Below are 72,089 nucleotides of genomic sequence, written 5' to 3' on the forward strand. Positions count from 1 at the left end.
TGTCTATAAAACGAGGTTAGGAGCTGCGCTGGTTAGTTTTACCTGTCAAATTGACACAGCCTAGAATCTTCTGGAATGAGTTTTTTCTTAATAACAATGTGTTTATTATTTGAGAATTTAATGCATGAATATGATGTGTTTTGGTCAAATCCACGCCCTCCCACCTTTTCTCTCCTCTGTTCCTCTCACATCCCTCCCACCACTCACTAGAACTTCATGCCCTCTGCTTTTAAAGCCATGGAACCCACTTCATGCTCCCTGTATGTGCATGGGTAGAGAAGCATCTACTAAAGCATGAGTATCTTCTCAGGATGTGCATCTTGGAAGAAAATTGATTCCCCTTTCCCTAGTGGCTACCAATTTTCATGAGCCCTCTGCCCACCCATGCTGGGACTTTTGCTGCTGTGATCTTGTGTCCGTCTTGAAGATGTATTCGTAGTCACTGTGAGTTCTAGTGTGCAGCTGTGCAGTCATGTCTAACAAAAACCTTGTCACTGAAAATGTCCACCACCTCTTACCATCTTTTTACTCCTTTTTCAGTGATCTCAGGGACCTTGCAAGGAAAGTTTTCCATTTAGAGGTATGTACCCGCAGTGTTATTCTCTGCCCATTGAACAGATGTGGGTCTTTGTTATTAATTACAATCTATTGCAAAAAGACAGTTCTCTGGCTAGGGATGAAAGATACAGAAATCTGGGGTATGAGGATAAGAACACAGTGGGTAGCTTATTCATATGTTTATTTAATATTAGGTTCTCCTCTAGGGCCTATGGTGTAGCCAGTCATATGTGTTTTGGTTTGGTTTAGTTTGGTTTGGCCCCATTAACAATACCTGGTATTGAGTTCTTTCTAATAGAATGGGCTTTAAGTCTAGAAGGTAGGTGGTTACCTCCATACCAATTGAGTCACTGTTGTACCAATCTATATTCTATGTCAAGCCACAGTATTCATAGAACCTTGTGAATGGTATCACTCTCTTTTGTGCTTATTCTGTGAAATCTAAGGCACAGTTAACTCCAGAACTCAGAATAAGACAAATTTTCGGCAGTTTATAATCTTTGAAATTCATTAAAAGTATATACTTACCTAGAGCTTATATGGAAACTGAGGTTTAAAACTACAACACAGTGTTTTAACTCCAAGAAGCCATTTACAACAAGACATTATTTAATGTTGTATTGAAGAAAAAGAGGCATGGTCTACTACAATATGATATACTGCAGAATTCATGAGAACATGCCACTGTGAGAAAATGTATATTAATGTAGAATAAATATCGGGTGTACTTATTAGATGTGAATTATAATTTGACGTTTAGTTTGCTTAATAACTTTGTGATTTTGATAACTTTGTGATTTTTGTTCAAGTGTTGAATGGCCAATGAAATACACATTTAGGTGAAAACTCCTGCAGATGTTTGTTTACTAACTGGGCATTCTAGTCCAGCTTGAAAAGTGATATTGGAAAGACTTCTCCTCCATGTTTCCCTTATAAATGGCCCAGGCAGAACTAGCTTACAACAATCTCTTTGGTAAGTTACCACACATCCCTGAGCGAGAGTCAGGTGTTCTGGTGAGAATAGAAAATGTCTTGTTGGGTGTGAAATTTGAAAATGTCTTCTTGAACAAGTTTGCACCATGAAGCTCACACAGGACCTTCTGATACTTCATTTTCCCACCCTGGACCACACACATCATAGCTGGAAGCCGATTCCCTAGCCAACTCCCAATCTGGAGACAATGGTGTCATCACACTCCTCTTTGCTCTGGCCTTACATCCTGTGGCTCTCTTGATGGTGGTCCAGAGCTTCTCAGACTCCTTTGTGTGGTGATGCTGATCCCAGAGCAGGAGGGTGTGGAACCTGAAATCCTGGATGTGCACTCAGAAGTTGCTTGCACTAAATCTAAATATGCTTTCTATGTCTTTCTTTAAATACTTATAGAAATGATATTCTTAGATTTTTGTATTTTAGTAAGGATCTAGTATTTTCCCTCTCTCACCACACACATGATATATATATGTATATATATATATGGTGTATATCTATGCACATATGTATATCTATACACATATATGTATATATATTATATACAATATATAAATATATATATGTACACACATATACATTCTATAGTCTCAAGAAGATGTACCTTCTTGATTAGTATAAGCTAAACAAACAAAAAGCACAATACTGTACTTCACATCTCAACTTTGTCACTTAGAGATTATATGATCTTGGAAAGTCAAGAAATTTCCAATTTCAAGTTTATTCACCTGTAAAGGGAAGGTTATAACCACCAAGCTTTCGTGACTATTGTGGGAATAAGATGGTGTCTGTTATGTCCCTTTCCTGGAATTGTGCAAACACTCAGTGGTAACTTCCCCTCACCCTGCTTCTCCCCTTCCTAAGTCACTGTCCTTTCAACTCCTATCTCACGTCTAGGGAAAGAGAGGTAGCTGGGATGCAGGGACACACCCTCCTGTCCATCCCCTGCCTCTGCCAAGTTTGGATGTCAAAGCATCCTGAAAGGAGAGTCGTCTGACTTCACTTTAAATCCCCAAGTGAGCACACGGCCGTCATTTGACACTGAGCTTGGCTTATGGCAATACTGTGGAAGGTCTGGGAAATACAAACATATACTCGTCATAATCTCCATCCTTAAGGTATTTATAGGGAAAATACAAATAAATAGTTGCAGTGTTGTATGATTTGTGCTATGATTTTAAAAAAAAAAATCCACGGACTGTTGTAGGTCATAGCATGGGGACCTTCTGCCACCTTGGAGGTGGATGGTGCGGAAGGAGAGGACACCAAAGGAAGAGTCACCTCCCGACCTAAGAGGAAATGAAATCCAGAGGGGTCTTATTGTAGGTACCGAGACCTGCGAGGCTTGTGACGTCATACAAGCGACAACTAAGACAATGTATAGGTCTGTTGCCAAGGCAACAGCTGCCGTTTACCCAGAATTCCATAGCCCACCTTTACCTGTAACTATGTCACTACCGGTATATAACCAGGCAGTGCTTCTTCCCTGCTCTACTCTTTTTTTTTCTTTTCTCTTTCTCTCTTTCCTTCCCACCTGCTACCCCTTCCCCATCTTAAATAAAGTCCCACGTGGAACTGTTTGGCCTGGTGTATCTCATTGCTGCCCACGTCTCCACGGAATCCTGTGGCCTGCGTGGCGTGCGCGCGCACGAACGAGCAAGGCGAGCAGACAGGACATTTTGCGCAGAAACCAACACTTATGTTTTTTTTAATCTCAGGTGAAATTTCAGAGATAGACTGATTAAGGAAAGTGAACATTTCCAAACACAAGCAAAGCAAACAGAGGTAGTCCATGAACAAGCTGTCTAGTGTTGTCCCGAGAAGGCTAAAACCAAATCAGAAGGGACATAGTTACAAATGCTTCTTCAGTTATCCGGGTAAACTTGGTTAGAAGTCTAAGCTGACAGCCTGGGTGGGAAAGCCAGTTCTGAGAGACCTGATGGACTGTAGTCCCTTAGGAGGAGTGATGGACAATTTCCTGGGTCACATACTGTCTCTGTGGTTCTTAACTTTTATCTCCCACTCATATTAGCCCAGTGGGTCTTATACTATTTTTAGTGTTTAACAAAAGAGGAAATAGGCATGACGCTTGGAGAAGAATCTGATACTTAAAATCTGACTCAATATCATATATTTCTAGGGTATTTTTAAAGCATACAAAGAATGCATGGAGTCTTGTTGGGTTACTGTTGTGAAACCATTGTCAATCATTTCATTTTTTCAGCTATTCGTTTTGTGAGGCTCTCTTCAGACAAATGCAGGCAAGATGCAAGACAGTCACACAGGCCATGGGTATCATAAGCTGTAGGATGTCTTGTATATACATTGTTTCGTTTGAGTCTCCAGATGATCCTGTGAAGTGGACGATTCTCCTTATTTTATAGACAAGGGAACTGGGTCACAGATTTGCTTGAGGACAGGCCACCAGTAGCTGTGGGTGGAGCTGGCCTCACCTGAATTATGTCAATCAATGGGCTCTGAGGGGCTGTCAATGTTAGGTCACAGCAGGAATCAGTCGGAAGAGATGAGGTAAGGCTCTCTCCTCCTTGTACTAAGACTCTTTCTGACCTCCTGCAGACAAATCACTGGGCATATCACTGGAGGGGTGGGGGCTTATTTAGTTTCCCTGGATGTTTCTTTAAGGATGTTTGGAGGGACCAGCCAATACTAATCTCAAACAGGATATCCTTTAGGGAAAACACTCCATACTAAATACAAACAAGAGATTTCAAATTGAAGAACTGCAGACACACGAAGAAGCCCATCTTTCAGAGAGTGTGTGTGTGTGTGTGTGTGTGTGTGTGTGATATGTTGTGTGTTGTGTGTGTGATATGTTGTATGTTGTGTGTGTGATGCATGGTGTATATGTGTGTATATGTGTGTGTGGTGTGTGTGTGTGTATATGTAGTATGGTGTGGTGTGTCTGTGATGTGGTGTGTGTGTCTTTGGTTTGGTGTGTGTATATGTGTGTGTGGTATATGGTGTGTGTATGTGTATGTATATATGTATGTGTGTTGTGTGTATGTATGTATGTGGTATGGTGTGTGTGGTGTGTATATGCGTGTGGTGTGTGTGTGTTATGATGTGTGCATGTGGGTGGGGGGTGTGGTGTAGCACATGTGTGTGTGTGTGATATGGTATGTGCATGTGGGTGTGTGTGGCACGTGTGTGTATAGGTGTGTGTGTGTGTGTGTGTGTGTGTGTGTTGTGTGGCTAGTTCAGAGTAGCTCTCACTTGCTTTGGTGGACCACCACTTGTGTGAATCTTTCTGTACCCCTGTGTAACTTTTAGTGATCCAGTCTGCAAGCTTCTCCCTCTTTTCCATATGCTTGTTTGCGTCTATATTTTCCTCTGTTTCTTTAGCTGTGATGTCCTGTGGTGCGATATTTCTTTTTTTTCCCCCTTTGCACCCCACCCCCTGTTATGATCTTGCCTCTTGAGTAAGGAAATCTGTTAGGACACTAATAGACAAGTGCACCCCCCTGGGTTCAGTGGGGACCACCCACACTGAATGAGGCACAAGAGGATGGCGTTTCTGCAGAATTTGCGATCCTTTGAGTCACACTGTCCTGGGAGAAGTAGGAGTCTACTGCTAGTGCCTTTGTATGGATGGTTAATCAGCATCCTCCTAGTTAGAAGAGGGAGTGGTGCTCTCCTCCCTTAAGCCTCTGTGACATTTATGTTTAAAAATCCCTTTCCTGCCCTCCAAGCGCTCGTCTGAATGCTCCATTGTTATAGTCCGACTCACCACCCTTTTGAGGGATCTAAGGACAAAATCAGATCTTTTCTTCATGGCACGTCTCAAGGCGGACCCCCCAACCCTTATCTCAGTCACTGATCTTTCCCACTGAAAACCTGGTGCCAGTGTGTCCCAGAACCCTCTCAACTCCATAAGAGCGCACTTCAGAATAAACACATCGAAAGACCAAGAGGATATTTACAGCCTCCAACCAAGTTCCCAATTTCCTTGACTGGTCTTGTAGACAATGCTCTCCTGCCTCGGTTCAATTGTACTGTCAGAAATTGATACGGTAGGAAGATTGAGAAAATATTATGCTAAGCCAGTCAATAGGCAAACAAAACACTGCCAACCCTTGCTCCAGAGGATCTGGGACGAACTGTTTGTTTGTTTTCATAAGGATATCTCCAATCATCATGAATTCTCAGCTTCTCCTGCCTAAACTTTCTCATCTAGTTCCCAGGGAGTCCTGGGAACCTGGCCTTGGGGCAGAGAAGCCCGGTTGCACCTAACAACTTATAGTCCTCCGGACAGGGGCACAGCTCCACTGTGCAGAACCAGCGCCCATATTAAAGTGATCCTGAATGAAGCAAGTGCCAAGTGCCTCAAGGTCCCCTATTGGCCAATATTGTATCAAGAACAGATGCTGACCAACTGAAACCTTTGGGTTTTTATCTTGGTTCTGTGGCACAGAAAGGTAACAAAATGCAAGGTATTTTTCTACTTCAAAAGCAAATTCTTTTTAAGCTTCTATGTACCAAGAATCTACCCAGTGTTTTAGCACTATGATCCATCATAGGAACCACTGAATTCTGCTTTTTCCTGCTTCTTTAATACTTACGTTCATTGTTCCCAACCTCACGTATCAGGGCTTCAATCCTCTGTCCACTTGGTTCATTTGTTGTACTTGTCATGCTTTTCTCTTTTCTGCCTTACAAAAGCTTCTTTTCTTTGGGACAGACTTAAAAGACTCTTCAACAACTACCTACGTTGTGTCAGAGTCCCAAGCCTCATCTCTCTCCACACTGTCCTCTTCTTTTCTTAAATTTGAATGTTTTTTTAATTGGATATATTCTTTATTTACATTTCAAATGTTATCCCCTTTCCCAGTTCCCCCTTTCCAGAAAACCCCTATCCCATTCTCTCCCCTGCTTCTATGAGGGTGTTCCCCTACTCACCCACCCACTCCCACCTCCCTACCATCAACTCCCTTACATTGGGGCATCTATTGAGCCTTCCTAGGACCAAGGACCTCTCCTCCCATTGATGCCTGACAAGGCCATCCTTTGCTACAAATGCAGTTGGAGCCATGTTGGTTGATGGCTTAGTCCCTGGGAGCTCTGGGGGCGGGGTCTGGTTGGTTGATATTGTTGTTCTTCCTATGAGGCCGCAAACCCCTTCTGCTTCTTTAGTCCTTTCTCTAACTCCTCCATTGGGTACTCCATGCGCCATCCAATGGTTGACTGTGAACATCTGTCTCTGTATTCATAAGGCTAGTTAGTTAATTTAATATTAGTTGGAAGGACAAGCACATTGTGGATGTAAAGGCCAGAGAACAGCTTTGTGGAACTAGGTCGGTCCTTATACCTTTTTGTGGAGGTTGCTAGGCTTGTGTGATACGTGCCTTTATATCTTGAGACATTTCGCAGGCCCCAATTGCTCTTTCCACCAACACCTTTACGATATGCAGTGGTTTCTGGTAAGTGCTGGACTCAGGTGTGCAACTTGAGGCACCAAGCAGTAGAGCTTTTACCTGAGAAGAGCACTTAAAGTTGGAGCCCTGAGCATCCGCCTTACCCAACTCTTACTTTGGCCCTCTTCTCCCTGAGCCTAAAAGACTTGCAAATCATACAAGCATAAGTAATAACCGTATTGCTTTATATGCAAGTCCTTTAAGTAGGTTTCTTTCCATGTTTTTCTGTTGTGCATATATATGCATGTATTTGTGAGTATGTACATGTATACTCACAGTATGTGTGTGTGTGTGTGTGTGTGTGTGTGTATGTGTGTAGGAGTAAGGTCAACATCAGGACTCTTCCTCTATTGCCCTCTACCTCTATCTGTCTATCTATCTATCTATCTATCTATCTATCTATCTATCTATCTATCTATGAATCAAGGCCTCTCACTGAACCTGGCCTTCATCGATTAACCTAGACTCTCTGACCATTGAGCTCCAGTCCTCCATCATTCTCTGTATTCCAGCTTTTATTTGATGGGTGAATATCAGAACTCAGGCCCAGCTTCATTGCATAGCAATGATTGCATCTCCTGAACCATTTTCCCAGAACCCTGGGTTTTTAAAATTTAAGACAATAAGCCTGACAAAAGATGAAACAAAATCCTGTAAAACGTCCTTCTGCCCTGGCATGTATGCCTTTTCTCCCCCACATTCTTCCATGTGACATGTCACAATTTCAGGTTGGGGTTAAATAGTCTACACTTAAAATACCACCGCCATTAAAAACGTTTTCATAGTTGAGTCTGTGTTACATTTCTATTCGCCATCATAAAAATCATAAATATCATCAGAAAAAAATCATAAAGAGAGAGGAATTTACTCTGGGTAATAATCTGAGTCTATAGTCTCTGGTGTTGGAGAAGGTAGAAGCAGTCATTGTAGCTAAGGTGGCAGGGACCTGAGGCAGCTGATCACACTGAATCTTTAATCAGGAGGCAGAGAGAGATGAATGTTGGTGCTCCGCTGGATTTCTCTTCCATTCAGTCTGAGGCCCTGGCAAACAAAAGGATGCTCCCCACAGTCAGGGTGAATATTCCTGCCTCCATTAGACACCTCAGGAGGTCTTCTCCCAGACAGGGCTGGATGAGTCTAAATCTCCTAAAAGTTGAAAATTGAAGAGATTTGAAGTGGCCTTTACTGTGATTTTCATTTTACTCAATTTCAATTCATCTGTATCTAATTGTAAAATGCATCACTACCAGAACTGCAAAACTCCTTTTAGTATGGTCATGGTGCCCAGGAGTGGGCTGTCACCTTCCGGGCTCTTGGTTCCTCCTTCTCCATGCCGGACTGCTGGTTGCTGGAGGCTGCTCGCTGGATGCTCTCCCAGGCGTGGTGAACTTCTGTGTTCTTTCTTCCTAGAAGAAGCCTCCTTCCTTGCTCCAGTGCCCAGAAACTAGATCTTGGGATCCCTTTTTTCACGGTTACTCTGTTGTTTTTTAGCAGGAAAAATGTTTGAGACCCTGCATGGAAAACTGGACACTTGACCAATGGTTTGAATGGGAATGGAATTCTGAGTTGGAGATACTTTTCCAGTGACCTTGGATAGTTGGCCTTCTAGCATCCAGCACTTACTAACAGCAGTTTACTTTTTTTTTTTTTTTTTTTTTTTTTACATTTCTGGGTGACTTTTCCAATCAGACCTTTATTCCCATTTGTAAGTATCCATGTGTTCCAGTGTGTAGTATTCCTTCATTTTAGGATAATGCTTTCTGGATAGGTTCTGTTTTGTTTTGTTTGAATGTTGTAGGCCTCAGTATTGTATTTTTATTTTGGTTTAAATCTGAAAACTCAGTTCTGGGATTTTTTCATACCTTTAAGTTTTCCTTTTTTTGTCATACCTCCATCTCTGTTTCTAAATTTTTTTCACCCAAATACTGGCTCTTATTCTGGCTATCTGTTGACATAAATCATCTCCAAAGTAAGCGGTTGAAACAATAGGCAAAATGTATTGAGCTCATGTACCTGTGATTCGGCAGAGGCCAGGGAAGATGGTAGCACCCAGCCACCTGCTTTGGTTCTGGTACATTCACTCACGAGATGACTCAATGACAGGCTGGTGCTGGCTATTGACTCATGTCCTCTTTGCTTTTTCCCTGTGGGAATCCCCACAGTGGTGCCTAAGTCTCCTCTGTGTACAGTGGCTGAGTTTTAGAGTAGGATTACAGGAGACCTTGATAAGGTTGCAACAGTTCTTCTGACCTGGGCTTGCAAGGCCCAGAATATCGTGTCAATCACATTCTTTTGGTCAAGTAAGATGCATAAAGCTGGACTTTTTCAAAGACCTTCCACACAATGAATGTCTTCTGGCATAGGTTCTCCAGTTCAGTATAGCTTTTGGATGTCTTTCGTCCCTGCTGACATCTGGCCTTGAACCTCAGGAGAGATAGATCCCAAGGTCAAATCACCAAATCAACTCACAAATTCACAGGCCACAAAAACAGTGAGGTAATGTTTACAGTTGTTTGAACCTATAGCATCTTAGGGCAATATGTTGTGCAGTTAGAGATCACTAATCCATATTTTAGTGCTTCGGAGTAGGGTGCTACTAAACTAAAAACCTGAAATGTGATCGTGATGGTGGAGCAGGCAGTGACTGGGAGCCAGATGGTCCTTAATGGACGGGTTGGGGTGACTTTACAAGAGGTTGGCCAGTGAGAGATGAGAAAAATGTATGAGAAATGTTGAAGTTTGTAGAGTGAATCTGATAATAAAAAAGATATCAATATATAATTGAGACCTGCTAAATTAAAGAAAAATGATAAGCAAGCATGGCAGAACTTTCTGGATTTTGGAGTAATAGTTTTTCAAATGACAAGCAGTGATAAGGCAATATAGGATGAGTTCTGGAAAAGATCAAATCTACGGATGCTGGGGAAACATTGCCCAGATGCAGCCAAGAAAAGGACTAGACATTTCTGTAAGATCTCATGACTGACTGCCCAAGAGCAATTATATCTAAGAGTGGGTTTTCTGGGGTGTTCGACCACACCAATGTTGTTGGATCCGGGGATAGAGAGGGACTGATAACAAACACCTTTGAGAATACGGCTTTGGCCTGCAGGATCAAACTCCAATAAAATCTGCACAAGACCCCCAAAAGCCTTTAAAGGAACTCTTTTCAAAACCCGGTTAATTTGGGTTGAAAGACAAATAGATAAGACAAAAGAAAAAAATAAATCATTGGGACTTGCAACGTTTTACAAACAGAGCATGAGCTGAGAAAACTGGTCAGTTGCAAGTGTGAGCTAATGTCCAAGAATAATGAAGGCCAGAACCAGAAGCCCACAGGTCAGAGACCCACACAATGAAGTGCTGTTCCCAGGCCTGGCATCTAACTGAGGAAGGAGTAACATAAGCAGTAAGAACTGCGTTGCTAGGTAGCAGACATTCCCAGAAGCCTGCTTCTCTTACATTTCTAGTTAACCATCTTGTACCATCCCACTGTTGTGTGTTGAGTGTCTGGGAATGTATTAGTCAGTTTTCTGCATCTGTAGTAAAATATTGTGACACAGATCACTTATGAAAAGGGAAAGGGAGTTTTAGTTCAGCTCATGGGTCTGAAGATTCAAGTCCAAGGTGAGGCAACCCTACAGATTTGGGCCTCTGGTGAGGGCAGAATATCATGTCAGAAGCACACGCCAGAGAAAGCACTCAGATCTTAGGCCAGGAAGCAGGGAGACTTAGAAACTGGAGTCTCCTGGGTACATTCCCATGACTTAAGTACCCACTCCTAAGCTCTACCTCTTAAAGGCATACCACAGAATTTTATCCTTTCAGATTTAAAACCGAATGACTTTTAATAAACTTATTAAATAATGTGACTGTTATACCTAATATTTGGAGATTCATACATCCATATCTTCCTAAGAAACCCTGAATCTATTTTGGCCTCTCTAGATCTGCCTCCTTCTTAGGACAATTTATACAAATGAATCAATGACATGGTTTTGTTTCTCTTATTTAACATAAACAATTCCTAGTCCAACTCTGATGTGTGGATCTGTATTTTGCTTTACTCTTTTCTGTACAGCCTTCAGTTTCTCAGATAGACCACACTTTGGCCTTGATGGGTTTAGGTGGATTGCACCATTTTCCAGCTATGAGTAAAGTGTTTGATACCTTGAAACCTTATTGAAAAGCTGAAGAACTACGCCTACTGTGACTGTACCACGTCACATTCGCAGCGGCAGTGTGAGTGTTCCGCACTTTCCACACACTCCAAGGTGGTTGCTATTCCCTGTGAGTGAGAAGCCTTAGCCCTTCAGCTCTGTTTTTGAATTCCCACAGTGACTAAAAGCTTTGAGCATCCCTTCAGATGCTCATTAATCCTTTCTATCACTCCTGTGGTGAAATGTCTCTTTGTCTTTTATCTACTTCCCAGCTGGCTTGCCTCATTACTATTATTGCTGTATTTTAAGTTGCTTTTCATGATGCAAGTCATTTTGTGAGGTATTTTGCAAACATTGCATTGCAGTCTACTTCAAGTCTTTTCATTTGAAAAGTGTGGTTTTGATGAGGTCCATTTTTTTTCCTTCTTTCTTTCTTTCATGTACTATGTTTTTAGAATTATTTCTATTATCTGTTTAACTTAAGTCTTAAGTATTTTTCCTCACTGTCATATGTACATGTGTGGTGTGCATATGTGTATGAGTGTGTGTGTTTGTGTGAGAGAGAGGGTGGGAGTTTTGGTTGGTGTGAAGAATCTTATTCAATCACTCTACACCTTACTCTTTGAGGCAGAGTTTCTCAGTTGAACTCTGACCTCGCTGATACAGTTAGCCAGTTTGTTCTTAGGATCACCTGGCTGCCTTCCAAGCCTGTGATGCCTGCCCATCATGTACATGGAGTCTGGGGATTCGAACTCCAGCCCTCCTGCTTGCATGGCAATCATTTTAACAACCAAACTATCTTTTGAGCCTTTGAGTATTTTTGGATGAACATATTATTGTTTTGAATTTTTTGCATTCAAATTTGTGTTAATTTTGATGAATTTTGATGTGTCATGTGAGGTCAGAGTTTAAGTTTAGTTTTCCTGGCACCACTGTTTGAGCAGAATGTCCCTTTCTCCAATTGTCTTGCTGGTTTTTTTCAGAGCGATTGGCTATAAACCTCTGGATTTATTTCCAGCATGAACTGCTCTTGATAATTCCTGATTCCAAGGAAGTCTTGAAATTGAAATGTGAAATTTCTCCGTTTTGTTCTGTTTAAATTCCTCTGTCTACTCTAATGTTTTGCATTCACTAATAAAACTTATAACTTGCTCATCAACCTGACCAATATTTCGATCTGCTGAGAAACAAGCAGAAATGCCCAGCTAAACTCTTTATGAATCCCTGTTCTACAAACACTGTCAGGGAAATAATAATAAATGTTTGTTTTTATTTGAAGCCACAAAATGTTGGGTAACGTTTTCTTTACAGATGATTATGACTAACTTAGCCACCAAACTTTATTTAGCATATCCTTGCATGTCTAAAAACCATGCTACATTTGTATCTGAAGATTTATTACTATTGAGGAAAATAGAACAAAATGAAAACACAGCAGATTGTAGAAGCCAGAGGAAGAGGAAGAGGAAGAGGAAGAGGAGGGTGGATGAGAGTCAGAGAATGACCAGTGAGGTATGACCAGATCTGATCAAAACCAGTTCAAGAATGCTTTATGTAATTTTTAAGCACTGTATTTATAAAACCATGCTGACCACTGGCCAGAGTGATAGCAAAGGGTCTTTCCAAAACAAAGCAACTAAGGAGTCATAGAGTCTAGGTAGCATTGGACAGTATAGTTAATCAATTGCTATTTGTTTCTAGGGCTTACTTCCCAGGTCTGTCACCGATGAGGAAATAATGAACCATAGGGAACAACTTCGGTCTCCTAGACCTGGAGATAGGATCCTAGAAGAATAAAGAACACTGAAGCTTCAGTCCCCTAGCAATAGCATCGGAAGCTGTCTGTTGCCTGCCCTTGTATCCCCTTCCCCTACCTGGACTGCCTGGTTGAGATGAGCCTCAGTGAGAGGATGTACTTAAGCCTGCTGTAAGTGGATGTCCCACTGTGGGGTGGTTGGTACCCCAGGGGGCCTTCCCTTCTCTGGGGAGAAGAGGAGGGGGTAATGGGAAGAGGAAGGATGAGGGATGGGGGGGGGGATGGGGCGGAGCATGATCAGGATATCAAGTGAATAAATAAAAGAAAAATTAAAATAGGAACTCTGAACCATGAGTCATGGAGGCCAAATCCAAGCTCCTTACTTCCATGGCACTGCAGGATGGAGTTGATCTGCTGTCTGCAGCTAAGGTAGAGTTTGAGGACGTTGCTTGGCCAAATGCCATTGACTGAAATTGTGGAATAGTGCTAACACAGACTGGATTCTTCCTCAGCTATCTGGTTGCCAAGCACAGCTTGTGTAGGAAGGTCCTGTAGGAGAGAGTCAGGATTGACATGTATACTGACTACTGACTACTGGCACCCAAACCTGACAGCAATCATTACTCTGGCTGCATTTAAACCCCGCCCCCAAAGACCAAGAGGACAGCCATGCTTCATTAGTGAAGAGAGCTAAAAGTCTGTTGAAAAGAGTTTAAAGAACCATGGAAAGGGTTTTCTTGTTCAGAGAGGGTAACAAGTTCAGAGGAGGGAGCCATGCAATTGCTAGGGGCCATTTTAATGGTGAAAGAATTTGGGTCTCCTGTGTCTGCCTGACTTCTCTCTGCTGTGGTCATTTAAAACAAGATCAGCAACATTCTACCATCAAGAAGTTCCCATAGCCTGGGAGTCAGAGGAAGCTGCCTCCATTCTGGCACTCTCTTGAGGCGGTCAAGAGCATCCCTTCATTCTAGGGGCAGCAACAAGGATCCACTTGCAGTATCGGCACAGGCTATAGGGCATTCCAGAAGCAAAGTATAGTCTAGGAGTGAAGTAGTTGCAAAGAAGAAAACCACACTGCCACCAAGGATAAATGCCAATTAAACATAGTAAGGGGGTAGAGGGAAGCTGCTGGCCCCACCATGCAAAGCACCAGGGATATAATTGGCCATTTGGACATGTCCCTATGTATTCCAAAGATAAGAGAGACTAAACATCATCATCATCACCATCATCATCAGCAAGAACAACAACACCCTTATACTTTCTCCCAGGAGGCTGAGTTATGTTCTTCCAGAGCTACCTGGAAATTTAGGACAGGCTTGGACTTGAGTGCGGAATGCTTCTGAAAAGCCTAAAGGCAGGTGCGTGCTTGAAAAGATGTCCCCTCCAGCTAGTCTTTGTCTCTGCCTTCCTATGTTCCCTTCTCTTCTGAGATGTGGTACTTAAGAGACTGGGAGTGTTCTATTGATTTTAATGCCTATTCAAAGATCAGTTGGGTCTCTATTCATACAAGTTGCCTGCCTATTCTCAACCAGAATCACTATAATGGAAAGTACCTAGGTGGTTGCTAACAACATCTGTAAGGGTTTCCATATAAAATCCACAAGACCTGAAGATGCCTTGTTCTGTACACTCACTCTGTGATAGTTCTCCAAAGCCTCATGCCCTTAGCCCTTTAATAATATTTTGTGGGTCCAAAGTCCCTGCAGTTCTTAAGCCAAATCCATGTTTTCTTTTCTTTTCTTTTTTTTCCTTTGAGCTAAAGGAAGAATATCTCTTCAGTCTATTTTTAATTTTAAGTCAAAGGGACCCAGTTCTACTTTGGTTAAAATAAGTAACAAATGGAAAATATAACCATCATTTTTAGTTGCTTGCATTCCCAGGGAGATGGAGGCTAAACTAGTATTTCATTTTTTAGATAACAGAAGCTTCAGAATTGGGTGTCTGCATTAGGCTGAATGTGACATTACAACACAATACCTTAGACCGACTATGTTATAGGCAGCAGAGGTTATTGAGCATCCTGCAGAGGTAGAGAGTTCAAGACGAAAGTGTCAAGAGCCCGGGGAGCTAGTCCTTCTCAATGATGGTACCTTTTAGCTGAGTCCTCCTGTGGCAGGGACGAGCAAGCTTTCTCAAGTTTCTTTGATTGCTTTTTGTTTTTTGTTTTTTGTTTTTTGTTTTTGTTTTGTTTTGTCTTGTTTTCCTACAAAACACTAATCTCATTTGTGAGGAAGAATCTCTTGTGACCTTCTAACTTCCAGAAGCCCAGTCATCTTGGGAGTTGGGATTTCTCAACACATCAACGTTGGAGGGCCACAAATGATGACTGTAACAAAGTCCACAGCATTGGTTCAAAGTCCCAGCTCCAGAACTTTGAATATGTCTATCAGTCAGAATGAGCCCTGATTGAGAATTACCTACAGAATTATCAAAACAGCTGTATCCATCTTTCCCTACCTAAGGAAGAACAAGTTGTCAGCTTGTTTTCAAAGGTAGGGTAATATTTTGTAATATTTTTGAACCATTGCCCAATTTTGACCTAGACATTTTCTCATCAAACTTTGTATCACAGATCACACAGTTAGGGGAGAAGTCACAGAGGGGTTTTGTTTTGTTGTTTTTATTTTGTTTTTTAAACAGAGTTTACTATATTGCTTCAATAAAAATCTAGTTAAATATGATTATGCTCTATTTATAAACAGGTGCTTCTCTGGAATGGATAAAAGGTGGCAGGAGTTTGCTAAGCCTCCTGTTTGAATGAGAGGCAACTTCATGAGTCTAAGAGAAGTCAAGAGGCATCATCCCTAAAATGCAGGGTGAAGTCATCTTACCTCACACCCCTCTTCTCTAACATTGGTTTACTAGCCTGCTTTCTATATCTGTAACAAATATCACAACTAAAGGCAACCTGAGGAAGAAAAGGTTTATTTGGATAGATACATCAATCCATAGTCCATCACCGAGAGAAGTCAGGGCAAGGACTCAAGGCAGGAACTGAAGCAGAGGCAATGGAGAAATGCTACTTTCTGGCTTGCTCTTAATGACTCGCTTAGTCTTTATCCTGAGATTTGCTAGCAAAACCAGACTCTACCATTTTGGGCCACATTTGGGAATATTTAATACTGACCGAGGGATGGACTTTGGTCAGGGCCACTCCCTGGAGTTTCCCAGTTGAGAATATCCTTGAGCCACATGTTACAGGAGTTCATAAGGACAAAACTATAGGCCACCATATTTTCCCATGAGGCTTTGCTTTGTTCGGAGAACAACTCCCAGCATTCTAGGAAGTTACCTGGTTCCTGGGGTAGGTGGGGCTTATAGGTTAATTTTGGGCAGTAAACTCAGCCTGTTTTCTTTTACAACCCAAGGCTACCTTCCCAGGGGTGGCACAATCCACTGTAGGCTGGGCCCTTGCATACCAATCATTGATTAAGAAAATGACCCACAGGCCAATCTATTGAAGGCATGACCTCAGCCCAGGTTATCTCTTTCTAGATGACTCTGTGGTAAGTTGATGGTTTGCTTTACTGATGTTTTATTTATTTTTCAAGGATTAAACCCTTAGGGAAAAAGATTTTCAATAGAAGATGTTTCAGCCACACCAGGTAGGTGTACTTGAAGGTAAACTAGACTTTCTTCACAGGATAAATATTTTGTTACCTTACTTCGTTACTCCTGTTGAAGAAAGGTACAGTCATGTTAAAATATCTGTAAGGGCAGGGGCTGGTTGGAGAGATAGCTCAACGGTTGAGAGCACTGGCTGCTCTTTCAGAGGTCCTGAGTTCAAGTCCCAGTAACCACATGGTGGCTCACAACCATCTGTAAAGATCTGATGTCCTCTTCTGGTGGGTCTCAAGACAGTGACAGTGTACTTATATATTAAATATGTATGTTAAATAAATATCATGCATTATTTATATTATATATATTAAATTAATGTTAACATATATTAAGTAAATAAATCTTTTTAAAAATTGTCTGTGAGTGGACACAACCAAACTCCTACGGAGATTCTCTCGGGCGCATGAGGATGAGGAGCTCACAGAGATCCTTGCTGGATTCTAGGAGGTAAATCTAGAGTAAGAAAAGGTGGAAAGGTCACAGAAGGAATCTGGTGGCTCACACTTACTTTCTTCACAAACCCAAACTCTTTGTGGCTCAGGTCACTGTTTAAATCAGTATCTAGATTTCACATTTGATCGTCACTTGAGTCTTTTTCTGGGCCATGTACCCAAGAACTGCCTTGTAGGGTCCTTATTCTCGAGTCACAGGCAAGATGTGTCCTGCTCCCTGGCCCACCCATGTTTGGGAAAGTCTTCAGAAACAACTTATGTTTACTTCAAAGTTTTCTCCTTTACATATCCATTTCGAGAACAAAAGCATTATGACACATGGTTTTCCCTAAGCAAAGGCAGGTTTCCACTTCCCTTTAAATTATGCGATGAAAGCAATGAAAGCGCACACTGTCTATCACCGCGTGTAACTCCTCATTACTCAGGCTTCAGGGTCAGCCTGGAGGCTGATACGTGAGACTTTAGAGTATGACCTTGCAAATTAAAGACCTGAGATTAGAAACTAGACTCCTGAATAGGTTGCTGAGCGGTGTGGAGCTTAGCCAATAAATCAGACCCAGAAAATTCCCCCTTGAAGTCCTTCGCACCAGCTACCTTTCCTTGGCAGCCCTGCTATTGTTTGCAGACAGAATGGCTAAAGGTTATGTCTGGTCCCTTGAGGGGCTCTATCAGGATTTATATCAGCAATTAAAGGCATGCTGTATAAGGCAGCTGAATGTATCCAACAGTACAATTTTAGGCAGGAAACAACAAGTTACTCCCATTCACTCCCAACCCACTACAGGAGTTGTCTGAACACTTTATCTTGGTCCAGCTGCCAGAAAGCATTTCATTCTCTTTCCTTGTATGCAGGGAACCGCCTTTCCTTGGCTATCTGAACTCGGAAACATTTAACATTCTCCCAGGAAATAACTCCATTCAAAGCTATTGTTTTCAAGTGCGAGAGTGACTGACTTGAAAGTAGCTTGCGTAAATCAGTACTGTTGATTACTAAACACAATGGTAATTACTAGGGAGGTTAAGGAAAACACAATGGAGTCATATGGGGCATTTGAAAGTAGAGCCTACAGTGGGATTTTAATCACATACGTTGCAGCTGAGGAAATCAGGCTGGCTGGCAGGTGTGTGGCCTGGGTGTATATTCTCTGGTTCTTATCTCTTCGTGATAAAATTGTTGACCCCAGTTTCTCCACATCTGTACCTAGTGCCCTTCCAATTTCTCCAACCAGCATGTCAAATAAATATTATAAATCAAATTTTCCCAAGTTGGGGATGTGTGGTGGGCAGTGCTTCTCTATCCTAACAGCAGAGATTTACTTGGCTTTGAACTAGCCAAGTATGCTAATCTGGATAGCCAGAGGGCCCTAGGGATCTGAAGTGTGGTGTTTTTTTTTTTTTTTTTTTGTTTTTTTGTTTTTTTTTGTTTTTTTTTTTCTGTGTTAATGGTGAATGGTGTTTTCCTCACCTATTTTCCTAATGTTCAGGCTCAGCGATGGGTGTGAAATGAACATTCAGTAAATAGTTATGGGCTGAACTCCTCACGATACTCCGTAACTGATTAAGCAGTTCATACTAAGTCAAGAAGAGTTTCCAAACTGTTGTGTCTGTATGTGAAATGGGCTAGTGGTGTGTGAATGTACTGGTTCAGGAATAGAGAGCTCTGGTTAGTAGACTCTAATTGTGAGCAGATTCATTTAACAATCCTAGATATTAAATGTGTGATCATTTTTAATGCTCTGCACTACATCAAGTGGATTGGAGAAAGCTTGGGAACTCATCAGGTGCTGGGATAAACCACTCTTATTAAAACCAACTTGTTGGAGGAAAGAGTTGATTTCAGCCTGTGTTTCCAAGGTCTCAATCCATCATTAAGGGAAGTCAGGGCAGGAACTCATGGCAGGAACCTGGAGACAGGAACCTTGGAGTAAGACTGCATGCTAGTTCACTCACTATCTTCGGGACTCTAGGGAGCTTGGGTAGGTTCACTGCTCCGGCTCTGCCATCCTCAACACATGTCGTTTATCTGGCAGAAGACTCCTTTAAAAACTCTAGTCTAGTGGAAATAGGGAATTCATACAGGATCGACTTTGTTGCTTCTGTTGTTATTATTAAGTGACTTTGAAGAGAGGGGCCAAGTAGCAAGGACTTGAGAGTGGCTTCTAGAACCAAAGAACAGTCTTTAAGAGCTGAGAGAGGTCAGAGCCCAGGAACCTAGCTATGCTATGCTGTGCTGTGCCGTGCTGTGCCGTGCTGGGCTGGGCTTGTGTGTCACAGAGTTTAGTTAGGATTGCTTGAATGCTCATGTGTAGGTATATGATACGCATTTCCTGGAGCATGGCCAACTTACCTGTGTTTATACCACTAAAGACAAATTACTCCCCTAGCCCTGCAACCAATAAAGGCTTCAGCTCCTTATTTTCTCTTTCAGGATTGGTTAAGAACTAGGGGAAAGCTTTTAGAATGTAAACAAAGAATCTAGAAAATAAATAAATAAATAAATAAATAAATAAAAGATCTAACCAAGTCAGCTAAGCTGAGTAGCCAGAGACTCCCAAGCATCTGCCTGCCTCTGCCTCCCTAAAGATGCAATTACTAAGGTGTATTATAATCTGCAAGAAGGAAGAGGATGTGAGGTCCCAGCCTTAACCAAGAAGCTGTCTGTCATTGATGCCCATTGGCTGGCAGAGGGAAAAATCAGTTTTCTTCAATACAGTGTCACTGGGAATATCGACCACACACCAGCACAGGCCCCATGCCCAGGAGTAGTTGGCCAACACAAAACAAACTCAGTGGTATTTCTGTGGACTCTGGTGTGTGTGTGTGTGTGTGTGTGTGTGTGTGTATGTCTTATTGATCTCTTATCTGTTTTTATTTTTTTGTGGGATTTTTTTCTTTTTAATTATTTGTTCTCCTTTTCCTAAGAGAGAGGGAGAAAGGGAGGAAAAGTGAAGACGGAACAGAGACACATGATGAAAATATATTCCATAGAAAATTTAATATAAAAGTGTATGTCGCCATACCTGTATTTTCCCCCACCCTGACCCCACCCCCACGAGTTCTGAGGACCAAACTCTGATCCTGTGTTTGCAAGGCAAGCCTTTATTGATGATGCTGTCCTACTGGCTCCTAGGCCTGGACTTCTGATTTATAGGAACCATGCAGCTGGTAATGACTATTGCTTTAATCTTGTGGTGGTTGGCCCTGCAACAACAGAGAACGGAGAAAGTGTGATCTGACCCACTTCGCCTCTCTTCTCATCCTCATCTAGGATTTTAAAGGACCTTTCAGAATTATAAAGTCTATCAAATTCTGCCAGGGACGGTATATATGTGGCGTTCCTAGTTTCTAAGGATGGTCTAACAAGATGACTCTCGCCAAAAGCTTTTGTCTTCAAGTCTGAGGCCCTGAATCCATTTCTTAGGACCCAGATGCTAGAAGGAGAGACCAGACATGTTTTGCTCTGATCTCCACATGTGATGCCATTGCATCAGCCCACATAAAATAAGTAAATAAATTAATTGATAAATGTAATAGCTCTGAAACGCACTGAGGATGAAATTTAGTTCTTACCGCTGTTCTCAAATAGCACACTGGGGATCTCAGTGCGCATGTGCTGAATGGGGTCTGCTAAGCAGCCCACCCTTCACAAAGCAGTGGTCCTCTCAGTGAGATAGAGAGAAGAAATGAACCGAAAAACAAACATAGAGTAACTCTGCCTACTGTTAGAAGAAATAAATACCTATTCCTTCCTAACTCTGGCTACATCTGAGCTTCCTGCACAGCACGAGCTAGGATGTGAAGTGGCTTACCCCTTAAGCAGAAGTTTGTTGAAACAGATCCTGGGAACTCAGGACTCCCAGCCAGAGGGAACCGTGCTTAGATCTTTGAATCCTATCTCAAATTGTCCAGAAATTTAAGGAGTTACATGGTTTTTTGTTTTGTTTTTCTGCCCTTTTTGTCAAGACAACCAAGGAAAACAACTTTACTTTATAATCACATCAAAACGACAAACTGCTCTAAAGATTACCGCAGTGGTCATAGACTATACCCATGTCTCAGTGATTCAACTGTACTTTGACCTTGATGACATAAAAATGGGTCTTGATTTAACAGACATAGAATTATCCACCATATAAAAGGCACTGGAGTAGTGAATAGTGGCATATAAAGTTGGGTTTTAGTGACTCAATCAAGTTCTAAGAAGTTTCTCTTGATTCCAAGGGAGATTATAAAAAATTCTATTCTGATTTATCTATCATGCTATGGAACAGATGAAGTTTGATTATTATGTCACTGTATGGTAGGTGGTTATTGTTTAAGGTGTCTGTGTGTATGCGCGTGTGTGTTGTGGTATTGTGTGTTTGGGTGTGTATGGGGTGTATATGTGTGTTTTGGTTTTGATCAAACCAGGTTATTTATTTATTTATTCTAGAACAAGGAAAGTGTCCCTGCTATATTTTATACCTAGCCCAGCCATGCTTGCATAAAGGGTGTGCCCATGAGACACTAATTAAATAATGTATAAATTATATGGGTTTCTTGGCACACCACACTTGCTTATTTTTGTAAACTTTTATTAGCACTGTGTTTTTAGTAAGCTCTCATAGCTGGGACCCCAGTAAGAATCCAATACATTTTTATTGGGCACACATACTCTTCATAATTACAGGACATTTATTTTTTGCCCCAAATGTTTTAGAACTTGAACCTACGACCCATAGTGTCTCATTCCCCAAACTCATCCTAAAACTACCATTTTGACAAATAAGGACACTTAGTTACCATAATCTTGAGGAGGCCCTTTGAAGATTTCACAAATCACCTTTTTTCCCCCTAGGAATCTGGATATGTTGCAACAGCTGTTTGTAATTGCAGCTCAAATCCCAAATTAGCAAGGCTAAGTGGAAGAATCAGCTAGCCATTACTCCTGGCCCCTTAAAGTATCTTAAAAAAAAAAAGTCAAAGGGACATTGACACTACTGTCCGAGTCTTTAAATAACTACCAGTTTCAACCAGGCTCGTACACTGAACAACCCTTTCGCACACTGTGTCCCTGGCTCCCCCCAGGCAGCAGATAACTAATCAACACGCCCTGGAAACCCCTTTTAGACCTCAGGCTCCGTTAGCAACAACACAACAAACAGTCGAAAGGGCTTCTGGGTGTAGGCCTCTGGCTGCTTCAAGAATTGTTACTAAAATAAGGGGGTAAGGTCACAGGTGTTCCCAGCCTTCGCAGGAACAAGCCAGACACTGCTTCAGGGTCAAGTCCAGGCATGCTGGCCTAGGGTAAGAGGAAGTCTTTAGGATAAGTGTCATGGACTATCTGCTGACCAGAGTGACAAGGAAGAATGGATGTATTTATTGTCTCATAAGACCTCTGCGGAGTTCTCTGACCCGAGCTTGGTGTGTATCTCTAAGTCATTGCCCACACACTCCCGCTTATTCTTTTAAAGCTTAGACTGAACAATGCCATTTATGCATAGATTTCCTATCTTCATTGCCAAGCTAGACAGTAGGGGTGGCAAGAGAATGACCAGAGCACAGCTTGCTATCAGCACAGCCTTCTTGCCAATGTGAACTCTCACTACTGATATCTTTAGCCAACCAGCATCAGCTTCAAGGAATGGGGTCCTTCAACTACATCAGTTGCGTTGTCTCTCAGGTGGCATTTGGCAGCGTTTGGGGTCATCTTTAATATGACTGGAGTAGGATGGTGCTGCTGATCTTCAGGAAGTAGAGGGCAGGGATGCTAACCAATATCCCAGAATGCACAGTACAAGCCATGTGTTATTTATTGATCAGCTAAAATATCAGTGTTGTGTTGGTCCAGGCGTTCCAGGTGAAACTCAGAGAATGCTTGATGGGGCTTCCCCAGTGCCATCGCTTTTGGGTGGTGGGCGTTAGGGAAGTGCCATGACATTTTTCATGGGGTGGAAAAGCACAGTCTAAGACATGGGAAACTGAAGCTGATAGTCCCTGACTTCCAGGCATCTAGTCCCCTCTAGAAAACCCACACAGAGAAGTTGGAAATGAAGTGTCAGGGGTTTAGGGGCTCTCAAGCTTTCTGGTCCTGCTGAGTTGGTAGGAGTGGGGAGCTGAGTGGGGAGCGGGAGGGTCACAGGCTGAGGATGGTGTCTAGCCTGGTGGGGAGGGGGCCGGGGAATTGGAGCCCTGGATTAGCTTCTTGGTCATTGGCCATTGGGTCATTGTCCTCAGCTTTGCCATAGTTGTCTCTGAGCTGAGCGCAGAAAGGCCTTCTATGGGAGATTTAGGTTGCAGCTCTGTAGGGGAAGGCCTTCCCCATGCCCCCCAGGTGGTTCTCAATGAAAGAGATGGTCCTTGATTCTAAACTGTTTATTGGTTGTTCATTGTGGAAGATGGATACGTGTCAACTCCTCACAGTGGACCGGAGATAAAATACCTTTGGCAGGGAGGAATGTCTGGGAATAGAAGCTTATTGGTTAAACCCTCAGGGCTGCTAGGTACCTCATTAGCATGGAGAACTCTATCCTGGGGCTTCCTTTCTTTATGTGAGAAGTGTGGCACTTGTTCCAGGCCAGGAATCTGGCAGGGAGCAGGGAGGCCTACTGTCTCAGGTGGGTACAAGGGTGCCAGGTCTCAGACCCGCTCTACCTTACCTGGCATGATCTACTGTCCCACATGTTGCTGTGATGGAGAAACCTTGGCATAAGCCGCCTGTTGCACCTGGAACAGCCTCTTTCTCCCTACTTATCTAGTGTTATTAGGCTTTTTCTAGGATGACTGAATGTGCTTGTCTCTGTGAAGCCCCTTTGAATTCTGATCCCTTTTAATTGTTTTAGTTTCTTTGTTCAACCCTATAATATTGTCTTCCAACATGTATTAGCATGCTATAAACTTCTTACTTTTAAAAAAAGGAGCACCAATGTCAAGGGCACATGTCCCTCATGAACTTGAGAACCCTTTGTGAACTTCCAGTTCAATGCTTGTAAATCCAGACCACACACCCCAGCCTAGGGTGTTTCTGTAAACTAAAGTCTCACTGGGCTGGGGGCAGAGGGGCTGCATCCCTGGCTCATGGGTTTTCATCATCTCCTGTCCCAGCCTCAGTCCCGTACCATCCCAGTCTCCACAGGAAGTGCAGGTCTCTTCTCTATATTTACAAAAGCTCCAGTCACAAAAGGCATGTTTTTGCAGAGTGGATTTTACTAGAGGAAGCTGTGGAGAGAATTGGCATCCAGACAATTTCCCAGAGAACACCAGAAGTCTTTGCCCTCAGGGCTCTGTCCCCTCAGCTGTCCTTGCTATTTCCCAACATGTGCTCCAGTTCCAAAGGCAGCTTTCCCCAAGAAGCCCAGTTCACACTTGCCTTCTCACATTTAGCATCTGTTCATTTTTCCTTAAGCAAGCAAATTGAGGCAGTGAGAAAGGGGGAGGGGAAGAAAGGAGAAAAAAAAACCCATCATGAATTTTCGGGTAGCAACCTTGGAGGGCAAGCTTGATTCACAATTCCTCTTCCTACTGTGATATTTTTCTCCTTCAGTTTCCACCTTTAAAAACATTCAGGGACAGAGATCGAACCTCATTTGTCTGCATTTCAAGGCTTAGGGTGCTGACAGTATGCTATCTATGATTTTGAGAATGTTGAAAAACTGTTCTTCTGACTTGGTGCTTATGTAAACAAAGGAGAATTAAGAGTTCTCTCAATGCTTGCGATTACACATGGTCTGGAGACATTGGGGAATGTGTGGAGCCCTTTCCTGAACATCTCTGCAGGGAAAAACAAAGGGTTTAAGTTAGAATACCTGCTTCCTTTTCCTCTCACAGTTCTTGCCTGGATCTTCACACTCCATATGAGTCCACTGTGATTAGAAAGATGACAAGCTTCTGTAGTCAATGGGCATCCATTGCTAGGACATACGATACGGCTCTGTGCCCAGGAGAGTGAAGTGTGAACCTGGCTTAGGGAGCCTAGTTATCCACTTGTGGCACTTGACTTAGGGAAGCCAGTCCTTGTGACTGTTGTCATTAGGTCTGGAGACACTTAATCCTCAGTAGACCAGTGGTTGCCTCCAGGAAGTTTAGGTTCAATGGCTGTGGACTTGCTAAAGGTTGTGACTGAGGAAAGGAAGTCAGAGTGTGGCAGAATGTAGGGTTTACTACTAAAATAATACTAACTTATTTATCATTTTAGGGAATTGTGGGATACATTAAAACTCTAACTATAACAGCTTCATACCCACAGTGATAAAATACTTTTAAAATGAATGCTATAAACTAAAGATTTCTAAGTTTTGGGTACATAATGATTTTGATTTTTTTTTTTTACATCAGTAACAATAAAGTATTTTTAAAAATTTGTTCATTTGTGTGATCCACGATTTACATTGTGTGTATGTGTGTGTGTGTGTGTGTGTGTGTGTGTGTATGTACTCACATGCCACAGTGTATGTGTGGAGATGAGACAGAAACTTGTAGACGTTTGTTCTCTCATTCCACCATATGGGTCTGGAAATTTGAACTCAGGTCACCAGGCTCGGTGACAAGCACTTATCTGCTCAGCACCTTCCTTGGCCCCAAGAACACTTTAAAAATATCGTTAGGAGCATTTGTTGTAAGAAAACATGTAGTGTGCACACTAGCACTATGAGATAAAAATTCAAACAGTGAAAAGGAGGTGATGAGCCAGCAAAGAACATAGGGAGGCCTCATTTCTAACACAAGTCTTGCCAATAGTTAGCTCTGAACAGAGAGAGCTGAAGCCGTGATCTCAATTTCCTCTCTCTCTGTGAAAGCGGGATAGCAGCATTGCTCTGTCAGTCGTATAGATTTGCAAGGTGGAGCTAAGAAAATTGAGGATTTGAAAACCTTTTCTTGGAAGTTGCAAGTGCTTTGCAGAGAATAACAAGAACATGTCAGTCATCGGGGTCAGAATGGCTGAGATCTGTGATTATCTCTTTATGGGTTTTTGGACAGAGCGTCACAGGCATGGCAAACTAATGCTTTCCAGGCTGAAAGCTTTGAAGGACTCAGTGTTGCTTGGATATACATCAAAGAGCCTCCAAATTTTTCTGGTGTTGATGTGAAAAGGTGTGGGATTGGATGGTGTTGGAATGATGCTGCTAGATTCCTGTGCCTTAGAGTAGTTCATGAAGACTTCCAGAAAGCACTGTGTGGCCACTGGGACATTCCATTAGGGACTTTCAAGAGTGTTTAATGCAGTAATGGTATGGACCCTGGGAATTACACTACAGAGACCTTCCTTGAAGAAAGGGAACGTCCCTTGCACTCAAGATGATTATAAATAACAAGAGCTTTTAACTCAGTGCTATTGATTTTCATGAGCAGAACTGTGCTAACAGCTAAAAGCTTTGCATGCAACTTTAGCCAACAGCCTTTCTATTTTTTTTTTAAAATTTTATTCGATATATTTTTTATTTACATTTCAAATGATTTCCCCTTTTCTGGTTCCCCACTGCCCGAAAGTCACATAAGCCCCCTTCCCTCCCTCTGTTCTCCCACCCATCCCTTCCCACTTCCCTGTTCTGGTTTTGTCTTATACTGCTACACTGGGTCTTTCCAGAACTAGGGGCCACTCCTCTGTTCTTCTTGTACCTCATTTGAAGTGTGGATTATGTTATGTTTTGCATATTCCAGTTTTCCAAGCTAATATCCACTTATTAGTGAGTGCATACCATGATTGATCTTTTGAGACTGGGTTACCTCACTTAGTATGATGTTCTCCAGCTCCATCCATTTGCCTAAGAATTTCATGAATTCATTGTTTCTAATGGCTGAATAGTACTCCATTGTGTAGATATACCACATTTTTTGCATCCATTCTTCTGTTGAGGGATACCTGTGTTCTTTCCAGCTTCTGGCTATTATAAATAGGGCTGCTATGAAAATAGTGGAACATGTATCCTTATTACGTGCTGGGGAATCCTCTGGGTATATGCCCAGGAGTAGTATAGCAGGATCTTTCGGAAGTGACATGCCCAGTTTTCTGAGGGACTGCCAGACTGATTTCCAGAGTGGTTGTACTAATTTGCAACTCCACCAGCAGTGGAGGAGTGTTCCTCTTTCTCCACATCCTCGCCAACATCTGCTGTCTCCTGAGTTTTTAATCTTAGCCATTCTGACTGGTGTAAGGTGAAATCTCAGGGTTGTTTTGATTTGCATTTCCCTGATGACTAGTGAAGTTGAGCATTTTTTAAGATGTTTCTCCGCTATCCGAAGTTCTTCAGGTGAGAATTCTTTGTTTAACTCGCCAACAGCCTTTCTAAAGATAGCTCTAAAGGGTCTTCTTTCAATGATCCATCTGTTATCTATTACTTAGAAGTAAGGATGAAAACATATCCTATACTATGGATATTTAGGGGTGTTTGTTTCCCCCTTGAAGTTGGTTGGAATCACTCAGGAATCTCAATGGGATAATTTGGTGGCAGTTGTAATAGGAAGAAGGAAGTCAGTGAATCCTGCCCAGTTCTTTGCAGCTCTCCCAGAGCAAGCAGATTTTAGGAGACATGAAATATGCCCATTAGCAAAATTGAGGAGACTGCAGTGAAGGTCTAAGAGAGATGTTTCAGAAGTTTCCTTGACAAACTACTGTAGCAATTCTGCTTCTAAGTAAAAAGAAAAGAGGACCCTCAAGAGAGAAAAATGAGAAAAATTCATCAACATGACAACAAAGGCAGTTAAAAGAACGCATCCCAAGTTCAGATGGAGTAAGAAGGGTCATTATTGGAACTTGAAGAGGGCTGTATGAGAAGCAGTATACTGAGAGGAACCCCTGAATTGAGTAAAATCCTGAGTAACATTGTTGACATGGGTACAGCCATGACAAGTACTAAGGCCTCGGACCCATGGGAAATTGGCAAAGCCTTTCCCTGAATGGGTAAGGCTTGAAGTAGACAAAACCTTCTTTTCTAGTCCGAGTGTTTAAAGATGACCAATCAAAGTATATAAAGACTAGCAATGGCTGCTTCCTTTTCAGGACATTTCTAGCCTTAGACTGCTCACCTTCAGAGGCCTCCTATGAGAAATAGCCAACCCTGTCCTCCTGTGCTGTACCTAATGAACACATCGAGGTCTGAATTGTTAAGGGAGTAGAGGAGGCTCTATCAGAAAGTACAAAGTATAACCCATCCCAGTTTTTCTGTATCTGTATCTTTGCCATTTCTTCAGTCTCTGTCCTCTTATCATTGTCTAAATGACCCTAGTTAGGGGTTCTAGGACCAAGAAACAAATGAAGCTTCGGTGGAAGAACTGGACTTCCATGACTAGACCAGGGGGCTGGGGGTAGAGAGAGAGGAAGGAGTTTTTCTGATTTTCTCTTCTTCTCAATCTTTGCCTCCTTGGGGTTCCTATTGGCTGAGCCTACAGGGAATCCAAATGATGAAAGCAAATGGAGAGGTTGCTCATCACTTCCCAGAAGATAGAGTATCTTCTTAGACAGGAAGATAGCAGATATTCTCTTGTTAGAGACTCCTGGGCTAATGCAAAAACACTGAAACAAACCAAAAATTACTTGGTAAAATGAGCAAAAATTCACAAGTGTGGTGATCAGCGTTTTAATCTATCCCAGCCCTGCTACTTGCTGGAAAGTCTTGGGGTGGCCATCTCTCTTTTGTCTATGAGAGAAGCAGCTCTTTACACACACCAGGGTGGAATCTGGATGATGCGACCTGACCAATAGAGAATAATGTTGTATAAGAGGAGATTGCTTGGCCCCTGCTGTAGAGTAGCGCAACCTGAAGGTAGAGGATACTCTGACTAGGAGACTCTGATCCCCAAGAACCTGGTGGACAGCCGAGAAGAGCGGAAGAGGGATAAAATCCAGAGAAACACTGAAACCCAGAGAGGCTCCCCTCCTCCTCTGTCCACCAGGAAGCTGAGGAATGCTCACGGACAGCTGCAGACGTAAGCGTTGATGAGTACAGACAAGGAGTGTCTGTTCCTTCGGAAGAAAACACTGGCTATTTTCATTTAGTGACAACTAGATGTTTTTGCCTCACTGCCAGAGCACACATCAGACACCGTCCATTTCAATGACCCTGTGTTTCAAATAGACTCTGTCTGTGCCTGCTGGTCATTCATGAGCTAGTTATGAAATAAAGACTTAATCTAATACAGGAGAAGCGTGTAAAATAGGTGGGGGTGGGGAATCCAAGATTAAAAGTAAAAGGGGAGTGATTTGTCTCAAGCCAGGATAACTGTATGCAGACAGACAAATCACTAATGTAGCAGAACCTAGAAACATTAAACTGAGGTCCTTGTCACTGATCCTTGTTTGGTGTCTACCTTAATTCATAAATATTTAAGAGTCATAGCTTGTAACTAGTCATGACCAAGGAAAGTAGACATCCAAGGAGAAAATAGTGGAGAAATCCAAAAATAGTTTAGAGTTGAAGCACATTCAGGCTTTAGATAGTTCCAATGGTGGCTTCTGCCAGATCTTCTACTGAAGAACTGAATCATTAGGAAGGCATTGCAGGCAGTACCTAGAAGATCCTCTATCTCAGACCTAATCAACTATTGCCCTTCAGATCTTAGTTTAGCTGTTCCCTGCTCAAGAAAAAAGGTGATCTTCCTGCCAAATAAGTCATCCTTTTATAGCTTCAAGGACATTGTCTCTGTAGCCCTTACCCTCCGTACAGTTTTCAGTGTTTTGGGTTGATGCTCTCCTCTCTCAGCATATAAACGTCCCTCAGCTCCACCCATCTGTTATCGCACTCTTACACCGTTTACGGAACTGTGTGTAAACTCTTAGCCCCGTTCATTCAATGCCTAATAATGCAAGGAACAAATGTGGTTTCTCTGATGCTTTGCTTGTTCCCTAGTTAGCACCTGTTATCTCTTCCTCCACTTGGCCTCTTGACGTCAGCAACTTAGATGCATCTTTTGTTTTCAGTTTCTGCTCTAAGAACTGCCTTGGTTGTAAAGTCTGTGTGTTGTAGAGGAGATTACAGTAGATGCAGGAACTGAGTAGCAGATACAAGAGCAAAGCAGAGAGAGAGAGAGAGAGAGAGAGAGAGAGAGAGAGAGAGAGAGAGAGAGAGAGAGAGAGAGAGAAGTCAAAAGGACTAAGAATGTGGGTTAAAAGGCAAGCAAAATTCAATTCTATTGAGCTACTCTTGGCAGAATTGATATAGTGTGGAGTCCAGACAACCACAGAAAAGAAGAAATTAAATTAAGTTGAAAAGTTATTAAGGGAGTCTCCTGATGCATCAAACACCAGCAAAGGGATCCGACCGATCTCATCAATGTAGACTGTTCTGTAGATGGTCGTGCTGAGTGTCTCACCATCCTCTTACAGCTCCTGCTCTTGTCTGCACAGTTCACAATGGATCCATCAAAAATACCTATTACGACAACACTTATTCTACCCTATACCCACAACAAATAGAAGTAGCTGCTTCTCTATGGCTTCTCACACCATTTAACATCCCGGGGCTTCAGATTTCTCGTGGACCAAAGCTTAAAAATCACAATATTATCCATGGGGAAACACTTACTAAGCAAACATCTGACTAGATCCCACTGTAGGTATCTGCATATTTAATCTTCAAAAAGTCCCTGAAATTAAAGAGCACACACACACATTGTATAGGTGAGAAAAGACAGCTCAGAACTGAAATTTGTTTGAAAGTCCCTGTTACTTAAGGATAGAATCTGGATTTTAGTCCACGCCCATCTGAAATGGAGGGTGAGCTCCTGCAAAAGCAGTAGAGGGCAAGAAAACTATCTTCCTCTGGAGAGTCCTGTGGATCTGAGAGTCTCTATCCTAGAAGCTGTAGCTACAGCCCTTTAATATCCCTATGGTACTAATGATCTAATGATTATGATCATTGTCATAAGGTTGGTGCTAGCTAAACACCTAATTTTTATCAAGTGTCATGTACTTGGCATTTAGCCATTTTCCCAGAAGAAGTGACTTTGGTTTTGCACTGTTGGATGAGGTTATGGGGCCTATCTTTTGCTAATTACCTTAACCCAGCCCTGAGAACATGGTTTACTCGAAGCAAATAAGTAAATATTGATAGACATAATTTACATCACACAGTATTACAGATCACCTATTCCTTTATGAACTGTAAATAGTTACATAAAAATTGGAAATCTTTGCTAACGATGGTACAGGTACAGAAATCAGAACAGGAGAGACCAGAAATATGGATCATGGTTGGGCTGCTGTTGAGTGTGGATGGCATTCAGGTTAGGATGTACACTAGGTAAGCTTGGTTAAGAAACATATGTAGCATGGGAAAACTTTAGAGGTTAAATATGTGTACAGTCAAAGTGCATAAAACAGGTATAACTATGAAAATTTCATTTACACTGCGGAGGTCAGTACAAATGAAAAGATGATGGCTGAAGCAAATCTAGACATGTGGTGGCAGAGAAGAAGGCTGCTGGATGGAAAATGGCTTCAGGGTGAGAGTGCATCCTACCCATGCTACCCTTGCAAGGGATCCAGGTTCAGTTGCCAGCACTCATATCAGGCAACTTGCGACCAACAGTAACTCCAATTCTAAAGAATCTGATGCCGTTTCGACTCCATGAATAATGCACACACATTGTGCATGTAAATTCATGTAGACACGTGTTCATACATATAAATAAATAATCCTTAAAACATTTTCAAAGATTCCAACTATGGGGACTGGTGAAATGGCTCAGTGGGTAAAGTGCTTGCTGCATGGGCAAGATCCAAGACTTGAGTTATGGCCAGCATCCATGTTGTGGTAAAAGCCAGGTGTGGTAACACTCCCATACAATCTGGGTATGGCTTTGAAAGTTTGAAAGTTTTGTAATCCCAGTGTTTGGGAGTAGGATAGAGACAGAGGGATCCTGGGGGTTCAGTGGCCAGCTGGTCCTGCTGAAATGGTGAGCTTCAGGAAGAACGTGAAAGTTTGTTTCAAAAAATAAGCTGGAGAGTGATGCAGGGAGACACCCAAGGCTGATCTCAAGCTTCCTTCCACAAATGCACATGTGGCTAAGTGCATACACACACACACACACACACACACACACACACACACACACATGAAACAGAGAAAGACAGAGACGGAGAGATAGAGAGAATACGACTTTAAGTGTGCATTTTAATAAAGAAATAAAGAATTAAATAATTCTAACTTGTCATAAATGAGCCTTGATTTGTGATAGTTTTATGTTAAAAACATTATATTTTGAAAATATGGGGGAAGCACCTGAGAACAGGAGAAAGTTAGGAGCCAAGGAAGAGCACACTGTTGTAGGAAACCGGAGTCCCCCAGTCGTGAGGCTCCTTCCAGATTCCAACCAATTGCTGGAGAGAGGTCTTACTGTGCTTACCAGTCTGGAAACTACCTCCCTGTGCACGCGTGACTCATGTACCCTCGTCGATGTGCAACCCCAGGAGGTGTTAAAGTACGTGGGGTATCTTGCCTAGGAATAGGCTCTCACAGTACAAACTTATTACAGTCTCGATATCGTAGAAAAGATGTCTGGTACCTTGTAGAGACGCCACGGTGGAGACAGACTACATTCAGATTCGGCTTCCAGCACTCCATTGCGGTATGCAAAGAAGCCTGTTTGTCCTGATGTCTTCAGAGAGACTGTGGATCAGTCAGAGTTCTCCTCTGGGTGAAGGCAGAACCTTTTCTAGTGGGTGCCTTGCAGGAGCCACCTCCATCCAAATTCAGCCTTCACTACCTCAGGAAGGTAGGCACCTATGTGTGAACTCGGACCACAAACAGCACCTACCCACGCCTGAACTGACCTACCTAGAGGCACATTGCGTGTGGAAAGCTGCACTTGGCTAAGGATTTAGCATGGCTTTACTTTGAAATATTTGCTAATCTTTCTGTGAAGACACCTGAGGAATGGCTGGAATGGTCTGAAATTTTGTCCAACTGTGCGACTAATGATGAAGTTGAAAAGCAAAGAAATCAGCTTTCTGTGGACACGCTGCTGCAGTTCCTGCTCTTCCTGTATATTCAGTGGTTGAACAAGACCTCTCTGTAGATATCTTTGATTGGGGAAGAATGGTCCAGTTCCAGAAGCAGACCTTAGTCTCCTAGCCCAACTGAAAGGCCCAGTTGTCAATAAGAATTGGAATGATTACAGTCACCAGGCTTTTGTCTGTGTTCAGAACTCTTCAAGTTTCTTCTAGACCCAGAACAGCTCACTGCATCCTTGCATTCGACCCACAGCAGTCCGCTCTCACGAGAAGCTGTCACCGCACTCAGCTTTCTCATGGAAGGCCCCTTGAGCAGAGCCAACAAGGTCTATCCCCTTCATGAACTTGCACTGTGGCAAGCACTGCACACAGCAAGTGGCTTCTCAAAGATCTCTAAGATGCTCTCTCTCTACAAGCTAGAAGCATGGTTGAGAGCCCGTTTGACTACAAATCCTTTTGGTCCATCTGCTTGCCTCAAGTCTGGAAAGAAATTGGCTTGGGCTCACCAAGTTGAAGAAGGTTTGACCAAAAGAGCTAAGATTGCTTGCAATGCTTACACAGCTCATGATGATGAGCCAGGTTTACCAGCAGTCACTGGCCAAGTCTGCTCTAGTAGGAGCACACATCAGGGCTCATCGCTGCAGTGAGTCCTTTATATATCTGCGCTCCCTCTTACGATCCAGGACAATTGAAAAATTGTGTTGGGTCCTGTGGAGACGGCTCTTCACCTACATGACTGATAATCTGAAAATCATTGCTGTTTGCAACCAATTGTCCATCTCTTCTACAACAGGATGACTTCACACCCACTTATTCTCTCTGGAAACCAGACAATAGCTTTTGCCCCCTTTCATACCCATTACCCAATGCTAGAGGACCCCATGGCCAGGACTGGCCTTGTTACAGTGCCTAACTATTGGGATAACCCGATGGTGGTGTGCAGCGAAGATACTGATGCAAGAGTCTTGTGACTCTTGCCTCCCTCTGAGTTCTACGTATTTATTACTCCCTTTGAGATGGAAGGGGACACAGCAGAGATGTCTGGGGAGAAGGAGGCTGGTTTGACAAAGGCTCTGGAAACATGAGGAGGAATGGAGGGTGTCACTTGCTGAAGCCAGTTGGAAAAGCATCCTTGCTTCCTTCGAGACCTCAAGGCTTTTCTCTACTCAAGACTGAGTTGTGTTTTCCTTGAATGGGCTTATTGTAGTTGGAGATTTACCACAAGATCCACCAATACTTGCCTATTGATGTCAGCTGGTAGAATTCATATTGTTTCTGTTCTGTTTAAGACCAGGATATGTAAATACAATGCTACTTTAATCTCTTATCACACGATGATTCATTTTTGTTTCTTCCTTTTCTTTTCTTCAAATTGTTTGTATTAAAAATATTTATTTATTCACTTTATAACCCAGTATCAGCTCTTCCTCTCCTCACAGAACTCCCTCACATAAGTCCTCTCCCAATTCCCCTTAAAAGGGGAAGCCCCTCCTCTGGGTGTCAATCTCCTTCATCCCCATCCCTTCCCCCAACCCCCACCCTCCCACTCCCCCACCCCACACATCAAGCTGCTGCTAGACTAGACACATCCTTTCCCACTGAGGCCACACAAGGCTGTCCATTTAGGGGTGTGAGATCCACAGGCAGGCAGGCAGGCAGGCAACAGGCTCACATACATCCCCTGCTCCAGTCGTTTGGGGGACCCACATGAAGACCAAGCTGCTCATCTCATACACATATGCAGGGGGCCTACCTAGGTCAGGCCCCAAGCCTGAGCTCTCATTTTGGTTGGTGGTTTAGTCTCTGGGCACCACCAAGGGTCCAGGTTAATTGTCTCTTGGTCTTCCTGTGGAGTCCTTGACCTTCAAACCTTCTCCCAACTCTTCCATAAGACTCCTCAAGCTCCAGCTAATGTTTGGCTATGGATCTCAGCATCTGTTTTCATTAGATGATGGGTGGAGCATCTCAGAGGACAATTATGCTAGGCTCTTTTCTGCAAGCATAATGGAGTTTCATTAATAGTATTGGGGATTGGTTCTTGCCCGTGGGGTGTGTCTTATTATATACATGAAAATATTAAGTGGTATAAAGAAAACTGTCATGTGAGTTTTAAAATGTGCTGTAGTCTTTAGAGAACAAATGTAGATGTGCATGAAGAAGAAGAGGAAAGACGGGCATGGTGTGAGTTGTGAGGTTCAACATTGAACAAAAGATGCTCAGTGAAATGGTTTTTTTTTTTTTTTGACAAGTTCAAGATAATGATAAAAGAAAGAGATCAAACAACACAAAAGTGTCTGCTTAACAAAAGCATTCCAGACTGACCGTGTGTGTGTGTGTGTGTGTGTGTGTGTGTGTGTGTGTGCGTGCGTGAGAGAGAGAGAGAGAGAGAGAGAGAGAGAATGATTCTCTGCAAAAGAATAGATTAAAAGTCTGCCAAGAAACAGTCTGCTGATAGCTAAGTCTATTCTCTCCAGAACTCTATGACAAATGGGACAAAGAGAAGGGCAAAGATAGAATTCACAATGGACAGACATGGTAGGGGACAGAGCCCAGAGCTCCAGATGTGAAGACCTTGACCAATGAAAACCATGAGAGCCAACTGAATCTTGGGTCTGCTAGGGTCTCTGGGTGTGGAACACTTCTGAGGAGGCTGTTAGTTATGTGCCAACCATGGAATTTACTGCCTAAGGAGAAAAACCTTGACAAGATCAATATCATAGGAAGGCTATAAGAGTTATTGCTAAATGGACACACACACATACACATGCACACACTCATGTGTCTGCACATATGAATGCATGCACACACACACACATGCATACACACACATGCATACACACTCATGCACATACCCACTTCTGTAGCAGTAATTAATTTGTAAATATACTTGTATATTATAAGTAATTAATTTGTTCTTTAGTGATACAGAAACAAAGAAGTGTTCACAAACTTGTAAACCTATAACCTGTCCAGCAGAAATGAAAATATTCTAAAGAGATACTTGTATCTTTCATTCTATCAGATTGCCAAAACAGTGGACCTCAGATAAATGGTAACTCTTCCCCAGGAGCCTTAGCTTGGAGAAAGAAAAACTACCAGCCTGAGGGAGATCTCGTCCCCTTGAAAGGGAATCTAAACAGTTTTAACAACTTTGAAGATCACTTCACATGATGAGGCTGAAATCCAGATGACCAGTGTCAGTGGTGGGATGGAACACACCTTGACTGGGATGGTTTAGAACGGCTCGTGCTCGGGAGGGGGACCTGGGAAAGGGGAAATCATTCGGAATGTAAACAAAGAATATAGAAAATAAAAATATATAATAAGGGGAGCACACAGCTTGCTCCGGCAGCACGGAGCTTAGGTTCCAGTCCTGAGGCCTCTGGCAGGAGCCTTCAGATCTCTGCTTCGGGATCCAGAACAGCATGGGCAGCATCGCCACATCTCCAGGTCCTGCAAGAGGCAAGAGGGGCATCCGGGAGGCCGGCTGGGAGGAGTCAGTGTGCTCTGTTGAGTCCAGCAGGCCCCTGCAGGAGCCTTCAGGTGTCTGCTTCGGGGTCTGAACAGCCTGGGCCACAGCACCCTGTCTCCAGGCAGTTCAGGAGGTCAGCTGTGCACCAGAGGCCACCTGGGAAGAGGCAGCTTGCACTGGTGAGTCCAGCATTGGCAAGACCAACTAACACCAGTGAGAACTAGATGGCAAAAGGCAAACGCAGGAATGTCACTAACAGAAATCAAGGCAATATGGCAGAATCTGAACCCAATTCTCCTTTAACAACATGTCCTGGATACCCCATCACACCAGTAAAACAAGATTTGGATTTAAAATCACTGGTCATGATGCTGGTACAGGAACACATGAAGGACATACTTAAAGAAATTCAGGAGAAAATGGATCAAAAGTTAGAAGCCCTTACAAGGGAAACACAAAAATCATTGAAAGAAATTCAGGAGAATACAAAAGCCAATAAGGAGGAAACGCAAAAATCACTTAAAGATATACAGGAGAACTTTGGTCAACAGGCTGAGGTCATGAAAGAGGAAACACAAAAAATCTCTTAGAGAATTACAGGAAAGCACAAACAAGCAAGTGAAGGAGCTAAGCAAAACCATCCAGGATCTAAAATCAGAAGTAGAAACAACTAAGAAAACTCAAAGGGAGACAACTTTGGAGATAGAAAACCTTGGGAAGAAATCAGGGGACATAGATGCAAATATCAACAACAGATTACAAGAGATAGAGGAAAGAATCTCAGATGCTGAAGATACCATAGAAACCATGGACTCAACAGTTAAAGAAAACGCAAAATGCAAAAAGCTTGTAACCAAAATATCCAGGAAATCCAGGACACAATGAGAAGACCAAACCTAAGGATTATAGGCATAGATGAGAGTGAAGATTTACAACTTAAAGGGCCAGCAAATATCTTCAATAAAATTATGGAAGAAAACTTCCCTAACCTAAAGAGAGAGATGGCCATGAATATACAACAAGCCTACAGAACTCCAAACAGACTGGACCAGAACAGAAATACCTCCTGTCACCTAATAATCAAAACACCAAATGTACTAAACAAAGAAAGAATATTAAAGGCAGTAAGAGAAAAAGGCCAAGTAACATATAAAGGAAGGCCTATCAGAATCACAGCAGACTTTTCACCTGAGACTATGAAAGCTAGAAGATCCTGGGCAGATCTCATGCAGACTCTAAGAGAACACAAATGCCAGCCAAAACTACTATACCTAGAAAAACTCTCAATCACAATAGATGGAGAAACTAAGATATTCCATGACAAAAGCAAGTTTACCCAATATCTATCCACAAACCCAGCCCTACAAAGGATAATAGGAGGAAAACAGCAATACAAGGAGGGAAACTTCACCCTGGAAAAAGCAAGATAGTAGTAACCTTCTCTCATCAAACCCAAAAGAAGTTAACCAATCAAATTTAAAAAATAACATCAAAAATGACAGGAAGTAACAATCACTATTCCTTAATATCTCTTAACATCAATGGACTCAATGCCCCAATAAAAAGACATAGAATAACCGACTGGATACGTAAACAGGACCCTACATGTTGCTGCATACAGGAAACACACCTCAGGGTCAAAGACAAACACTACCTTAGAGTAAAAGGCTGGAAGACAATTTTACAAGCAAATGGTCTCAGGAAACAAGCTGGAGTAGCCATTCTAATATCAGATAAAATTGACTTTCAACTTAAAGTCATCAAAAGAGACTCTGAGGGACACTTCTTGTTGGTCAAAGGAAAAATACAACAAGAAGAACTCTCAATCCTAAACATCTATGCTCCAAATGCAACGGCACCCTCATTCATAAAAGAAACTTTATTAAAGCTCAAAGCACACATTGCACCTAACACAATAATTGTGGGTGACTTCAACACTGAACTTTCCTCAATGGACCGATCAGGAAAACAGAAACTGAACAGGGACACAATGAAACTAATTGAAGCTTTGGACGAATTAGATTTAACAGATATATATAGAGAACATTCTATCCTAAAGCAAAAGAATATACCTTTTTCTCAGCACCTCATGGTACCTTCTCCAAAATCAACCATATAATTGGTCACAAGACAGACCTCAACAAATATAAGACGATGGAAATAATCCCATGCCTCCTATCAGATCACTATTGAGTAAAAGTGGTCTTCAATAGCAACAAAAACAACAGAAGACCCACATACACGTGGAAACTGAACAATATTCTACTCAATGATACCTTGGTCAAGGAAGAAATAAGGAAAGAAATTAAATACTTTTTAGAACTTAATGAAAATGAAGACACAACATACCCAAATCTATGGGACACAATGAAAGCTGTGCTAAGAGGAAAACTCATAGCCTTGAGTGCCTCCAAAAAGAAAATGGAGAGAGCATACACTAACAGCTTAATGACACACCTGAAAGCCCTGGAACAAAAAGAAGCTATTTCACCCAGGAGGAGTAGAAGGCAGGAAATCATCAAACTCAGGGCTGAAATCAATCAAGTAGAAACAAAGAGAACCATACAAAGAATCAACAAAACCAGGATCTGGTTCTTTGACAAAATCAACAAGATAGATAAACTCTTAGCAAGACTAACCAAAGGGCACAGAGACAGTATCCAGATAAACAAACTTAGAAATGAAAAGGGAGATATAACAACAGAAACTGAGGAAATTCAAAAAATCATTAGATCTTACTACAAAAGCCTATACTCAATACAACTGGAGAATCTGGAGGAAATGGACAGTTTCCTAGACAGATATCCAACACCAAAACTAAATCAGGATCAAATAGATCAACTAAACAGTCCCATAATACCCGAAAAAATAAAAAAGGGTCATAGAAAGTCTCCCAACCAAAAACAGCACGGGACCAAATGGCTTCAGTGCAGAATTCTATCAGACCTTCATAGAAGACCTAACACCAATACTCTTCAAACTATTCCACAAAATAAAAACAGAAGGAACTCTACCCAACTCGTTCTATGAAGCCACAATTACGCTGATACCAAAACCACACAAAGATCCAACAAAGAAAGAGAACTTCAGGCCAATTTCTCTTATGAATATTGATGCAAAAATACTTAATAAAATTCTTGCCAACCGAATCCAAGAACACATCAAAACCATCATCCACCATGAACAAGTAGGCTTCATCCCAGGGATGCAGGGATGGTTCAATATAAGGAAATCCATCAATGCTATCCACTACATAAACAAACTCAAAGAAAAAAAACATATGATCATCTCATTAGATGCAGAAAAAGCATTTGACAAAATTCAGCATCCTTTCATGCTAAAAGTCTTGGAAAGAACAGGAATTCAAGGCCCATACCTAAACATCGTTAAAGCAATATACAGCAAACTGCTAGCCAACATCAAACTAAATGGAGAGAAACTTGAAGCAATCCCACTAAAATCAGGTACTAGACAAGGCTGTCCTCTCTCTCCATATCTTTTCAATATAGTACTTGAAGTTCTAGCTAGAGCAATTAGACAACATCAGGAGGTCAAGGGGATACAAATTGGAAAGGAAGAAGTCAAATTATCACTATTTGCAGATGACATGATAGTCTACTTAAGTGACCCGAAAACCTCCCCCAGAGAACTCCTACATCTGATAAACAACTTCAGCAAAGTGGCTGGTTATAAAATCAACTCAAGCAAATCAGTTGCCTTCCTATACTCAAAGGATAAGCAGGCTGAGAAAGACATTAGGGAAATGACACCCTTCACAATAGCCACAAACAATATAAAGTATCTTGGTGTGACTCTAACCAAACAAGTGAAAGATCTATATGACAAGAACTTCAGGTCTCTGAAGAAGGAAATCGAAGAAGACCTCAGAAAATGGAAAAATCTGCCATGCTCGTGGATCGGCAGGATTAATATAGTTAAAATGGCCATCTTGCCAAAAGCGATCTACAGATTCAATGCAATCCCCATCAAAATCCCAACTCAGTTCTTCACAGAGTTAGAAAAAGTAATTCTCAAATTCATCTGGAATAACAAAAAAACCCAGGATAGCTAAAACTATCCTCAATAACAAAAGAAATTCTGGGGGAATCAGTATCCCTGATTTCAAGCAATACTACAGAGCAGTAGTATTAAAAACTGCATGGTATTGGCACAGTGACAGACAAGTGGACCAATGGAATAGAATTGAAGGTCCAGAAATGAACCCACACACCTACGGTCACTTGATCTTCGACAAAGGAGCCAAAAACAACCAGTCAAAAAAAGATAGCCTTTTCAACAAATGGTGCTGGTTCAATTGGAGGTCAGCATGCAGAAGAATGCGAATTGATCCATTCTTATCTCCATGTACTAAACTTCACTCCAAGTGGAAAACCAGACACACTGAAACTAATAGAAAAGAAACTGGGGAAGACCCTAGAGGACATGGGCATGGGGGAAAATTTCCTAAACCGATCACCAATAGCTTATGCTCTAAGATCAAGAATTGACAAATGGGACCTCATAAAATTACAAAGTTTCTGTAAGGCAAAGGGCACTGTTAAAAGACAAAATGGCAACCATCAAATTGGGAAATGATATTCACCAACCCTACATCTGATAGAGGGCTAATATCCAATATATACAAATAACTCAAGAAGTTAGACCCCATAGAACCAAATAACCCTATTATAAAATGGGGTACAGATCTATACAAAGAATTTTCACCTGAAGAAATTCAGATGGCCGAGAGGCACCTTAAGAAGTGCTCAACATCATTAGTCATTAGAAAAATGACACCAGTCAGAATGGCTAAGGTCAAAAACTCAGGAGACAGCAGGTGTTGGCGAGGATGTGGAGAAAGAGGAACACTCCTCCACTGCTGGTGGGGCTGTAAGATGGTACAACCACTTTGGAAATCAGTCTGGCGGTTCCTCAGAAAACTGGACGTGACACTTCCGGAGGACCCTGCTATACCTCTTCTGGGCATATACCCAAAGGATTCCCCAGCATGTAATAAAGACACATGCTCTATTATGTTCATAGCAGCCTTATTTATAATAGCCAGAAGCTGGAAAGAACCCAGATGCCCGTCAAAGAAGGAATGGATACAGAAAATGTGGTATATTTACACAATGGAATACTACTCAGCAATTAGAAACAATGAATTCACAAAATTTTTAGGCAAATGGTTTGATCTGGAAAATATCATCCTAAGTGAGGTAACCCAGTCACAAAACAATACACATGGAATGCAATCTCTGATAAGTGGATATTAATTAGCCCAGAAGCCCTGAATACCCAAGGCACAAATCGCATAACAAATGACTCCCGTGAAGAAGTATGGGGAAGGTCCTGATCCTGGAAAAGATTGATCTAGCATTGGAGGGAAATATAAGGACAGAGAAGAAAAGGAGGGAGGTGATTGGAGAATGGATGGAGAAAAGAAGGTTTATGGGACATATGGGGAGGGGGGATCCGGGAAAGGGGAAATTATTTGGAATGTAAACAAAGAATATAGAAAATAAAAATATTAAAAAATATATATAATAAGAAAAGAAGGGCTCATGCTTGGCCTTCTACTAAAAACTTTGATCTCACTTCAGAAACCCCAAATACATATCTGAGGGATTTGCCAGGTTACCTTGTTCCTATTGCCAATGTGGCCATACAGAATAAACCTCCTTCCTCTGCTTTCTTGTTCTTTGTTTTCTTTCTGAGGACAGGTAGCTGAACCTGACTTGGGGCATGAACCCCGCCCCCACAAATTCTGTAACAAATTTAAATAATTTAATAATAATTTTAAAATAAATTGAATAATAATTTAAGAATAAATTTAAAAGAATGCAAATGGATTTCAACCCAGGAGAGCAGAAGCCCTCAGTGGGTCATCTCAATCAGTTTCCCTGCCTTCTCCACCTTCTAGAAGCTGTTGCATTTTCTGGCTTCTGCCCTCCTTCTAGTTTCACATCTGTTCTGACTCTGCCCTCCTGACTGGGTTTGAGAAAAAGCTCATTGGTACAGTGAGGATACCATGTAACCCTCAGTCATTCCCCATCTCAGGGTAGTTGGCTGAAGTTCTCATGTAGTGTCCCTGCAGCCATTTAAGCTGACATATTGACTGGTGCCAGGGATTAGGGTGTAGAATTAGGTTTGGGGTGTGCATCTCATTCTGTCTATCCTAGTTTCCTCTTTTAACATCTTACCACAAATTAAGTGGTTCAAAATAACACCACACACACACACACACACACACACACACACACACACACACACTGTATTATAAGCTAGTCAAAAGTGGGATTTACTGGACAAAAGTCAGGTTTGCCAAAGATGCATTACTTTGGAAGGCTTTCAGGAAGAATCCTGTTGCTGCCCCGTTCACCATCTTAAGGAGTACAGTTGAGCTTTGGTCTGTTGATATGTACTATTGTTGGCATCGAGACCTGTGACAGTTGTGATACCACATAGGCGACAGCGTGACCTACATACCTGTTGCCAAGGCAACAGCCACCATGTTCCCAGAGTTCACTGGGCTCACATCTACTTGTGACCACATCACCATCCATATATATGAGAGTAGCATCTCCCTCTCTCTCTCTCTCTCTCTCTCTCTCTCTCTCTCTCTCTCTTCCTCTTTTTTTTTTCCACCGCCACCTTTACCCCTTTCCTCAATAAACCCCACGTGGAACTGTGTGGCCTGGTGTGATCTCTTTATCAGTGTATTATTTTTGTTGCTATGGTAAATTATGGTGACTAAAAGCAGCTTGGGGGCAGAAGGGGTTTATTTGGCACACAATTTCAAGTTTTAGCCCATCAATAAGGGGAAGTCAAGGAAGATCTCAGAATAAGAATGGCCCCCATAGGCTTGTGTATTTGAATGCTGTCACCATGGAGTGGCACTATTTTAAGTCTGAGAAGGTGTATGAGGTTCAACCTTGTGGAAGTGTGCCACTGGGGTTAGGATTTAAGATTTTAAAAATCCTTACCAGCTACCTCTCCCTCTTCCCCTCCCCCTCCACTCCCCCTCTTCCTTCCCCTCGCCCTCCCTCTCCTTCTCCCTCTCCCTGTTTCTGGATCAGGATATATAACTCTCAGCTACTGCTCCAGTGCCTGCCTTCATCTGCATGCTGCCATATTCCCTGCTGTGATAATAATGGACTAAACTTCAGAAACATAAGCAAGCCCTCAGTTAATCTCTATAAGCTTTCTCCTATACTTAATATTATAATTAATTTTATAAGCTTTCTCATATAAAACCTGTCTGCTTCTAGCATATAGCTTTCCTCTGTTCTATGTACATCAGGACCTTTTGCCTAGAGAATGGTGTTGCCCACAATGGGCTATATCTACCTATATCAATTAAAAAAATAAAGAGGATATTTCATAGATATACCCACACACAAACTTGATAACGACAATTTCTTTATTGAGCCTCTTTCCAGAGGTGATAGCTTATCTTGGTTGTCAACTTGGGACACCAGGGAAGAGGGGAAACTCAAATGAAGAATTGCCTCCACTAGATTATCTTGTGAGCATGTTTATGGGTCAGTCCTTGATTGGTAACTGATATAGGATGGTCCAGCCTACTGTGGATAGTACCATAGCAGGCAGGTGGGCCTGAGATGCATAAAAAAATATCTGGAGCTTGGAGGAAAGCAGCATCCCTTTGTGGTTTTTCTTCCCTTTTGATTTAGCTTCCCTCAATGACAGATTATAAACTTTACGATGAAACAAACTCATTCTTCTCCAAATTGCTTTTGGTCATGGTGTTTGCCACAGTGACAGAAAAGCAAACCAGGACACCAGGTAACTCTAAGTTGTGGCAAGTTGACATTTAACACTAAGCATCACAAGGAGAGACCTTAAAATAAAAACTCCTTGAGAATCAGGTCAAAGTTTATCTTATTCTCCCCTCTTCAGTCCAGGTCTGAAGAGTAAACATTTACTGAATTAACCTAAGTGGACTTGAAAATTAAAACAAGAAATTATGAATGGGGGAAGTTAATAGATATAAAAGCGAAAGTGTCAGTGCAACAACAACAACAATGACAACAACAACAGTGTAACCTTTGGAACAAAGGAAGGAAGAAGTAGCTGAAGAAGAGAAAGCTACACAGAGAGTGAGATTTGACTTCTGGGGAAAAGACTGCAGTCCATGGCCATCTATTTAGGTGCCATACTTCCTAGGGACCTACACTTATAGTAGTGAAACCTGCCTTTCTGCTTCCTACAATATGAACATAAAAAACAAGTGAGATTTGGAACCAGTGCAAGAACCTTCCATTCCTTTCAATGATGGTGTCAAGCCTGATGCTGCTGAAGACGGACCACAGTTTCCAGGAAGGCATCCCTATGGGGGAAAAAGCAACCCTATAGAAGACAAAGACTTCAAAAGTGAGACAGGCTGATACTGGGTGAAGAAGAAGATGAATTTGCAAAAGCAAATCCTGAACTCTGTCCTCACATCCTGAATGTCATCCTCATGTTTATCTTTAGCCTATTCATCTCCGGTGTCAAAACAACCAAGGCGATCAAACAGGAGAATGGATAATTAGATTCTCTGAAGAGCTGAAGTTGCATGAGACTATAAATTACTATAAATTTATGTGTGTAGACTTTCATTACTATTAGCTGGCTGAAAATGGCAGCGGCAAAATTTGGGACTGTTCAACAAAGCCCTGGGCAGCACTGATGCTTGTGGCCAAGACTGATGATCCAAATTCAGTCCCCTGAATCCATCTGGTGGGATCAGAGGACTTACTCTATCAAAATGCCCTCTGACCTTTATACACACACACACACACACACACACACACACACACACACACACACACATACTGAATAAGTAATTTAAAATAGTACCAACTTTCTGAGAGACAGAGACAGAGAGACAGAGAGAGAGTCAGGACTTTATTGAGCAAGGTACATCGTCACAAGGACTTCATGTCTCTTGGAGAGACAAGAATCCTTATCCACTACATATCTGAATATAAAATAATAAAATTTCTTCAGAAAGCAGGCTGGCTAGTAGCCTCTCAAAGGATTACACATGAAATTGCTGTGTGGCCCATCAATTCCAGTGGTACACATATACTCCAAAGGAATGAAAGCACACATCCATAAGAAAACATCAATATAGCATAATTATTCATAATAACCAAAAGGTATAAATGAGCTCTATGCTCACAAATGATTCATGGAAAAATGATTTATAGTAAATAAATTATTATAATAAATCATTATTTTGGCATAAAAAGAAACGAGATACTGATGTATGCTACTATATAGATCACTAGTTATCAACCCGTGGGTTGTAACCCCTTTGAGAATCAAATGATCCTTTCAGAGGGGTCCTAAAACCATCAGAAAAACACAAATATTTACATTATGATTCATAATAGTAGCAAAATTATAGTTATGAAGTAGCAATGAAAATAATGTTATGATTGGGGGGAAACCACAACATGAAGAACTGTATTTAAGAGTCACAGCATTAGGAAAGTTAAGAACCACCTTAAAATATTACAGGAAGTGAAGGAAATTAGCCAAAGGAGGCAGAAACAAGAATCCCAAAAGCTTGTGAGCCAGTGAGCATAGAATACACAAGGGCAAACCACAACAAACACCTTCGATGGCTGCGAAGGCCAGAAACTGATGCTGGATTTGTCCTTGATCACGCTCTCTACTGAATATGTTGAGGATCTTTTGATGAACACAGAACTCCGAATATGAGTATCCTAGCTAGCCAGTCTTCTCCGGGAATCCCTCATCTCCATCTCCCAGGAACTGGGCTGCCACACCCATCTGATATCTCCATGGGTGCTGAGCATCCAAACTCCAGTCTTCATGTTTGTACGGCAAGTGCTTTATCCAGTAAGTCATTAACTCCAGCCCCAATCCCTTATTACTTAAAAACATTATCCCATCTGTGGATTTTTCTTTCTGTGTCTGCAACTCCAGCATTTCTATGAGGATACGGGAGGGTTTCCTAGAGCCCAGAGGATTCCAGGAAGCATGTTGAGTCCACTACTTTGGTGTATGCAGTGGCAAATAACAAGAGACGCTGTCTCAAACAAGATTGAAGGTGAGAACAGACTCGTAGGGTTGCTCTCTATATGCATACCATGGTGTGAGTGAACCCACACTCACACACACAATCACAATCACATACACACAATCACAATCACACACACACATATGACATATTCACATAATGCACAAAATAATTACAGCACTGTTTCCTTAATATTATTAATTATCACATTCATTGTGTATTTATTTTCTTAAAGTTGCTATGCTTTCAACCGAGAATAAAATAGTAAGCAAAATGGAGGAAGAGAGAACTGGCGTTTCCCCTCTGTGTCTAGTGGACGGCACTGATGCACTTATTAACGGAAACATGTTTACCTAGAGTTGTCAAGCTTCATCCATTCTGGATGAACTGGATACATTGGTTCCCGACTGATTTTCAGAGAGCATCCATGAGTTTCTTCCTAAGAGAAAGGCCTAACCATTGAAGTCAGTTCTCTGTGGGAATTACAAAATTCATGGCTTGTTTCTAAGCCAAGGGCAGGGAGAATGCTCCAAACAAACAAACAAAAGCAAAACAGTGATCTCAACTAGATGAAGAGAAGCCAAGGCTCACACAACAATCCTGCCGGACACGCCTTTGTGTTTCTTCCTCCACAATCCAGAAGGCCTGCGACAAGCTACCGTTGGAGATTTGCGCTGTTTTGATGAAGTGTTGCTCTGAGGCTCGGAAGGATGACTTCAAATGTGCCTTAGCTCATTGCATTGTACAAGACCGATGTGCCGTCTACCGTACTAACGTGGCTCCTTTTTATTTCATCTAGATTTAAAATCTGGAATCTGTATCCAAAAAGAATTCCCATCCTCCCTCTTTCCATCTCTTCCCTTTGCTTTTCCTGCTTTCATTATATACAAGACACAACTGAGCTGACTCGCTTTTCTATCATAGGATTTTAGCAGAGTGGAGTGGCTATCAGGTCAATACAGATTGAATGAACGAATTCATCATGGTATACAACTGTGGAAATCGTTGAAGCCTCCTCAAAACTCATTTTCTTACTTCTGAACTGGATTGATAACACTTTTATGTCCTGCCTACTATTTACCAGGGCCATTCTGAGAATCAATTGATTTAATGTGCATAAATATCTCTTTTTTTTTAATTTAACTTCTTTAATTATTCATTAGTTATAGGTGCTGCCACCAAAAGGCATAAACAAACATACGAGGAAGAAAAGACCAAACAAAGGTAAAGCGACACAGTGAACTTCTCAGCCTTGATCACCCCTCTTCCCATTTCACTAAATATCTCTTTAAACGCATGCATAATTAAACTATTTGGCCTAGGTAGGAGAAGCGCTAGGTAGATACAAACAAAGCACTAAGATTCACAAAGAAAATGATTGTGGCATGCATTAGTAACGTTCTCATAGCTCTGATAAAGGCACCTTAAGAAAAAGGACTTACTTTGGAGTACGATTCCGGAGAGATACAGTTTCATCATCATGGCAGAGAAGGCAGGAGGGATGTTGTAAAAGCAGAAGCAGGAGACTGTCAGGTCACATTATAGCTGTATTCAACAAGCAGCGAGTGAATAGGAAGTAGGGCCAGACTATAAAGCATGTGCCCCCCCTAGAGATGTGCATCATCTGGGCTCAACATCCTAAAGGTTCCACAGTCTCCCCCAAACAGCACCACCAGCCGAACACCAAGTTCTTAGACACTCAAGCCTGTGGGGCAACATTTCACATTTGTCATTTCAGACCACGCCATGGCATGAGAGAAATTCAGATGAGAAGCTCTTTGTATGATTCGTACTGTGATGACAGTAATTGAAATGCCCCCCTGCTGGTTCTGTTCTGCCGTCTTCAGCTTTACAGAGAGGATGCTTATTCGGAAAATCAGGTGCTTTCTCGAATCCAGGCATCCAATAAGAAACTCGGGTGGGATAAGCAGTTCCTCATTCATTAACCTCTACCCTCTTCATCAATGAACACATAATTATATTAGCCAAATGATGATCATGCCCTTTCTATTTTTATACCATTTTATACCATTTCACTTGCAACATTCTTCTAGGATTTAAACACAAAAAAGGTTTGTCTTTTCTACATATCACTTTTGTTCTTGGGAACTCCAGTCCTTTTCTACATAGCCTTAAAGAATTTCAAGTGGCGCCTCCATCATAAAGTAGGTGACCTTTATGAAATGAGTCATTCCCCTTATTAAATATTAAAGCATTTACATGTTAGGAAAAACATTGCCTCATGGGCTAAAGGGAGAGGAGGAACTGGACTTCCCAATCCAATATGGAAACACTCGGTTTTAAGTAAATCAAAGCTACAGAGCTCCAGTCTGCCCTCATTTCTACCCAGATCCCTTTTTGTCAGAATAAAGGTGTCATGGTACCCAGGAGAAACAGCCATGGTGGAAAAGAACAAGACAGATTAAGCATGAGATGGCTCAGTAGTTAGGAGCACTGACTGCTCTTCCAAAGGTCCTGAGTTCAATTCCCAGCAACCACATGGTGGCTCACAACCATCTATAATAGGATCCAATGCCTTCTACTGGTGTGTCTGAATATATATATGTATATATATATATAATAGATCTTTAAAAATAAAAAGGTCACCCATCACTGCCACCCTAGCACAGTGTCAACAAGCAATACAGCTTGTCCTCTGTAGCCTGTTATCCTTGCGACCTGGACTGGGGTCCTCCATGTGAAGTCCCAGAACAGTGCTCCTGTGGATGCTGAGATGTGAGAGAATGAAGCGTGTCCTCAGAAACCCTGTCAGCTGCTTTTTTGAGACACTGGGTTTAAAAGAGAAAGCTTTTGAGTGTACCTTTGGGAGATGGGGGCTAGGTTCCTGGAAATGACAGTAATGACTTTAGTTGTGTCAGCACAAGCTCAGGTTTTCTACCTTAGAGTCCTAGAATTTCTGACCCCACAACTCTCTGTATATGCCCCCACCTTCTTAAAATTCTCTGGCGTCCTGGCATGTCTCAAATCACTGGGAGCTATTGCACATTAGATTATTAGTCCATGTTCTCAGGCCCCTATAAGATTTACGGTGACCTTTAGAAAGGCATTTGTGGTTGGCTACATGGATAAAGTTCTGGCAATACAAGCTTGAGAGTCTGGGTTTAACCCTCAGAGGTGCAGTAGAGCATGATTCTGGGATCCAGTATCTTCAAGGGGAGACGGTAGGAAGAAATAGGAGAAGTCTCTCAAGCTCACACTCTCAGCTAGCCAGGAGTAGCAATAACAAGAGGCCTCAACCAGTGTTCAGAGTTGTCCTCTGACCTTCACACATAGGTCCTTGAATTCACAAATAGGAACACACACACACACACACACAATTTTGTATAGTGTTTATTTTTAATTATGCATGTGTGGGTATTTGTTTGGGTGTGAGTATATACCTTGAGAGGCCAGAATCATCGGATCTGATGGAGCAGAGTTGTGGGCAGTTGTAAGCTGCCCAGGGTGGGTGTTGGAATCTGACCTCTGTCCTTGAAAGAATGGCGCATGCCGCCATAGTCACTGAGCCATCACCCTGGCCTCCACAAAGGTAAATTTACTAACTGCCAACTGCCAGGCTTGCAGAAGGCACTTCTTCTCACCACACTTTATATTCCTCAACAAGTTAGGAATCTTTTTAGAACATTCTTTCAGGACGGACACTACCTACTGCTGGGCCTTGCCATTTGCTCGTTGCAACTCTGAAGATATTGTCAAGGTGCTTTAGTCTTCTCAGGAGAGAAATACAGAAAGTAGGAAGAGCCGCCCGCCTGGCAGCTGCTTTCAGGTTCAGTAGGATAAGAGATCTGAAGCCTGTCTGGCTCATAGGAAGGACTGTCTCTGTGCCAATTAGATTAAAAAGAAACAAACAAGAGCATAAAGTCTGATCTGAACAAAGATGAAGATCAATTGAAGACTTATCTGCCAAGCCCCATGTTTAAGATCTAAAGTAAAAATGCCAGAAGTAACTGTAAACAAAGGAAAAATATTTTAAAAATTTCATTATATTAGCTGATGGTGGTGATCATGCCTGTTTTTAAACTAGCCATGAAATTGCACGCATGACATCTGCATGTATGTATACACGTGTATACATACATGCAGATGTCATGTGTGTGAATTCAAGGACCTATGGTACATGTGTGAAGGTCAGAGGACAACTTTGAACACTCGTATGCATATATATGCATGTATGTAAGTATGTGTTGCTTTTCAGGTTGATTGACCTATGCATGTGGTTCTGTAAGACTATGATTTAATATATGCGCATGTTTAAAACCAAGTTCCACTGTAAGAGAAACTATTGTGAGCAATCCAAACCTAACTAGAAAGGTGACACATGGGTAGATGTGATTATACTGGTACTCTGAGCTTTATTATGAATTATAAGTTGCTTATACAGCTGGGTAAGAACCACAATCTCCTCTAGGTATTTTTTATCCTTCGAGGAAGCAGACTTTACAGCACGGCCTGGCAATTAGCTAACTTCATTAAAAATCAGCCGGATCAGTGTTCCTGCTCTGCCTGGCACTGTTAAGAGGAAGAAGAGATGGGCGATGAAGACAACATAAATGGGAATTTTGCACTCATTGCTTTCTGAGTGTTAGCCCATTGGATCATTACAGAAATCCAAGAAGATATGAACTGCTTTCTTCTCCACCCTGGAGAAGTCACACAGCACAAGACTTACCTGCTGCCTCCCCTCTCCCACCTCTACTGCCCAGCAGAACCTTCTCAGATGGAAGTCTACCTCATTCTTTTCTTTGGCATATTCTCCTCACAAGATCTGGTGCTCACTTCACACTGTGCCATAGATGTGGGAGACACAAGAAGGCTCCATGTATGCATCAACATCATGTTTCTGCATATGCCCAAATAATGCTCAGTAGCTACTGAACTTCTGGTGTCCCTTAGTGTTATTCTCATGGTTGCAAGGATTCCAGTTGACTGAAAACTAGAGCACCCACTTCAGCAAGCAAAACCCCGGAATGATTGAGATGCATGCTTGGTTTAGAAGGAAGTTCTTACTCCCATTCAAGTATATTCTCCAAACCCCAATCCAACATATCAAAGTTTCTGCCCAGCAACCTGAAATGTTTTCCCTGGTAGGAAGCCAACTATTAAGAAAATGGTCAATACTTTCTGCTTGTTTACCTAGGATCAGCATTTTCTGAGCATCTTCTCTATGCTAACAACTGTCTCAGTCTCTGAACCCATTATGAGTCACCCTTTAAGACCTCTGTGTTATGGACTTTCCTGGTTAACAGGGGCAAGAAAATGCACAGAGGTCCAGAAGGAGCCCAGGACTCAGTTGTGGAGTTTCCATCTCTGCCAGTCTACCTCAGGGTCATTCTGTGTCTGGTCTTCCTCCAGTGCAGATCATTACCATCTCTATCACAGGTGTGACTAAAGTTTTGAGTACTCAGTCCAAGGCTTGGCATTGAGTGTGAAGTATTCAACTTAATTTACTTAGAAGCAACAACATTGGTATCAATAACCATCATCATTATCACCACCACCAAGGCCACCATCATCATCGTCATCATTGACATAAGCAACCTCAGCAGCAGCTTACATTGTGCTTCCTTGTCTTGGATGGACCCTGATGGAAAGTTGCTGACCTCTCCTTGAAGTCTGGGGGGAGGGATTTCTTCCTAAGCTATATATTGACTAATATTTATTAAAGTTGGGTCTTGATCAGCACGTTGTTGACTTGACTCATTTCTCTTTTCGCCATTTCTTCATTATCCCTAAGTGTTTCTCTTCCAGGAACCAACTCCCAATAACAACAGAATACAACAGGAAGTCATTTTCATCCCTGTGTCACTGGATGCTCTTCTATTTAAAAGAATAAGTGGAGGTAGATAATAATACATTGACCTTCCCAGGTATTAGGAATAGTGACATGTTGATAAACCCTGAAAATATATAAAGAACTATATAGCTGCTAAAGAACACCATTCTCAATCTCTCTGCCTCCTTCTTTTCCTCTGCTTCCTCTTTCTTTTTGATTTTGTTGCTGTTGCTGTTTTTCAAGACAAGGTTTCCCTATGTAGCCTTGGCCACTGTGTAGACCAGGCTGTCACAGAGTTCATAGACAACCAGCCGCCTCTGCTCATTCAGTACTGGGATGAAAAGCATGTGCCACCACGCCCTGCTCCCAACATATTCCTAATAGATCAGAATCAAGAGCTGCTCTAGGTCGCCATGGCTGAGAAAGTTTGCCTTTAATTCCTAAGTCAGTTTTCCAAGGCACACAAGTCAAGCCCAGCTCATCTCCTCTCCCCAGATACCAATCCATAATTATCTTCTGACACGTTTTTTTTATAGCTCACTTCCTTCAAAGAGAATGCTTGTTGAATACTATTCAGTAAGCTGTTTCCGAGTCTTGACATTGAATAATAGACATCCCCAAGCCCCCTCTCCTCACACACTGTAGGTGCTTTTGTTTGTTCATTTCTTTTGGATTTTTGTTTCTATAACCCAGTCAATCCACATCTCTACCTCATTCCTCAAAGGATGCTCACTTTCTGTTCCTGGCGACTCCAACACTTTCTGAGATAGCAATAATGATTCTAAATATGCAAGCATGCAGGCTAAAAACAAAACAACAACAACAAGGACAACAAAAACCAAACCTTCATTTGACATTTCCTTAGAGCCTGGCTTTCTTCTTCACATTCTCCATATCTCTGTGCCTAGAGCTGGCCTTTGTACTGAGCCCATATGATGAGGTCTCTACAGAATACAAATGAATTAATGCCATGGGGAGGCAGGACTCCTCTCTGTCCCTCTAGAGCTCAAGGATTACAGTTTACTTAAACTCATCAATGACTTAAGACCTTGAATACAGGGCTACTGTCTCGACCAGGCCTTTTAGCAAGCTTTATCCTGGCACTTCCTGCTAGGGAGACTGTGCCTCTGAGGACTTACACTTGATAGTAAAGAGCTCACCTGTTTCCTTTCTCATCTGCTTTTGAGCACTGTTCCCATGTGGACACAGTCACAACTAAATGAAAAACTGAATACACAAGTTGCTTTTTCAGTGAGTGGCACATGAGATGCTCTCCAGCAACATTAAAGAACTGCAGTCCAGCGACCCTCTATTATCTGACTGCTCATAGCTTCCAATCTCTTCCAGATGTTTCCAGCACTGTCTTAGCTGTGCACTGACCCCTGCATTTGATGCCAGGAAAGATGATTTGTGTCGACAGTCTATATTCATAAAAAAAAAAATGTAATGTGCTTCTCAAGTCCTCTAGGCTCACTTCTACTGGAAAAACCCAATGCAAATGAGACATCTGCTTCTCATGTGCAGATGGTGCAGGCAGCTTCCACAGCTTTGCCAAATAAAGAGAGTGGGAAGTCTCACATAGCAGCATACACGGGTTCTGCTTCTTTGTTAGAGATTAAAGAGGATGACGAGAAAATATGATGAACATACTTTCTGAAACTGCACTCCTTTGTATTTCAGCATAATACACATTCAATTGCTCCAAAGAATTATTCGTTGAGTTTTTTCCATGAGAAGGAATGTTGTCAAACATTCCAGATGTTTTTACATCTGGAAGAAGTTCAAACAAACAAGCAAACACACACAAACATGGCATAGACTCTGCTTAGAAAGATAATGTAATAAATCTTTTCTTTTTAGATGGTAAAAATAAATTATGCATTTTCAATATTAAGACTGGGTTTTTTCAATGGAGTCAAGACTCCAACCCTCTGAATCAGATGAATAATTTAAAAGTCCATGTATACTGACTAAATTTGTACTACTATGACCCACGGATGGCCAATGACAAACTTGTATTTATTTTCTTTAGAAGCTTTCAGTTCTACTGAGAGAGGCCGACAAGTAGCCGGATAGTCAGAACACAGCATGGTCAGCACACATGTCAGTCCACTGAAAAGGAACTGTAAGAACTTGTATGAGGTCCAGTAGCTCAGTTGGTCAAAAGCTTGCCTAGTGTTCATGGAAAAAAAAAAAAACAAGTTCAATCCCTACAACTGTGCAAAGCAGATGTGGAAGTACACGAATGTAATACCAGCACTTTGAAGGCAGAGGCAGGAGAATTGGAAACTCAATAGCATTCTTAGGTATGTAGCAAGTTCGAAGCCATGAGTTGGTCTCAAGCAATCTTAGGTAATTGAAACTGGTCATTCCTCTGCTACTTTGCAGCTTGTAGCTTCTATATTTTCCAGATATCTCAAGCACTGATTCTAATTGCTTAACCATGTATGCCTTTAAGTAAACAACGAACTTTGAATTTGATTGTATGGGACCCTGTCTAAAACAAAACAAAACAAAACAAAAACCCCAACAAAAAACTACAGGCACATTCAACAGCTGCAATCTTCAGCTCACACACTGCTTGCTTTCCTCATGTGAACTCCCAGCATTTTCTTTGGACTTCCACAATGGACTGTTTCCATTTGTATGTCCTCCTCAAATATTTGTAGAATGAAATAACAATTTCCTTACCTTTTCTAAACACAGGAAACTGATATCTATAGCTCAGTCATTACTGCTCAACATCTGATCTCGCATACCTCTAGCTGGGCTGTGAGCTAAGAGATAAAGTCTCCTGGAACCCTGAGAACGTAGATCTTTGCATGACCTGGTGAAGGGGGTCAGGGTTCAGTGAACTGAATAGATAATCAAAGGAAGGAACTGACCTCTGGGATTGTAGACATGGCTCTGCTGCATTTTATGTTATGCTGTGGGTCATCTGAAGGTGCAGCCTAACCTAAGAATCTCCCCAGGTATTGATGGAAGACCTCTTTTCTGCCTTCCCCAGGGTACCAGCATGCCTCAGTTTGTCCCTCATCCCTACCTTCGTTCTGTCCCCTCTCTCTGACCATTTTATCGTTGACGAGCTACCCACCCACTCTCTCCTATTCCTGCATTTGCTTTCATGTAGAACCTCCACAGAATGGCTTCTGCTTCCCGAAACTCTCACAATCTTTTTTCACTGTAGGGAGGGAGATGTTATACATGCAGAACACAATAGCATGGAGAAGTTGGGCATCTTAAATAGTGATTACCGACTATATAATCTATAAATATTCTTTACTTCTATACTTCTCTCCTTCTGGTAGCTGTGAAACAAGAGGAAAACTCTGCTCCAGGGAGTTAAGAAAATTAAACCCAAATAAATGCACCTGTAAATCCCTGGGACAAGGAGAACAGTGAATGAACAGTAGCCGACTCTTTTCTCCCAGTTATGGCTGCCTGTTTCCTTTGAGGCTTAGAATGATAGAAGACCTTGAGAAGACCTCAGATTTCCCTATACTTGATGCTCTTTCCTACTCCTCAAATGGTATTTGATGTTCAGTGTCTAGTTTTAGGACTGCTAGAGTTTCCTCAAATCTAGCGAAGACCAATTATTTTATCACCAACCTATTGATATTTGAATAGGATACAACTCTGAGCAATAATGTTAAAACCCTAAGAATCATGGATAGGAAAGGAAAGAAACAGCTTTGTTGCATCATCATGACTAATAGCATAAAGAAGAATGCTGTGATTATTTTATTTTTAACCAGTTCTTTAAAGATGTATACTGCTTCTGTTTATACATAATTCTTGCTCCAGTAACTAGATTTAAGTGGCTCTCTATTCCTTGAGCCTTTCTAAAGAGTAATGTGTTCTTTGCTTGTTGGCACGTTAGCCACGTGGGTCCATTGAGAAAGAGGATCCATTTGACAGATTGCTAAGGAAGCCAGGAATGTATCCCAAGACAGGGAATCAATAGAACAAGCTAAAAGAACCCAAGTTTTCAACTGTTTAATTTTATCTTCTACCAGAAGAACAATGACCCAACAAAGTCCCATATCCATGATCCTTAGATACAAACAACATTGGTGTCTCTTGCCTCTACTCCAGCTTTGCAGAGATGCACAAACTTTCGTTATATCTATGCAACAGATATTTAGCATATGTACGCCTTTGTGTGGATGTAATATGGGAATTTTTTCTCTAATGTTGTCTATGATCAAGTGTTGAGGCAAATATTATTGGTCTTTTTATCATGGTCATAGAGGTTTTGGTGTTTTGATATTAATAATTGCTTTGGAATTTGCAATTTTGTCTTCCTACTATGTTTGGAAATGAAACTTGCGTAGAATGGATGGTACGTGTTTTTACCCAGAGGTAGGGCAATTCTGCTCTGAGGCCCCATCCCTCAGAGTCAAGCTACTGTCCCTGTGCCCCCTTGTTTCTTGCATGGTACCTTGCTGGATACCAGGACTATATTACCATTGAAGACAGAGTTGCTGCTCTCAAGAGTAATGAACAAAGTAGGGGTCAGAGAGATGTTTGAAAGAGTGGTGTCTATTCTTCCAAAGAACCAGAGTTTGTTTTTTTTAACACCCATACCGTACAGTTTGCAACTCCTATAAGTCCAGCAACAGGGTATCTAACACCCTTTTCTGGCCTTCCTAAGTAGCTGCACATATGTGAATATACACACATAGTAATATACACATATTCATAAGTAAATTAAAAAAATAAATGGAATGAATCTGAATATCAGTTTGCATTGGGCATAGAGTCTAGGAAACCATCCAAAATAAAACATTTAGCAAAGGATAGATACTAAATACCAAGATCCTTAAAATATCAAAAAGGAAATAAGACCATGCATGTGTTGGAAACACAGAAATGGCCCATGTGAGGACGTTGTAGCTTTATTGGCCCGTTTATCTGAGTATTTGTATGTTTCCCTCTGCCACCATCAATGGACCATTGTTTAGGAATTCCTAAGCATCTTAGAGCCCAACAAGCTTGAGCTGTGATAAAGCTAATTAACCCTTCAGATGCACTCTGCAAGGATGCAGCTAAGCCTCTCTGGTCTGTATTTGCTTGGTAAGTTCTTTTTTGGCCAATGGAGCTAACTGTCAGTCATGCTTTTAAAAATTGATAGATGATATATTTTATTTTAAATAGGAAATGTTTCTTTCGTTCAACATGTGAGCATGGCAGGCCAGCCAGGCTCACATCATTCTGCTTGCCTCTGCTGGACCACCATCATAGATGTTCCGTTGAGGATGCTAAAAGAGTCTTGGTGACATTGTGGCAGCCTTCAGGAAACTTCAAGACCATCAGGATACATTTGAATCTATATACAAACATTGGACCAGATACTTTGTCCCAAATACATCTAGAGTGTTTCAAAGAATTCATATGTTCACCCTGTCATGAAATTCAGACATCAGGGAAAATTTAAGGTGTCAAAAAACAGAGACAGAGAGTTTGAAGAATAATTACCCATGCAAAAACTTGTCATCTTTGGGTTGGTTCTCATCCAAAGAGTGGTATGGAGTAGTTTACGATGAAGAGACTAAAGGGGGTTGCATTTGATGCTACCAGCCATCCCACAGCTGCCAGCTATACAACAGCTAGCCCATCCTCACCTGTGCTGGTTCTCAAGCATCCTCTACAATGTGCATCAAGGTCATAAGGCACATTGCCAAAGCAACACAGTCTGAGAAGACCTTTCTTCAGGGAAAGCTGGACTCCTTTCTCTGCATTCTGGGTATAATGCAACCAAGGCATAACACAGCAGACATCCTTGTGTCCTTTGCATGGCCATCCTAGTTGACCGTGATCACCACAAACTTAAGTCATTTCTTTTTCAGTCATATCTTCTCATCCTTATCCCCTTCCAAATGTCTTCTTTTCCTCCAGATTAGAGCAAGACAGATCTATTTTCCTAGCATCTTATCTAGAGCATGTGTTAATCTTTCCAGGCTAGTCTTAAGTCTTCCTTCTTCACTGTAGGTATTTCAAGAGCTGGCCTTCAGCTGGACTCTAAAGGACAGAGATAATGGGGTGATTGGAACAAATGGGTGAAAAGAGAAAGGAATGAGTGGATAGATAGATGCCAGTATTGTAGTAGTTTTATCTGGGCTTGAACACGTGCATTAATCTCTATACTCATATATACATGATCCTCTTTACTGAATGCATTTGTAATAGAGGAAGCCAGAGGTCAGAGGTGAGATAACTTCCTCAAGGTCACATTAATAATTACTAGAAGCTAGGGTCGGGTGAGTTTACAGTGACATTGGCAATTCCATGGCACACATAAGTGCTGGGAAAGACTTCCTGATCACACACTTCTCTGGGGATCACTGTTGATATGGTTATATCCCTACCCAAGTCTATTTGGCATCTTCTCAAAGCTGCTTACACCATCTCCTGCTGCTGCCACATTTTCTTCTGCAATATCAGGTGTAAGACCAACAGGGCAAGGGGACTGACATTAGTGCTGTGCTATGGGTTCCCCCAGCCTGAGCTTGATACCTCTTTATCCCTGTTGGTAAGGAAGGGACTACCACCCATGTGTTATGAGGGTGTGCAATTCCAGAAAGATGAAAGTGTCAATTATTAGCCACATGTCCTGAATATACATGGGCAGGGGCATATAAAGAAACAGAGAATACTGTGTCAAAGACATTTTTATAAACTCAAAAGGGCGAGGTATCTCAAGAGAGCATTCTGTTCTATCATCAAGATTTCTAGGCACAGCAACAAGAACAAAGGACATTCCCATTAATATTCTTACACGATAATTTATGAAAAGTCTAATTCTAAGGGTGCTATAGGCTTGTGGACATCAGAGGGCTCTGTTGATGCTTTATAGAGATCTCAGCTAAACCATGTGAAATAAACTATAGACTTGTCATTTGGTCTCTCTCTCTCTCTCTCTCTCTCTCTCTCTCTCTCTCTCTCTCTCTCTCTCCCTTTTCCAGTACAGAGTATGGAATGTAGGGGGCTGGGCATGCTAGGCAAATGTTCTACCACTGAGCTGTAATAATCCCTTTGGACAGGAACATTTTACTATTGAGCGAATGAGTACTGCCATCACCTTCATTCCTGTCATCAAAGAGCTTGCTTTTCACCAGAAAGAGAAGTTCATTTCCTAAGAAAAAGTGCTTGTCTTAATTTTAAACTTCATTTTCAAATAGAGATCATGGCAGAGCCCTGCCACTTCTCCACCAGCTTTAGCTATCCCTCACCATAGTGGTAGAGATCACGGCTATAAATGAGTCTCCTCATGTAGATCTGGCTCATGTCAAAGGAATAGGAATGTTCTAGAATGAACAGGGACAAAAACTGAAGTTTAAAGGTGAGGGAGGAAAAAGAAACAGTGAGGTTTTCCCACCAAAAAAAAAATGAATCTTTAACTCCAGTTTTCTGTCTCTAGAGATTTAGCTAGCATTGGAGCAGATGGCTGCTCTGCTTCATTTGGATCCTCTAGTAGGAGGAGCCTCAGAAGCAGACCTCTGAAATCTCTGAAACTATGAATCAAAGTAAATCTTTCTTCCCTTAAGTTGTTTGCTTTGGTTATTTTGTCACAGCACTGAAAGTTGGACTGTGATAGTGGTCCCTCCTTTTCTTTCTTTTTTCTTTTTCTGTATTCATTTTGAAACAGCTTAGGCTTTAAACATGAAGAGTCTCAGATTTTAAGAACAAGTGCATACACCCTTAACTGTTGATTTTTATTTTTCACTATACATCCTGCTCATTGCCCCCCTCCTGGTCACCCTTCCCACAATCCTTCCTCCTTTCCCATCTCCCCTTCTCCCCTGAGCACGTCTGAGCCCCCTGGATATCCCCATCCTGGCACTTCAAGTCTTTGTGAGTCTAGGTGCTTCCTCTCCCACTGAAGCCAGACAAGGCAGCCCAGCTAGAAGAACATATCCCATGTGCAAGATATATGGGATAGCCCCGGTTCCAGTTGTTTGGGATCCACATGAAGACCAAGCTGTACATCTGCTACATAAGTGTAGGGAGGCCTAGGTCCAGCCTGTTCCTTGGCTGGTGGTTCAGTCTCTGAGAGCCCCAGGGGTCCAGGTTAGCTGTCTCTGTTGGTCTTCCTGTGGAGTTCCTATGCCCTTTGGGGCCCACAATCCTTCCTCCTATTCTTCTGTAAGAGTCCCCAAGCTCCATCCACTGTTTGGCTATGGGTCTGCATCTGTCTAAGTCAGCTGCTGAGTGAAGTCTCTCAGCAGACAACACGCTCCTGTTGGCAAACATAAGAGTATCATTAGCAGTGTCAGGGATTCATGCTTGTCCATGGGAAGGGCACAAGCAAGGATGCTTGAGTCTCACTTGGAAGGGGAGATGGAATGTCTGTGGAAGGCAGATGAGGGGAGAGAGAAAGCTGGGTATAAGAGATCGGAAGGGGAGGAGCAGTCAGAGTTGAGTGTTAATAGAGGCAGAGGGGACGGTCCCTCTTTTAAAAGCCTATTTTAGTGTGTCCACTAGCACACTGTCTCCACCCAGGGTCTCTCAAAGGGAAGAGAATTTGCTAAGGTCCTTGGGGATATGACTCAGGGCTACAACTCATGAGCCATGGAGAAATGCATTCTTCCCTCTGAGCAGGAGAACCCTCTAGATCCTCATCAAAAGGGAGAAAGGATTCTAGAGTAAAGTCTTAACCCAAGCTTTGCTGAAACTCATCTCTGAGATGATCAGCAAATATAGAAAGAAAACTTGGGGGATGGAAGGGAGAACTGGAAAGGCAGGTTGGGGAGGGAACAGGGTGGGAGGGAAGAGAAACTCTTAAATAAGAAACAGAATCGACTGTATGAGAAACTCCCCATCTGAGCTTTACTTGAAGTCGCTGAGTGCTCTAAGGAGCCAGAGACTGGGTTACTTGCATTCAGGGATGTTATTTGTAACCTTCAAATTCAGGAGGACCCAGCCAAGTGTTAAGGTGGAAGTTCTCAACCTTCCTATTGTGACAACTTTCCTCACGCTCTGGCAATTGATCACCAACCATTCAATTACTTTCCTTGCTACTTCATACCTGTAATTTTGCTACTAGTAGATATAGTAATCCAAGCGCCTGTGTTTTACAGAGGTCTTAGGTGACTCCTGTGAGAGGATTGTTTGACTCCCTCCCCCCCAAAGGCATTGTAACCCACAGGTTGAGAACCTCTGAGCTAGGGGACCATTCACACACTCCTTTCCTGCCCCCGGACAAGCCCTTTCCTAAACTCTTCATAAACTGTGCCAGCAGTCCTGTTCCAAACCCAGCCGCGTTTGTGCTCAGAGAAAATGTTGCAGGCACGAATTTCCTATGGGGAAATCTTTCAATCAGAAACTCTGCAGAAAAGCCTTCAAGCTCTTTATCCAGATGTCTTTTTTAATATGCTTCCTCCAGCACAGAGCTGCCCCCTCCCCCCCCCCCCCCCCAGCTTTGGTTTGCAGAAGTCTGTGTGTGCCTTTGAACTTCAAATAACTTCCAGATCTTCCTTCTGTGCTGTGAGAGGGCAGCAATCGGCTAACAATGCTGCAGGGCTCCATGAACAAAAACAGCAACAGAGTTGAGGGTTGTGACAGCCGGTTCTTTTTCTGATCCCTTCCACAGTTTACCCTCTGGCTAGGTAATAGCAGTTTATACTTGCTATTTTGAAAGCTTGGTCATCTCTGGACCCTGTTATTGTTGTTGTTGTTGTTGTTGTTGTTGTTGTTTTGGGTTTTTGGGGGGGTGGTTTTTAGTTTTTTTTTTTTTTTTGCTTTTTGTTTTCTTTTTAGTTGTTTTTGTTTTCTTTTTTTGTTTTTGTTTTTGTTTTTTCCCTCCCGAGACACGGTTTCTCTGTGTAGCCCTGGCTGTCCTGGAGCTCACTCTGTAGACCAGGCTGGCCTCGAACTCAGAAATATGCCTTTGCCTCCCAAGTGCTGGGATTAAAGGCGTGTGCCACCACTGCCTGGCTTGTTTTGTTTTTGTTTGTTTGTTTGTTTTTGTTTTTCCTGAAACTAGTGGGCAGAGTCCTGAGCAGGGTACAAGGCATCCATTTGCTTAGGCTTAGAGACAGGCATATGGGCTTCCCTGAAAGCAAGCGCCAGGGTTCAGTGGTCCTGGTGTGTGAAGACACAGCTCCTAGCCTATAACTTGGATTTCTTCCCCAGGGGAAGGGATTCTCTGGGTAAGAAGCTGCCGCAAGAGTGGAAGGGCTGTTGGTCTGTAAAGCTCTGCTTGGGGAAGCCTTCCTCACGGGATGAAGAGAGATGTAGGAGAGGGAGGTGGGCTTCAGACTGGCTCAGGAGGGCTCTGTGAAAAGCCTAATCAGGGTCACAGGCTCACGTGATGTAGTGTGGATTCAAAAGGCCAAAGTGAAACTTGCTCTTTTCACTCAACTCACATTGAAAAGTCGCCCCATCCCCCGCCATCACCATAACTATTCCCTACCCTGTGGACCAGGAGCCCTCTCTACTTCCTTGTGAACATGTGGGCTCTCATTTCCTGCGTGCTGGTGGAATTTGTCAAGTAAGCCTATGACATCACAATTGCTTCCCAAATCTTTGAAGTTATGTCAACAACTCTAATTTTTCCTTCACAGGTAGAATTACAAGGTCAAATGACTTCTTGGGACTGTGTATTCTGAGTCCATGTTAGAAACGAGATACCATCAGCTATTGGCAGCTGAGGGGTGCGGAGGAAGGGATAGTCACTTTTCTTTGGGGATATGATCTTCTGGTAGGTTGCTCATGCCCCAGACGATGGCCTCATATCCATGTACATACAGTCAATACGTCTGGACTTTTTGAATAGTGATAGTGAAGGTTGAAGGGCTTAAAAAGAGAGGATTGGGGTTTAAGGGAGTATGGCACGGCGGTGTGGGGGAAGGGGGTGCCCAGGCAGGCCCTTGTCCAGGCACCTCTTTCCCCTGAGGGACCACACACACACAGGCATGGTATAGAACAGAGTTTATTCAGGGTATAGGATGGGAGTTACAGAGGCAGAGAGAGAGAGAGAGAGAGAGAGAGAGAGAGAGAGAGAGAGAGAGAGAGAGAGTAGAGAGTAGAGAGTACTAGAGGCGGCCATGACCACATGGAGAGAGGGGGAGGGGAGGAGAGTCCAAGGGGCAGAGAGGTGAGAGTGGGATGGAAGAGAGCCAAGAGAGAGAGAAGAGGAGGGGCAAGTAGCCCCTTTTATAGTGGGCCAGGTCTATGGGGCGGGGCATACCTGGCTATTGCCAGGTAGGTGTGGGGTGAAACTTGACAGAATACCAACAAGGATGATGATGATGATGATGATGATATAGAATGAAGTCCAGAGGAGGCCAGTTGGAAGTCTCGAGTAGGGGAGTTAGAAAGACATAGTGGGATAGATATAATTAAAATAAATTATCTAAAGGTATGAAATTTTAAAAGAATAAATAAAAAGATTATTTAAAAAAAATGAAACCTGGAGAGATAGACAGCACAGCCATTAACAGCACTTGTTGCTTTTTTCAGAGGACCAGGTGTGATACGCAGCAGCCACATGGTAGCTTAAAATCCTTCATAAATCCCAGGATCAAGGGATCTGATGCCTTCTCCTGACCTCCATGGGAACCAGACAAACGTAAGGAGCACATACATGGGTACCTGCAAACAATATACTCATAAATAAGTATTTTTAAATATTTTAATAATTAGTATATGTAATAAATTAACATATAAGATACACATATAATATATAACATATTAATATAATTAACAAATACAATATATTTTATAATAGATTATAATGCATATTTTATTATATATTATAACACAATATATTAATATAATATATTATTATTTTTATTATCATAACCGTGAAATGTGGTACCATCAAATATATGGATTTTCTAGTATGTGACCTGCCTTGAATATCAGTAATGTGGAAAGGCAGGAGCCATAACTGTCCTCCATTTATTAAGTCTGGTTAATGATCCCTAGGCACAAGACTTCTAGTATAAAATGGAAACGGAGTTCACTGAGAGCACTATTCTTGGATCCGAATGTGTACTAGAGTGTTGTCTGTGAAGAAAAGCAGGCTGAAGCTGGGCAGCCCCTCAGTTCCATTTCCCTTCTTTCCCTCACCACTATTCGAGCCACTTCCTGAGGCTGCTGTCACCCAGTCCCTTAGGGTTTACTCTTCAAAGCATCTGGGAACCCGCCCTGCCCCCGGGCGGACTCCTCCATGTGCCACTTTACTACAGTGTGTGGAAATAGCCAGGGTGCCACACAATCCTGTGAGTGGCACCGGGCTCCTTACTCAGCTCAGCTCAGGTTGCCGGGATCATTGCACCACACCCTGCGGTTCAGGTTCAGCTCCCCTTTCACACTGTCTGACACCCCTTCCAGTAACCTTCTCTCCCCTACAGCTCCAGTGCTCCCAGGCCCTCTCCACTCCCAGCTACCAAAGATAAACAAGAGTCCTTCCAGATGAGCCTCAACCCCTAGGCGCTGGAGTAACCAAGAAAAAAAAAAAAAGAAAGATAAGGTTCCCCCAAAGGAAATTATTCTTGATTTGGCAGACACTGCATTTTGACCAAGTTCCCAGCCATAGAATTTTCCTTCCAAGGCATGCACTCTAAGCATGGGGAGAAAAAAAAATCAAAGAAATAGACTGCTAAACTAACTATTTGATCTTTCATTGACTGAAATGTTCTCTCCTTTACGTTTTTCTGTTTCACACTTATTCATTTTGTCTGTGGCTCCTAAGTAGAGGTCACAGGACAACTGTTCAGTTCTCTTTCCCACTCTCTACCCACTGAGCCATCCCACCGACCCACGGTTCCCTTTGTAGTGTAGCTCTCTCTCTCTCTCTCTCTCTCTCTCTCTCTCTCTCTCTCTTTTACTGGGGAAATTGTTATCACCCAGAAGTTCGCAACTTTTAACATTAATTTAACAGAGGATTCCAACCATCCAGCCTGTTTGAATGGCAGACTATCTTTCCATTGTCTGAGACACACATATAAAATCTAATTGCATATGATTTTAATAGATATGCGTAGAGACATATAGTTTCCTCGATTAAGACACATGTGCACACACAGAATTTTGTCAAAAATGTTTTAGTTATTGGAATTACAATAATTTTTATTTGTTCTATTTGAGATAGTTTTTTTCATACATACAACACCTTCTGATTACAGTTTCCCCTACCCCAGATCTTCCCCATTCAAATCCACACCCCTCCTCGTTATAATATAATTACAAATTTTTAATGCATACCTGTTATAACAACTAAACCATACAAAAGACTTTCTGTCATAACAACTAAAGGGTCTAAAGTTAAATTGATAGCCTCCTGCTAACTAACCGCTGCTTCTCGGGTCTCGAGGTAGGAGATCTCTTCCCATGTGTGGTGTTAGAAGTCAGCTCATATCGGGGCAGATCACGTCAGACCAACACAGCCCCACAAGAAGAGGAAAACGAGGGAGAGAAGAAAGAGAAAAAGGGGCAAGGGGTCGGGGGTCTCTGCCTTTTATGTGGGCCGTGATGTAATGCCAAGTAATCATGCGCACAGACGGGGTGCTTGCAGGGGTGCTTGTGGTGGTAGCCATGGCAACAGATGCACGAGGGTCCTTGTCGCCTAGGGGTGACATCATCGCTGGATTCAGAGGCTGACCTTAAAGCTGCTTCTAATGCCAACATGGTGTGCACCAACAAATGGGTAATGGCGCCGTTTCTCATCACAGCATGAGCATACTCTCATCTGTTACGAGCATTCAGTTTTGTTTTGCATGGTGCTTCATGGGTGCTCTTTGATTAATTTGCAAATATTCCAACGTTTTATTACTTTATACTTTGTAGATTTAAGAGTAAATAAAACAGGCGAGTGTTGCCTTAAAGAAAGCGTAGATCAGAGGTTCAGTGAGAGTAAATACTGCGAGGGGGGAAAGTTCAAGCGTGGAGGATGCTGGGAGTGTGAGTTGAAGAAGTGAGGGAGGAAGGAGAACCGAAATGAGGCTTGCATGGAAAAGCCATATGGGGCATACTGTCTTGTAATACAACTTAGAAATATATAATAATGGTGATGGTGGTGGTAGTGGTGGTGGTAGTGGTGATGATAATGATGAAGAAGAGGAGGAGGAGGAGGAAGAGGAGTTTAAAAGGAGATTCCCTTCATGGATAGATAATGCTATGTCTAGAAGCAGTGGGTTATTATGTGGAAATCCGAGTGTCAGGAAAAAGATACCTCCATAGGAATTGTTGGTTGAAGAGGCCTGATAGGCACTCCAGACAATGCTGGCTTTGGTCATTCCATGATCAGATTAAGATCCTGTCACTGAAGACACCATACCACGTGACTGAAATATAGACAGAAATAAGCTGGAGCTGAGTTGTAAAGTCTGTCTCTGCTGGCTGGCCTTCAGGATGGGATGAGCTATGCCCGCTTCTGGGGCGTGGGGACAGCACTGATTCTGCATCCCTCTGTGAGCCCTATCAAGTGCAGTATTAACTCACCAAGAATGACATGCCCACATATGTAATAGTGCTGTGGCAGCCAACCATGACTACCTGATTGGATACGAGGTGGGCTCCATTCCTAATACTAGAAAACCAGCCAAAGCACCATGTGCAGGGAGACTGTAGCCCTAAGAAAGAACCTATTATTGTTTAGCTAAATTTTCATAGAGTCTAACTGCCATCTAAATATATACATTTATACCTATAGACAGAGGCCACTCCCAGCCTTCATCAGAGAACCCTGTCTTGATAGTGAGTGTCACTGAATGCAGAAACTCACGCCTTCCCTGGGAGCCAGGAAAACTGACAGTTGAATACTCAGTCCTAAACAAAGCATATATATCCTTCTCCATCTTTTTTTTCCATTTTTTTAATTGAGTATCTTCTTCATTTACATTGCCAATGGTAAAACCTTTCCCAATTTCCCCCTCCCAAAAGCCCCCCTCCCCAACGATTCCCTACCCCTCCTCCCTCCCCCTGCCTCCATGTATATGCCCCTCTACCCAACACAGTCCCACATCCCCCCCAACTTCCCCCCATCTGTTTCCCTTTGATGTGGCCTCTATTGAGCCTTTACCTGATCAAGGACCACTCCTCCCACTGATGCCCAAAAAGGTCTGCCACATTTTTGGCTGGAACCATGTATACTCCTTGGTTGATGATTCAGTCCCTGGGAGTCTTGGGGTGTCTGGGTGTCCAAAGTCATTGTTTTTCCCATGGGGCTATATACCCCTTCAGATCCTCCGGACAACCCTCCAGATCCTCTGTTGGGGACCCCAAGCTCAGTCCAAGCTTGGTTGCTAGTTTCTGCTTCTGAATTCGTAAGACTCTGGCAGGGCCCCTCTGGAGACAGCCTTGGCATGCTCCTTTTGGTATATGTTTCTCATCATAGTGTCGGGGTTTGCTGACTATTTATAGGATGAATCCCCAGGTAGGGCACTCGTTGGGTGGCCTTTACTTCAGACTTTGCTCCACACATTGCCTCCCTTGTTGCTCTTGTGAGCATTTTGTTCCGTTTCTCAGAGGAACCATAGCTCCCTCACTGAAGTCATTCTTCTGGAGCTTCCTGTGCTGGGTGAATTGCAACTTGTTTATTTTGAGCTTCTGAACTAGCATCCGCTTATTAGTGAGTGCATACCATGTGCTTTCTTTTGTGACTGGGATACCTCGCTCAGGATGACACTTTCTAGTTCCATCCATTTGCCTAAGAATTTCATGAATTCATTGTTTTTAATAGCTGAATAGTACTCCATTGTGTATATATACCACAGTTTCTGTATCCATTCCTCTGTTGAGGGACATCTGGGCTCTTTCCAGCTTCTGGCTATAATAAATAAGGCAGCTGTGAACATAGTGGAGCATGTATCCTTATTACATGTAGGAGCACTTTCTGGGTATATGCCCAGGAGTGGTATAGCTGGGTCCACAGGTAGTACTATGTTTAATTTTCCAAGGAATCGCCAAACTGATTTCCAGAGTGGTTTTATAAGCTTGCAATCCCACCAACAATGGAGAAGTGTTCCCCTTTCCCCACATCCTCTCCAGCATCTGCTGTTCCCTGAGCTTTTCAACTTAGCCATTCTGACTGGTGTAAGGTGGAATCTCAGTGTTGTTTTGATTTGCATTTCCCTGATAACTAAGGATGCTGAACATTTCTTTAGGTGCTTTAGAGCCATTTGAGTTTCCTCGGTTGAAAATTCCCTGTTTGGCTCTGTACCCCATTTTTAATAGGGTTATTTAATTCTCTGGAGACCAACTTCTTGAGTTCTTTGTATACGTTGGATATTAACCCTCTATTGGATGTATCCTACTCCATCTTAGACTCAGGAAACATCCTGGGATAGGGGAAGCAGAAAGAATGGGAAGAAGGTAAGCGTGGTGTTGTCTCTGGGGCACAGCAATTACAATCATAATCTCACAGCAGACATAGCTGCCTATTCTGGGTCTGCCAAAAGTCAGTCAGAGACCAAGGAAAGTTTCACTGTCCCACTCTACCCAGATGAGTTAGGGGCTATTGGTGGATTCTAGAGGATGGTCAAATATTGTCTGTATTTGTGTACCAATTAGCAAGCCACCAAAGTTCCAGTGGATAGTCGTAAACCCATGGTCAAACAGGCATCCCTGGCTAAATTCAGTGGCCACAAAGCCAAAGACATTAGTGTGGGAAAGAGATTTATAAGAAGAATGGGCAGGAGGATGATGGGAGAGAGTGAGTAATGCAAGTAACTTATGCATTATACACTTAGAGGGATCATATAAGAGGATATTTAATTAATAAAAACCCTGTGAGGGACCTTCTCCTAAGGTCAAGGCGATGAGTGTGACCTTTCAGAAATGCTATGGCCAGAAAGCATCTCACATTTCTGCTTTCTGTTCACATCTACTTCCCTCTTCTCAGAAGTTACAACTTTTAAACACTTTTGTTACGCATCTCCAAAATTTAGCTTATGTAGTCTGGAACACTTACTCCATTTCAAATAGACACGGAGTTCATCTTATTTCACTTCATACTCACAGGATGTTAGAAGGAAGAAAATCATCATCTTTGTGAAATTGTCAGGGTCATCATGATCTCACGAAGTACCAAATAGAAGCGAGACATTTCTTGGGGAAAACTACAAATCATAGAAGGTCTCACAATGGCTGAGAACTGAAGAGAGTCACTGTCATTGATGTTCAAAGAAGGGAGCCACTTTCAAAGTTCAACTAGAACAGGTGAAAGCGGTAAGCATCATGTGTAAAAATGTGATCGTATCCTAAAGCCCAGCCAGCCTGCAGGTTAAGATCTCTCACCATAGTCTATTCTTCCTCTTCCTTTCCCCCTCCATTGTGTGGAGAGGAAATAGATGAGGCTGGGGAAACATGGCAGACGGCCTAAGACAGAGCTGTGATAGAGTAGAGGTTTCCTTGTCCCCTGCTTGGCTTACTTGAAATATGATGTGAGGACATGTTATCTAATCCAACTTTACACATGAGTAAGAAGTAATATATGACATCAGCAAGAAGTGTTGACAACTTCCTGCAAAATACTGGGAGGGAAAGTGAGCACAGCACTGTCAGCTCCTGCAATGAATGACATACTTGATGGTTAGTGGATCAATGAGGGCTCTTCAGAGACCCATGCCAAGTAGTATATGTGTATAGAGAGATTCATTTTAGCATTGGTCATGTTATAGAGGCCATCAAATTCAAATCCCCCAGTGTAGACCAGGAGACTGGATATCCAGTCAATAGATGACCTTGTGGTTGAGTTCTGAAGACTGTCTACCTGCTGACATGGGTTCTAGATCATTGAAAGTCAGTTTTTGTTTTATTAAGGCTATCAACTGAGTATCAGAAGCCTACCCACATTATAGAGGGCAAGCTAGCTTACACAGAGTCCATAGATTTCGATGTTGATATCACTGTAACAAAATGCCTTTGCAGAAACTTCTAAAATAATGTTTGACCAACTCTCTGAATAATATAGACAAACCCACCTGATGTATAGAAATAAACATCTTCGTCATTGTGACTTGGACCCATCTATCACTCTCCAGACACAAATCACAAGCCAGTGGAAGGGTTTTAAGAGGGAGAGCATTTTCTAGAATACAAATAAACATTTTTATTATCTTTTGATGATTGAGCTTGATATCTATCATTTCTTTCCCTTTTTCTTTTGTGTCAGTAGCTTACCATGAAGCACAGGATGGCCTAGAACTCACCATGTGACCTAAGGTATCCTCACACTTGCAATCCTCTTGCTTTGGCCTCCCAAGTGCTGAAATTACAGGCAGAGCCACCATGTCTGGCATAGAAATATATTGTTTCTGATGTTTGTGATTTGCTTGTAAAATGTCTGCATGATGTTACAAGGTTACCCTGAAAGCAGCAATTTATGTGCAGATTATATTAGTTTCAAGACTTCCTGGGATCTTAAAAGATAGCCAAATCTCAGTGCCCATAAAGAGTTATTAATCCTTTAGATATACATATATTGGGCAACATGTCTTGACCAACAACTGTTAGTCATAGAAGAAATAATTCACTCTCATGTTAAGGAATTTGTGGTCGATTGGGAAGAACTGACAAGGGGATAAACAACCTTCCTATAGCCACTGTTTTGAAAGAGATCAGAACGGTATGCTGAAGAAATATTCCCAAGGATGCCTACAACTGTGCAGTCCCCGCTCCTTTAAGTTCATTGAGAATCCTTGATTCCAAGGTAGACGGCTGAGGGTCCCTTTGGCTGAATTACCTTACATTGATTCAACCTATCACGAGTTCTCTAATTATAGAGTACTGTCTCTCTCCACTGGCTTTATCAGAAGAAAATCATTTCAATGGTTTCCAGGTGCAAGGCAGACTGGGGTGTGGGGAATTCTGGGCAACAAAACAAACAGGTGTATAGTTCAAATCAGTCACTTCATCTAGCAAGGGAAGCCATACAGTCTGCCTTGGGCCTTAAGAAGCAAATTTGCATAAATAAAAGCCGCACTTAGACAAGAGAAGCATCTGGGTCCACAATGGATTTCTGAAATCAGGGCTCCATTAACAAGGTCACTGTGTTGTGCTGTTATGTTAGCAATTATCACAGAGGAAGTTAGTCTGGGATTAGGACCAGATTTTCCAAAGCTGGACTTGTCGCTACCATGGAAGTAGACTTTCCTGTCGGTGATAGAAGGATTGACATTTAACAGCAACCTTTTGTGCGACAGCGACGGGTCTGATTATTCTGAAGTCTGACGTTGTGCATTCAGGTTGATTAGACCAAAGCACAGCCCAGCAGGTGTCCCATTTCTGATGCAGCAAACTGTAGCTGCAGAGTGTGACTCCTTACTTTTAACCTTTGTGTTGTGCTCGCTAGCTAGAGTAGCATCTGCAGCTGCGGAAACTTCCCAAGCTGTGTCAAGCATTTAACATTAAACAGTACAGGCTGGTCATGGAAAAGCCCAGTATTAGCATTATTCTACATATGCTAAAAGGCTTCTTTGTGGCCAACTGCATTTTCCCCCGTGTGTGTGTGTGTGTGTGTGTGTGTGTGTGTGTGAGAGAGAGAGAGAGGGGGGGGGTGAACATGCTTGCCTGTGTGGATACCTGTGACGATCAGAGTTTGCTATTAGTTGTCTTGTTCAATCACTTCTCCATCGTGTGGTTTTAAACAGGTGCTTATCATTGAACCTGGAGCTCATCAACCTTTTTATATTGTCTGGCCAGTGACCCCTTGGGATTTGCCATGCTCTGTCCCCAAGCACAGATGCACACAACTCTTCTAGGCTTTTCCATAGGCCCTCATGCTAGCACAACCTTTAGCCAGGGCTCTCTTCCCATCCCTGAACTAAATATTTCTCATTTTCATGCAAACTGCTCTTCATGTGTTGAAGGGTAGGCAGCGGGACATCTCCTCAGCCCCTGGTCTTCATTGTTTCCTCTGAAAAATT

General features: G+C 42.2%; 1 pseudogene; it reads left to right on the forward strand.

Moving 5' to 3' along the window:
- The first annotated feature begins 31,082 nt into the window (after positions 1-31,082).
- Positions 31,083-33,980, forward strand: LOC127694365 (TBCC domain-containing protein 1-like; annotated as a pseudogene).
- The last annotated feature ends 38,109 nt before the right edge of the window (positions 33,981-72,089 follow it).

The sequence above is a fragment of the Apodemus sylvaticus genome, chromosome 10 (genome assembly GCF_947179515.1).
Source record: "Apodemus sylvaticus chromosome 10, mApoSyl1.1, whole genome shotgun sequence".
NCBI classification, from domain to species: Eukaryota; Metazoa; Chordata; class Mammalia; order Rodentia; family Muridae; genus Apodemus; species Apodemus sylvaticus.